The following is a 72,089-nucleotide window of genomic DNA, read 5'->3' on the forward strand; positions in this document are numbered from 1 at the left end:
AGAGGCGGCGGCGGCGAAGGCGAACGAGGGGGTGCTCGCGTCGGATTCGGGAAACTGCGGAGAGAAAGGCCGGCGGCGCGACCGAGGTCGTGGTGGAGACGCTCGTCGCGGGACCCACGATTTTATGAAATCCTCCTTTCCCCGAGCATCAGCAACCCCCTCCTGTTTCCCCCCGCGCTGAGATAGTGCGACAAAAGGGGGCCCCCTTCCCACCCCCTACCAGACACCGTCCGCGAGGCCCGCGGAGTTGAGGCACCACCGCCGCTCCGCGTCTCATCATCAGACGGGTAGGCCCGACACGGTCTCGGCCCCAGGCCCGCCTACCCCCTCATCCTGGAGGGTGGTTCTCTTTTCTTTTGCTTTGGGAATGTGTGTTGTCGGCGCCGTCTGTGAAGTAAAATTGTATAAGTGTTGCCGTGTGCTCGCGTAGTCGGTATTAGATCTGCATTGTCGCATTTGCTTTTTGTCTTCTTCTTTTCCATGTGCTTTTCGTGGAATTGTATATGTGTGCTTCCCGTGTTCCGCGAAATAAATGTGCTTATTGTTGAACTGTTTTCCCGCTTCGCTTCGTCATTTCTTTCATTGAATCCCCATCTTGCTTCACGTAAAGGGTTGGTCCTGGGCTAAGACGCCCGATAATTAATCGAACCGTCGAGGCCGACGAATAACACCGCTCGGTTATCCCGATAGTACGGAACGAGTCGCTTAAGTGTCCCGTGTCCGAAGTCGACCTGCGGCGAGGTGCGATCGCCCGGTCTACCCTCCGTGTGGGTACTTAGGTAGGTCGAATTTGGCGAGCAACCCTATCCCACGCGGGGGCCGATTGGCTCGATCGCGGTAAGACCGAAAGGTCCACCCGTGACTGGTTCCCGGCGTTAGTCCGAGAGGGTCACGACTGGATTGTCCGTCCGGTGGGCGACGTGCCGCGATTCGAGTTACGTGGCCGTCAGCACGCCGGCGGGCGCGAATCTGCGACAATATATATATATATATTATATATATATATTTTATATATATATATATATATATATATATATATATATATATATATGCATATATATTATTTATATATATATATTATATATGCATATATATTATTTATATATATATATATTATATATGCATATATGTATGTATATATGCATATATATTATGTATATATGCATATATATATTATATATGCATATATATTATTTATACATATATATATTATATATGCATATATATATATATATATATATATATTATGTATATATGCATATATGTATATTATAAATATGTATATGTATATATGTATATATTGATATCCTGGTGTTGGCGCAGTGGTAAGGGCAGTGGCTTAGGACCCAAAAGGTCCTGAGTTCAAGCCCCGTTGGGACACTTAATATATGTATGTATATGTATATATATATATATATATATATATATATATATATATGTATATATATGTATATATATATATGTATATATATAATATGTATGTATATATAAACCAAGTCGAAAACACCAGGGGGTTGACTCAGCCTGCCCTCCTTCCGAGGTCGGCGAAATGAGCACCAGTTGTACTGGGCCCGGTGTATGCCCCGGTTAGAATAGGTGTACCATATCCCTGTGTGTCGTAAGAGGCGACCAGGGTTGCGTCATGAAGGGCATCCGGCGTAAAAACCTATGCCAAATCATTATACGGACAACAAAACGAATTTCCATACCGGATCGGTCGAGGCCCGGGTTACCAACGACCGCCACCGGTACCGGTGGTCAGCAGGGTACCAGTGGAAATTGTGCTACTGCTGGGCGAAGGAGGAGAAGGAGACGGGGAAGGCGATTCCGGAGGCAGTGGGAGAGGGGGAAGGGTAGAAGTGTGGAGGTGAGAGTTGGAACTCTGAATGTTGGGACGATGACTGGCAAAGGGCGAGAGTTGGCTGATATGATGGAGAGAAGAAAGGTGGATACACTGCGTGTACAAGAGACCAAGTGGATGGGGAGTAAGGCTAGGAGCATTGGAGGTGGTTTCAAACTGTTCTACCATGGTGTGGATGGGAGGAGAAATGGTATCAGGGTAATCCTGAAGGAAGATTATGTCAAGAGGGTATTGGAGGTGAGGAGAGTTTCTGACCGAGTGATGAGTGTGAAGTTGGAAATTGAAGGGGTGATGATGAATGTCATCAGTGCATATGCCCCACATATGGGGTGTGAGATGGAGTATAAAGAAGATTACTGGAGTGAGTTAGATGAAGTGGTGGAGAGTGTATCCAAGGATGAAAGAGTGGTGATTGGAGCAGATTTCAATGGACATGTTGGGGAAGGGAATAAAGAGGATGAGGAGGTGATGGGGAGGTACGGTCTCAACAAGAGAAATGTGGAAGGGCAAATGGTGGTAGAGTTTGCAAAAAGAATGGAAATGGCAGTGGTAAATACGTATTTCAAGAAGAAGTCGGAACACAGGGTGACATACAAGAGTGGAGGAAAGTGCACACAGGTGGATTACATCTTAAGTTGGAGATGCAACCTGAAAGAGATTAGTGACTGTAAGGTTGAAGCAGGGGAGAGTGTAGCTCGACAGCATCGATTGGTGGTCTGCAGGATGACTTTAGAGGTGAGGTTGAGGAAGAGAGTGAGGGCTGAACCAAGGACCAGATGGTGGAAGCTGAAGGAGGAAGACTGTTGCGTGAAATTTAGGGAGGAGGTGAGACAGGCGTTGGATGGTGGTAAAGATGGGTGGGATGATTGGGCAACGACAACAGAAGTTGTGAGGGAGATAGCAAGGAAGGCACTTGGTGTGACATCTGGACAGAGGAAGGAAGATAAGGAGACTTGGTGGTGGAATGAGCAAGTACAGGAAAGTATAAGGAAGAAGGGGTTGGCGAAAAAGAAGTGGGATGGTCAGAGAGATTAAGAAATTGGCAGGAGTACAAGGAGTGGCCTCGAAAGGCAAAAAGAGAGGTGTCAAAGGCCAAGGAAAAGGTATATGACGAGCTGTATGAGAAGTTGGATACAAAAGAAGGGGAAAAGGATTTATACCGATTGGCAAGACAGAGGGACCGAGCTGGGAAGGATGTGCTGCAGGTTCGGGTGATAAAGGACGCAAATGGGAATGTGCTGACGAGCAAGGAGAGTGTGTTGAGAAGGTGGATGGAGTACTTTGAGGAGCTGATTGAAGAAAATGAGAGAGAGAGAAGGTTGGAAGAGGTGGAGATAGTGAATCTGGAAGTGGGATGGATCAGTAAGGATGAAGTGAGGACTGCTATGAAGAAGATGAAAAGTGGAAAGGCGGTTGGCCCAGATGGTATACCAGTGGAGGCAATGGAAGTGCTTAGGAGAGATGGCAGTGGGGTTGTTAACCAGATTGTTTAATAAAGTCTTGGAAAGTGAGAGGATGCTGGAGGAGTGGAGTTTAAGTGTACTGGTTCCGATTTTCAAGAATAAGGGTGATGTGCAGAGCTGTGGAAATTACTGAGGGATAAAGTTGTAAAGCCACACCATGAAGTTCTGGGAAAGAGTAGTGGAAGCGAGGTTGAGAGGAGAGGTGACGATCTGTGAGCAGCGATATGGGTTTATGCCAGGAAAGAGCACCACTGATGCAATGTTTGCTTTGAGAATGTTGATGGAGAAGTATAGGGAAGGCCAGAAGGAGTTACATTGTGTGTTTGTGGATTTAGAGAAAGCTTATGATAGGGTGCCAAGAGAGGAGCTGTGGTATTGTATGAGGAAGTCGGGAGTGGTGGAGAAGTATATGAGGATCGTGCAGGATATGTATGAGGACGGTGTGACAGCGGTGAGGTGTGCGGTAGGAATGACGGACCGGTTTCAGGTTAAAGTGGGATTGCACCAAGGATCGACTCTGAGCCCTTTCCTGTTTGCAATGGTGATGGACAGGTTGACGGCTGAGATCAGACTGGAGTCTCCATGGACTATGATGTTCGCGGATGACATCATGATCTGTAGGGAGAGAAAGGAGCAGGCTGAAGCGAGCCTTGAGAGGTGGAGGTACGCACTGGAGGGAAGGGGAATGATAGTCAGTCGGAGTAAGACAGTACATGTGCGTAAATGAGAGGGAGGGTGGTGGTATGGTGCGGTTGCAAGGAGTTGAGGTGGGGAAGCTGGATTGGTTTAAATACTTGGGATCAACTGTCCAAAGAAACGGAGAGTGTGGGAGAGAAGTGAAAAAGAGAGTGCAGGCAGGATGGAGTGGGTGGAGAAGAGTTGCAGGAGTGATTTGTGACAGAAGGGTAGCTGCAAGAGTGAAGGGGAAAGTATATAAGATGGTAGTGAGACCAGCTATGTTGTATGGTTTGGAGGCGGTGGCACTAACAATAAGACAGGAAGCGGAGCTGGAGGTGGCAGAGTTAAAGATGTTGCGATTCTCGTTGGGAGTGACGAGGATGGATAGGATAAGAAATGAGTATATTAGAGGGACAGCGCAGGTCGGACGGTTTGGAGACGAAGTGAGAGAGGTGAGATTGAGATGGTTTGGACATGTGCACTTGAGGGAAACTGAGTATATCGGGAGAAGGATGTTGAAGATGGAGCCGCCAGGTAGGAGGAGAAGAGGAAGGCCAAATAAGAGGTTCATGGATGCGGTGAGGGCGGACACTGAATGTGAGAACATATCAATCATCATTCGCTTTGTATCGGCATCAAATGAAGCAACAGAGCGTCTACTCACAATAGCTGCAGCCAACGCTGGAGATGCAAAAACATTGACAGACCTAATAATTGCAGAGCTGACAAAAACAGGACTTGACACGTCAAAAATATTAAGTCAGGTGTACGACGGGGCTTCGGTAATGGCTGGGAAGCACGGTGGGGTGCAAAAGTTGTTGCAAGAGATATTGGAAAGAGAAATCCCCTATGTGCACTGCTTAAATCACCAACTCCATCCGGTAGTTGTCCATGCACTGGCAGCAGAGAAAGCTGTCACTGATTTCCTCGAGGTTTGTTGTTGCCTGTACAAATTCTTCAGAAAGCCCACTGTTGCTGCACAGTATAAAGGTGAGCGGTTAAAACGACTTCTTGATCAAAGGTGGATGGGACATTTCACCACAGTGTCTGTGATCATAGGATCTTTTAAGGATATCACATCCTTACTGTCGGAGATTAATGCAGAGCGCACCTACGGTGCAGAGATGAGGATGGAGGCTATTGGGCTTTTGTGGGAAGTCTCTGGGCCTGCCTTCATGTTCATTGCTATCTTTGTACAAAAATTGCTGATGTTGTTCGATGGCCCTAACAGACTCTTGCAGGCAGAGGACATGGACTTGCTAACGGGGTTGGAACTGGTGGCGAGTGCTACAGAGTGCGTGAAGAAACTCCGCTCTGAGGATGAGTTCACTGATCTGTGGAACAAGGCCAACAATGCTCGCACTTCTACACCTGCACCACCAAAACGGAGACGCACAATGCATAAGAACTTGGAACAGTTTGTAGTTTTGGAGACTACAGGACAAAACAACGACAATGACAAGACGGAACTGCAGAGGGTTTTTTACAGCACAATTGACACTGTGTTTGGTGAGATCACTCAGCGCTTCAGTGAGCACAACATACAACTTGCCCGTTCACTCACTGCCTTGAATCCTGAAAATGGCACGTTTTTGGATCCCCACTTCCTCCAGCACATCATGACATGAACAAAGTCAACCATCAGTGAAACAGAGTGTGTGGTTGCAAAGCAGTTTATTCGCTCACAGACAGAAAAGCAGCCAAACGAGAGATGCACAACACAAAAACTCCTCTCAACATACCACAAAACGCTGGAAGCCATGCCAAGTGTAGTGACTGCTATGAGACTTGGACTAACATTTGGTGCGTCCACTGCCATGTGTGAAAACTCATTCTCAACATTGAGGAATGTCTTCACTGACCATCGACGGTCCATGCGCCATGCACGCAATGCACAACTGGTAGAGCTGGCCTTCGAGAGAGACCTCACACGTAAATGCCTGAATGAATGGAAGGAGAAGGTCCTCAGAAGATTCCACACCGAGACACGTCGCCTGCAGCTCTTCTGACAGTGAGTGCAGCGGTATAAAAACTATACGAGGGGTTCAGATTATGTGTGTGACTGCTGGTGATGCGTTTGTGGTTGTGGTTGCAGTGTGGTTGTGGTTGCAGTGTGGTTGTGGTCAGCACCCGCCGTGGTCGGCTGCTTTGTACTTCTGATGTTTAAGTTAAATGTTGTGTTTGGTGCTTTGCATATCCCATATCTGGTGCTTTGTGCATAACCTTACCTTTGTGTAATTGAATGCTTTGAATGCGGACCTTGTGGTATCTTCAGGCTGGTCGTATTTGCTGTTGATAGTTTAAAGTGATGATCGCAGGTCATAGCCCACTGTATCTTATTACCTTCGCATTCTGTGAAAGGTTATGTTTTGGTCGGCGTGTATTTATTTATTTATTTATTTATTTATTTATTTATTTGTAATCTTGTGATTCGTTTCACTCAAAAAGTATAAAACCGAATTGCATGAAATTTGGTGGGATGATTGGTTATTAGCCAGGAAGCATTCGATTAGATTTTGGGATCGTTTGGGTCAAAGGTCAAGGTCAAGGTCACAAAAAGGTCAAAATCGTCTTTTTACGATAACACGGTCAATTTTTATTCAATTTACATGCAACTAACGCCAAAATGTTCAGAATTCAACGCCACATCTTGTGATATGCAATATGACACAATGACGCCCATACTCTTGTTACCGGTTAGGGGTCAAAGGTCAGGGGGGGGTCACGACCTTGAAAAATATGCGGTTTTTGTCATAACGCGGTCAATTCTTGTCCGCTTTACATGAACCCAGCACCAAAATGTTCAGAATTTAATGCCCAATCTTGTGACACAATGACGTCATAACACATGTCACCGGTTGGGGTAAAATGTCGGGGGGGGGAGGGGTCACGCCCTTGAAAAATATGCGGTTTTCGGCATAACTCGGTCAATTCTTATTCGATTTGCATGAAACCAGCATCAAACGAGATTACCTTCTCTTGTTGAAACGTTGTATTCACCGAGCTTGCGAGTGAAGACTCGCCAAAATGACGTGAGTTTATTGTTGTTTCGTCCATAGCCCCCGAAAGTCAGGGGAGGTCATGACATTATAGATATGTGGTTTGTGTCATAAGACCATTCATATGAAACCAGTTCCCCACACTCATACCAAGAACAAAAAAAGTAGTGGCGGCGAAGGTATGCGCTCTATGAGTGCCCGTTCTAGTTTCAAAGTGCACTGATTCTGGTGCCAATCTCCCCCGTTTAGTCATTGTATCTCTGGTATATTAATTTTCTAATGCCAATTCTTCACAACACCTTGTATAAGTGCACCTGAATTGGTGCCAATTGTCTAATCATTGAATATTTGCATTGTGAATGTGCCAGTTTGTTGCGGCTCTCCTGCATTTGAATAATTTTAGGCCAAAAACATCGGAACATATTAAATCTAGCTGAGATCAATTTGGTTAGTATGCGACGGCAACCTCAGTATAGATGTGTCAATGCTGCATGAATACAATAGTATACCGGGTTGTCAAAAATATTAAATATAACAATTGTGCCCCCCCATCCAGTTCATATGCCCCCCTTAATACTGAGCCCTGGCTACGGGCTTGTCTGTGCTTTACGTTAAACAGGGCCATTGCCGTGCGCTGCCCCAGATGGAGGCTCGGAGAGCCTCGGGAGAAAGGTGGGGGTAGTGTTGCAGAAATGGCCCTTAATGCGACTACTAAGTATAGGACGAGCTCAGATCCCCCATTAAATGCCTGTTTAGATAGGTTGTTTGGTAAAGTGTACGATAAATGTGTCGGGAGGTGTAAGAGACTTTATGTTCATACGGTGGTGAAACGAGAGATCGCTCTTGTTCCTTCCTCATCCCGGATAGGACCCGCCCAGTCAGTGATGTGAAGGGGTGTGGCCAAGAGAGAGAAGTGTGGCCTGGAGAGGCAGTGACGCGAGGGGCGGAGCTTTTTGTCAGGAGTCGCCGAGAGAAGCGAGAAAAGGAAGGGAGAGGAACAAAAGGGACCTCGTGTACAGGTTCAGTTTCGGTGTGTGGAAATGTTCGCTCTCAAAGCGTGCTCGTGGTTCGAGAGAAGGAAGAAAAGATGGGCGTGTGGAAAAAGTGAGCTCTGAGTTTGGACGAGCGTCGGTCTCGAGGGTGCTCGGGTTTCGGAGGCCACGAGCGCTGAAAAGGAGTTCTCATTTTGGAAGGCAATAGAGAAACTGAGAGGACAAAGCGGGAGTCGGGCTTTGAGGCGGCCTGCACGGAGGAATCTGAGAGGACGAAGCGGGAGTCGGGCTTCGAGGCGGCCTGCATGGAGGAACTGAGAGGACGAAGCGGGAGTCGGGCTTCGAGGCGGCTTGGATGGAGGAACTGAGAGGACAAAGCGGGAGTCGGGCTTCGAGGTGGGAAGGCAGGAAAGGAGACGCCAGAGCGTCTGATTGTCCTTACTCACCTCACGGTTCGACACGTTGATCCGCCTGCGGAGCCCGTCAACCTCGACTTGGGCCTTGTCTGGAGGACAGGCCTTGCCTGGATTTGTATGCTGAACCCGAGAGAGAGATCGGTGGTCTCGCAACGTCGACGTTGCGCGGAGCCGGAATGCGCTGAGGAGAACGTGCACACGCGGTGACTAGAGCAGGAAAATTACTGCACCGCCATCTTGCCGCACGGCGCTTTCGAGCTGGGAGTTCGAACTCGTGGACACCTGCTTGTTTGTTACGAGCGACATCCATGCTTTTTGGACGCTTTCCTCTCATCCAAGAGACATCACCAAGTACTCTGTCTTGTCCTGCATGCATGCTGTTGGTCTGTTTTGTCTGCACGTGTTGTGTAAGGTATATTTCAGTAGTGATCCCCTCGAAAACTATAGCCGTGGTTCCCTAGTTAAGAACGGGTTGATTGTTAAGAAAACCATTGTCGTGTTTATTGCTTGTGTTGTGATCCCTGATGTTACCCAATAAATCTGGTTAATTCGTATGAAGTTGCCGCTATGGATTATTTGTGTCGCGTCGAGGAACGATCCGTTCGATTGGCATACAAGACAAAAATGGTTACAGACTGGTAGACTCCGCTTGGTCTCTGACAAAACAAGTCTGTAACCAGGGGTTCTATCTCCCCAACTGGTCAGGTTCAGGATTACGTTGGTATCGCGATTGAAGATGCGTGACCCGAGGCCTGTGCCGAGCCATCCGGCGTTATAGATTCCCGGAGACGGTAGCGGCGAGGGCTGCGCCAAGGACCGGCTCAGAATCCCGCCACCCTGGATCCGCAACAATATATATGTTCATATATGTATGTGTGTACATATATATATATATATATATATATATATATATATATATATATATATATATATTGTTGTGGTTACCAAATTCGCAAACCACCATTCAGGTCCCTTAGGTGAGATATCTCGGTAAGTACATGTGTAGTTAGGCCCAAACCCGTTGTCTAGTGGGAATACATGTCATTTATGCGTGCTGCGACTCTTCAGGATAGCCGTTTTTCTTTTACTATCTTTATTTTGGACCAACCGCCATTGTTACCACCACCAGTCACAACATCAACCACCAACCACAACGCCGCTTCACCACAACCGCCACGACCTTCACGTCACACCTCGCAACCGTCGCATCGCCACCGTTCTTGCGCCGCCTGTGGGTACCGGTGTTGGACTCGTGCAGGGCGCGCGCCGAACAGCGTGTACAAAATCACGGATTTTGTGCTTCAAAAACGGATCAAAAACGACACACGCCCACTTTTTGCCGTCCAATCGGTGAGCGAGGGGCGATTTGGCCCCGCCCCCAGGGCGTTGGAGGGCGATCGATATATGCAAATTTATGGATCAAAAAGCATTCACGCCCACTTTTTCTCGGGCCAATGGGGAGCGAGGTGAAAGGTCGAAGGGAGGGGGTCAAAGATGAGAGGGCGAAGCCACGGGGCTGATATAAGCGACCGTGTTCGTCAGTCCAGTGAGTAGGAGAGTCGAGATCAGAGAGTTAAGACTTCACGGGCGGTGGAGTTGGCAAGAAGGAGCTGGTCGTCGTGTGCGTTGGAGTCGGAGCGGAGGGGACGGAGCTGTGGAGAGGCGGCGAGGGCAGACGAAGGGGTGCTCGCGTCGTGCAGGGAGCTGCACCCCAGGGAGGCCGACAGCGCGACCTGGCCGAGGTGGAGACGCTCGTCGCGGGACAATAAAAATCCTCTATACCCCGAGCATCAGCAACCCCCTCCTGTTTCCCCCCGCGCTGAGATAGTGCGACCAAGGGGGCCCCTTTCCCACCCCTACCAGACACTGCCCGCGAGGCCCGCGGAGTTGAGGCACCATCGCCGCTCCGCGTCTCATCACCAGACGGGTAGGCCCGACCCGGTCTCGGCCTCAGGCCCGCCTCATCCTTGAGGGTATTCTTTCCTTGGTTTTGGGTATGTGTTGTCGGCGCCGTCTGTGAAGTAAAATTGTATAAGTGTTGCCGTGTGCTCGTGTAATCGGTATTAGATCTGCATTGTCGCATTTGCTTTTTGTGTAAATTGCATTGTGTTTTTCTTTTCTGTGTGCTTTTGGTGGAATTGAATATGTGTGCTTTCCGTTCATCGCGAATAAATGTGCTTTGTGTTGAACTGTTTCCCGCTTCGCTTCGTCATTTCTTTCATTGAATCCTCATCTTGCTTCACGTAAAGGGTTGGTAGTGGGCTGAATACGCCCGATAATTAATCGAACCGTCGAGGTCGACGATAACACCGCTCGGTTATCCCGATAGTACGGAACGGGTCGCTTAAGTGGCCCGTGTCCGAAGTCGACCTGCGGCGAGGTGCGATCGCCCGGTCTACCCTCCGCGTGGGTACTTAGGTAGGTCGAATTTGGCGAGCAACCCTATCCCACGCGGGGGCTGATTGGCTCGATCGCGGTGAGACCGAAAGGTCCACCCGTGACTGGTCCCCGGCGTTAGTCCGAGAGGGTCACGACTGGATTGTCCGTCCGGTGGGCGACGTGCCGCGATTCGAGTTACGTGGCCGTCAGCACGCCGGCGGGCGCGAATCCGTAACAATATATATATATATATATATATATATATATATATATATATATATATATATATATATATATATATATATATATATATATATATATATATATATATATATATATATATATATATATATATATATATATATATAGTTGCGAATTCGCCCCCGACGGCGTGCGATCGGCCGCTCGACTCGAATGGCGGCCGCCTCGCCCACCGGAACGGACAATTCTGTCGTGACCCTCTCGGAACAATGCTGGGAGCTAGTCACGGGTGGGGGTTTAACCTTACCACGACCGTGCCAATTGTCCACCCGTGCAGGACAGGGTTGATCGCCAAATTCGATCTACCTAAGTACCTGCGCGGATGGTCGACCGGGCGATCGTACCTCGCCGCAGGCCGACTCTGGACACGAACCGCTTCAGCGGTCTGTTCCGTGCTACAGAGATAACCGAGCATTGTTATCGTCGGCCTCGACGGTTCCGATTAATTATCAGGCATATTAAGCCCACTACGAACCCTTTACGTGAAGCAGGATGGAGGGTCAATTAAAAGGAAGGAGACAAAGCGAAACGGGAACATTTCAACATGCAAGCACTTGATTTACATGACACACGGAGAGCACACATTTTCAGCCAAACAGTCAGAATGCACCTATATCAGGAAAACAAAAGAAGCAATGACGCAGAGTAACAACCGAATACGTGTACACACGGCAACACTTACACAGTTCTACTTTACAAGACACGGCGCCAACCAACATTTACTCAAAAGCAAAGGAAAGAAGCCACCCTCATAGACAAGGGGGCAGACGGGCCTGTAGGCCAATATGTGTGCGGGACCTGAATGAGCGGCCAGGTCCGCAAGACCGGGTGGGTCCTACCCGTGTCCTCGTGGCGCGTTGGCGGACGAGCCGCAGACGTCGCGTGGCTGTGCCCCGACTCAGTGATCCTTCGCGAGTTTCGTTGGCACGACGTTTGGAGTGGGGTGGGAACGGGGCCCCCTTTGTTGCACTATCTCAGCGCGGGGGAAAAGGGGGAATTGTTGATGCATTGGGGGAGGGAGAATGGCTGGCTGGCTTAGGTCCTGCGACGAGCGATCTCCCACCGCGACCTCGTCGCCGATCGCCGTCCTTCTCGCCTCGGACCCGAGCTCCTTGGCCTCTTCCCCCAACTCTCCTCAGCTGACTGCAGAACCCAACTTGACGCCTTCACCTCCCGACTCCACTCTCTGCCACACTCCGCTGCTGCCACACTCCGCCCGATGACTCTCTCACCAAAACTCTCACTCTCTGCCACCAAAACTGACTCTGCCACGATTCGCCTTGCGCTCGGCGTTTTATAGGCCGGCAGGAGAACCAATATGCAAATTTCGGATCAGGCTGAGCTTGGGGGCGGTGCCACGCTTGCCCATTGGACGGAGGAAAAGTGGGCGTGAACCTCCCCTGATCCTAGAATTTGCATATTTCGATTTCACACGGACGCGCCTGGAGGCGGGGCCAAGCTGCTCCGCGCTTGCTGATTGGACGGATCAGAAGTGGGCGTGTAGCATTCTTGATCCGAATTCTCCCTCGGAAAGGCCGCTATTTGCACTCGCGGCTCGGTGCGTTTCTTGAACGAGCCCAAGACAGCCCGACGCTCAGTGTTCACAGCTGGGGCGGGAATGGCCGTAGAAGGAGAGAAGTGATGGTGGTGGAGGGATTTTGGTGGTGGTTTGATGGTTATGGCGGTTCAAAATAAATTTAGAACAGAAAAACGGCTATCTTAAAGCGTCGCAGCCCGAATGAATCACATAAATTCCCTCCAAACAACGGGTTTGGGGCTAACTACACATGTACTTAGAGTTATCTCACCTACGGGCCCTGAATGGTGGTTTGCGAATTTCCACAACCGTAACAATATATAGTGAAACACAAAAGAAACTTACCACTTGTTTGAAATGTAATAAAATTGTAACAGTTCAAAATAAAACAAACCAACAATTTCCAATTGAAACATTGGCATTTTATTGATGACATGTCAAGTTTTTTGACCAAGATACACCATCTCATAAGTTTGTTCTACAGTACAGAACAGTACAGGGTGCAATGTCAGTCCCCTTTCAATAGCGTGTGTGGCCACCATTGTTTTAGATAGAGGCAGTGCATCGTCGGTGCATACTGCCTCCCAGTCTTTGGATGGATTGCTGCTGGATTCTGTCCCACTCAGTCCTCAATGTCTGAAGCCATCTGACTTAGGACCATCTGCCTGTCCTGCCTTGCAGTGGTGACTCTTGGCCTCCCTGATCGAGGTCTGTCATCTGCAGAGTTGTGGAGGGTGTCTCTGTCCACCAGGGCCGATATCGTCTGGTGTGAACAGCCAAGGCGACGTGCCACCTCACGGTAGCTCAATCTGCCTTGCAGTATGCCCAAGGCACACTGCTGTTGATCACTTGACAATCGTGGCATGTTGATTGAAATGCCCATTTTGCACTGGCCTTTTTAAAGTCAATATCAAGACATCACGTGCAGCTCATTAAAATCATCCCGTACCCCTTGGCTAATCACTAACAGACAAAACGGCTGTTCAACAGCTGTGCTATGAAGTGACCATTGAAGGTTCAAGTGACCATCCGTGACCGTTTTGTCTGACAATGAGGACACTATTGTCCACAAATAAGTTCACACATTTATTACACGCAGTGTTATTGTTGATATTTGAAGGTTTAAAAGGCGGTAAGTTTCTTCTGCGTTTCAGTATAGATAGATATATATATATATATATATATATATATATATATATATATATATATATATATATATATATATATATATATATATATATATATATATATATGTACATGTTGATCGTCTATCGGCTGCTCCCGTTAGGGGTCGCCACAGCGGATCATCCGTTATGATCGGCATACTGATTTGGCATAGGTTTTACGCCGGATGCCCTTCCTTACGCAACCCTGGTCGCTTCTTACGACACAGCGATAAGGAGTGGGTTTCGACATGATTCCGGGCTGCCCCTACACCCTCTCATCGCGTGGCCCAACTCAGAGCTCCTGTCCTCAAGCGACCCTCCAACCCAAGCCTCTGAGTAGCCGGATTACAGGCGCCCGCCACGACACCCGGTATGTATGTATATATATATATATATATATATATATATATATATATATATATATATATATATATATATATATATATATATATATATATATATATATATATACATATATATATATTTTTTTTTTGTATATGTATATATATATATATATTGTTACGGAAATGGCCCTTTATGGGACTACTAAGTTATAGGATTAGCTCAGATCCCCCATTAAATTCATGTATAGATAGGTTGTTTGGTAAAATGGGTGTAACATGTGTCGGGAGGTGTAAAAGACTGTTTTTGTGTTCGGGCTGTGGTGGTGAAACGAGGGATCACTCTTCTTCCTCCCATCATGGACTAAAGGCCCCTCCCAGTCTGCCGAGGGGTGTGGCCTGGACAGGAAGTGACACGAAGGGGCGGAGCTTTTGGTCGGTTAGTCGCCGAAAGAGGTGTGCGTCGAAGCAAAAGGACGCGTGAGAAACAAATGCTTCGTACAAACGGGCTCGTGGTCGATGAAGGAACGAGCGAGAGGGAAAGCGGAGACCTCAGGTTCAGGCTCTTTTTTGGCAGTTGGGGAAACTGCAGTCGGTTGAGAGGCTGCTCGTGTTTTGGAAGCGAGCGTTCGGAGGAGGGACGGTGTGGAATCTGCCGGTACAAAAACGGCAGTCGGCTTTGAGAGGCTGCTGGTATATGGAGTCGACGATCGACTCGTACGGGGAGGTGATCAACAGATTTGGCCTACGTCTGGCGGCGGAGCCGCCATACTTGTTCACACCAACGGCTCGTCACGCTTGCCGATCCGCTTGCCGGAGCCCGTCAACCTCGATTTGGGCCTTGTCTGGAGAACAGGCAAGGCCGAGATTTGTAGGCTGGACCGTGAGAGAGATCAGCTGAGGGCCATCGTCGACCTTACGCGGGCGGGGTCAGAGCGCAGGCGGAGACCGCGTGCGGTGCGAAGGGAGCAAGAGTAGGAGCTCCATTTCACCACGCGGCACATTCGAGTGGGAGTTCAAATCCGTGGACATCTGCCTGTTGCGAGCGACATTCGTGCTTTTGATACTGTCCTCTCGTCCATGGGACATCACCAAGTACTCTGTCTGCATGCCTGCATGCTGTCTGTCTGTCTGTTTTGTCTGCACGTGTTGTATAAAGAATATTTCGGAAGCAATCCCCTCAAAACCTTTAGACCGTGGTTCCCTAGTTAAGAATGGGTTGAGAATTGTTAATAAAACCATTGTCGTGTTTATTGCTTGTGTCGTGATCCCTGATGTTCACCAATAAATCTGGTTAATTCGTATGAAGTTGCCGCTATGGATTAATTTGTCTCGCGTCGAAGAATGATCCGTTCGATTGGCATATAAAACCAAAGTGGTTACAGACTGGTAGACTCCGCTCGGTCTCTGACTAAACCAGTCTGTAATCAGGGGTTCTATCTCCACAACTGGCGAGGTACAAGGAGTACGTTGGCATCACGATTGAAGACGCGTGACCCGAGGCCTGTGCTGAGCCTGCCAGCGTTATAGATTTCCGGAGACGGTGGTGGTGAGGGTGGCGCCAGGGACCGGGTGAGAATCCTGCCACCCCGGATCCGCAACAATTTGGTAGTCGGGAGCGGGATATTTGGAGCTGCAGTGCATTTCGCACCCTGGACATTGGTTACGAAAAAAAAACGGTCCAGATTTGATTTGATTTGATGCTTGAGCGGATCGGAGGAAAAACTTGCAAATTGAAAAGAAAATGGAGTCTCAAAATGGCGGCGCGGCTCCACTCCATCTCGGCATGACACGAAGCGAGAGAGGCCTAATTATAGCGCAACAAACAGCAAGGCACGAAGGAAACGCTCCTGCCCACCGGTCCAGGCCGCGTGGACACGGTATACGCCGGGCAGACGGATGAGGACGCCAACGCATACATTCATGAGCTTCACGGACGATTGTCAGATGCCTTTGAGCAGTGGAGGTGTGGTGATAACTATATCGAGGAATTGCAGGTTCAATTGGACGAGGCACAGCGGCGCGAAGACGAGGTTCAGGAGGATTGTGTGCACAAGGTGTCACAACAATTGGCCGATGCACAGGAACGAATTCGGGGGCTGGAAAAGGACTTTGCCAACTCAGACTGGGTTCATGAGGATTATATGCACACGGAACCACAACGATTGGCCGATGCACAGGAACAAATTCAGGAGCTGGAAAAGGACTCAGCCGACACAGGCGTGGAACTACATGGAGAAACTACGAAAGTAGAATGGTTTCGTGGGTTTTTGCTACAAAAGGCGAGCGAACTGAATAAAAGAAAAGAGGAGGAGCAAATTAGTAACTCCCAGGAAAGGGAGAACTTGGAAGAAGAATGGAAAACAAAGCTGGAAAAGGAAAAACGGGAATTGGAACTCCTGAAGTAAGAGGGAAGATCAGGCAATCGGAAAAGGGAAAGCCTGGAACGGGAGATAAAAAGAGGAGAGAGAAATCTGGAGAAAAGGAAGGAAGAATTGTTGGAAAAGTCCGAACAGCTTCGGGAATTAAAGTCCATGGGAAATGAAGTGCCAAGTGAACAAGAATTTAGAAAGGGACACGGTAAGAGAATGGACGAATGGAGAAAGCAAGAATGCAAAAGAGGTGAGGAGATGATAGAGAAATTATGGGAAAAAGCTTCTGAGTTACGTAAACACCAAAACAAAGAGACGGGATTACAAAACGAGCTGAGGATGTTAAGAGAGGAAAGAAAGAGAACGGAGAATGAAAAGTTAAGGAACCACACTGTGCAGATCGAACAGCCAGAAGCCAAAGCAAGACTAAATAATGAAATGCAAGAAAGAGTAGTGAAAGAAGAACGAATGAAACAGGAAAGGGAGATTAACGAATTGAAGGAAACAACAAGATTGGAGAAGGAAGAACATGAGAGATAGTGGGAGAGGAAACAAGAAAGAGTAGTGAAAGAACAATGAATGAAACAGGAAAGGGAAATCAGCCAATTGAAGGAAGTGACGAGATTGGAGAAGGAAGAACAAGAGAGACAGTGGGAGAGGAAACAAAAAGGACAACAACAACTTAAGGAGAAAGCAAGGTTGGAGTACGAGGAGAAAATGAAAGAACAACGAATGAAACAGGAAAAGGAAATCAACAATATAAAGCAAACGGTGAGATTGGAGAATGAAGAACATGAGAGACGGTGGGATAGAAAACAAGAAAACACATTTGAAACTGACCAACTCAAGGAGAGAGCAAGGTTGGAGTCCACGGAGATGGAAAAACTCCGGAAAGATAACGAACAACTCAAAAGGTTCGGCGAGGAAGAACGACTCAAATGGAAAGGAAAATGGAGCCATGAAGTAGAACAGCACAATAATATGTGATGTGTGACATCACCACAGGGAAGAATGTTTGTGGTGCGGGACTTGATTGACATCACTCGTCGGATGACACCACAATTAGAGCAAACCCTGGTGATTGAGACATTGAGGGAGCATACGGGGTTGTTGACGAGTGAGATACATTTTGAGCAGGTCCAGCATGTGGAGCTGACAGCCCCAGAGGAGTGTGGCGAACCGATGATTAGCAACCTGCTGGAGAGAAGCGACCGGATAGAGGTGACTGGAACGAAGCAGGTACGTGGGCACATGCATACATGGTGCGGACGATGAGCTTCAGGTAGAAATTTAATTTTATGTTGACGAAGAGACTGTCCGATGGGGTGCACGTGTGCGTGACCCCTGAATGTGTGTGTGGAGTGCCTGTGAACGAATGCTGTGAGCCCACAGTCCAGACTACAGCACCGGTATGTGCTGCTGAGGCCGAAGTGTGTGTGGGTACTCACCTGGCGGTCGAGAATGTAACCCTGGAGTGCGAGGCAGTTGGTCAGTATACAGGCAAGTTTGAAGGTGTGGAATGTCAACACATAACCTTGGAATGTGTACAGCCTGCTGTGTGTGGGAGTCTTGAGCATGGAATGAGTGGTGACCTAGGAAATAGGTTTGAGGTGCAAGGGGAAATAGAAATGCCACCAAGACAGAACTTGAGCCAGGGGACGGAAACCATGATGGACAGATCCGCAGGGGTTCTTACAGAGTTGGATGTGCTGCATCCAGGAGCAGTTTTAGATTGGATTTTAATTTGTCTATCAGCCTCACAGGAACTTTGGAGTGGAGTGCAGATGAGTGGCAGGCGGCACTGGCGTGTGTCACTTGGTCTTCGGACCTTTCTGAGCACACGAGTGGTTTGGCCAGCTGAGTGGGGTTTATCTGTCTTGAGAGAGTTGTGGAGAAGACGGGGAGGCCATTCCACTGACTGGGGTTCACCTGATTTCCGTGAACCCTGAAGAAGAGGGGGAGGCCATTCCACCTATCGGGGTTTACCTGATTTCCGTGAACCCTGGAGAAGAGGGGGAGGCCATTCCACCGATTGGGGTTTGCCTGACTTCCGCGAACCCTGGAGAAAAGGAGGGGGTAGATCGCAGCCCCCTTTGAGACGTGACCCCCTTGAGCCGTGGCGTAAAGGCGGCGGGGTCATGTAATGGGTAATGAGGGATTCGTTCCCTCACTCCCCTTCCAATGAGCCAAAAAAGTAGGCCACATGGGGATGTGAAAATATTCATTGAGAGTTGTTCCGAAAGTAATTGCAAATTGAGGGATGACAGAAGGCATAAGAGTGGCACGAGTGGATTTGGGTGGTTATAAAAAAAACGTGGTGGAGACATTACAGGCAGAGCGTTAAACATACCTGAAACAAGTGGATGACAAAGAGTGGCTTGTTTGAGGGAGGATTGAAATGCCTGGTTGGAACCATGCAGAGGTTCCATGGGACTGGTGAAGAGATTTTGATGTCTCGTTTAAATGGTTGGAAATAAACGATTAGGGCAGTATGGAGGAGGCCAGCGGATGATGGACGTTGTGACAAATTTATTGGGGTTTGATGAAGAAGTGTACCAGTTAAATTTTATGACCAAGTGAGATCTGGGGGACTGGTGTGTTTTTACGTTCACATAAACGTGAAAGGTGTTGGATGGTGTTGTGGACTGGGTGTGTGGCACTGTGGAATGAATGACTAAAGTGTTTGGGTGAATGGCGTGATTGTGCAGATGAGGAGAGCGAGTGCGAACAACGTACCCTGTCGGTCGGAGTCTCTGAAGCAAGTTAGTGTTGGTTAGGGGGACTTAGAGGATTTGACATGGATTCTGGCTGCTGTTCCATTGTGCAGGCGGACTGTGAGGGGTAGGTGCAGGCCAAGTATTGGCTGGGAGTGTGGCATGGTATTGGAAGTTGGTGAGTCGGGAGATAGGGCACCAGGGCTTTGTGAGGTTCCTGGCAGGTGAAGGCTGTCAGAGGTGCCAGGAGAGCACGGGAGGTTCAGTACCAGGAGAGCACGGGAGGTTCAGTGCCAGGAGAGCACAGGAGGGTAAGTGCCTGGAGAGCACGGGAGGTTCAGTGCCTGGAGAGCACGGAAGGTTCAGTGCTCGGAGAGCACAGTATGGGGGCAAGAGAGAGCCACCCCTTAGTTAAGGCCCTGTCACACCTTGACGATTTAGCCAGCGTATGCCTGACGTATGCAAAATTTGGCTAAAACGCTGACACACGTCGAATACGTTATGGGTAAGTTTGTATTCGTTAAGAGCACACTTGCATACGTCGTAGTACGCTGGCATACGTCTTTGTATGCTGGCATACGTCGAAGTACACCGAGGTGCGAGACAAATTTTCCATGCTTGAAATTTTTCGACGTATGCCAGCGTATGACTCACACGTTCCGCATAATGCTGGCCATAAGTTGTAGGCACGTTACGCGATCGTTGACACACGTTACTTGTAAGTTACTCATAAGTCAAAACACGTTGAGGTAATGTTTACCGTACCCGAAACTTATTTCTAACCTATGAGTAAAGTGTTGTAGGCACGTTACGCGATCGTTGACACACGTTACTTGTACGTTACTCATAAGTCGAAACACGTCAATGTAATGGTTAGCGTCAGTGTTCCAGACTCCCTGGTTTTTTTTTTCCTTCGGTATGACTGTGATATGAACATTTCGATTTCTCGTGCGGTTATAATATAATATAATTAATAGGCTGCCGCTCAATGATTTAAATCATAACCGCACAAGAAATCGAAGTGTCAACATCACCGTCATACCGAAGAAAAAAAACAAACCAGGGAGTCTGGAACACTGGCGCTAACCATTACATTGATGTGTTTCGACTTATGAGTCACGTATGTCGACGTGTGTCAACAATCGCGTAGCGTGCCGACAACTTATGCCAGCGTATGCGGAATGTGTGTCATATGTCGAGTACGTCGAAAAATTTTCAACGTGCTGAAAATTTCTCGACGTACTCAGCGTATAACGATGTATGCCAGCGTGCTATTAACGTATACAAAACTTACCCATAACGTATTCGACGTGTGCCAGCTTGGTTCAGCAAACTTTTCATACGTCGGCAAACATTGGCTAAAACGTCAAGGTCTGACAGCGGCTTCACACTTCGATGTCGAGTGCGGTTATGATTTGAATCGTCGAGCCGCAGCCTATGAATAGACTACGCCATGTGATCGTCGGCGAAACGCTGCTGCGCGCGATGCATAAGTTAGACTATCGTTGGGCATAGGTTGTGAACGCCGACAACACGCTCAGCATTCGTTGGTATAAGTTATTTATCTGTGATTAAAACGTTCTGTGTACGTTACTAATATGTTATGCATACATCCAACACGTTATTATATGCCCAAAACATAAAAAAACATCAATAGTTCAGAAAAAGCCAGCGTTTTACATACATTTTGAGACCTTGCCATACGCTGGCTAAAACGTCAAAGTGTGACAGGGCCTTTAGGAGCGCCAGAAGCACGCTCAGGTGAGCCCCGAGGTCGCTGGGTGTCCTCCACCCCTGATTGGAAGCAGGCAAAGAGGCCGAGTAGTAGTCACACTCCCCAGCCAGCGAGTTATGCCTGGCTCCACCAAATGGAAAATAAGGGCCTTGCCCAGGTTTAATAGAATGGAACAGTGTGCCAGGTCGGGAAAAATGGGTCATTTGGATCATTCTCGCCATAGCAGGGTTTGTTTCGTTGTTTAGATCTAAAAGTAAATGCTTAGGTTTGATGGACTCTCCTCCGCACCATTCATGTGTGACACCTGGTACGAGTAATGTTGATGGGAAAATTTGTTAACAAGGGTCAGGCTAGGTCACCCTCTCCAAGTGCCAGTGAGGCCACCAGTATGTCATGAGCACACACCCACAAAGATAACATTGAGTAAGAAACACACCATCCTGTCTGTAAAAGAAAAAAAAAAAAAAAGAGAAAGAAAGAAAGAAAAAAAGAACTCAACCAAAACAAGTCCTGCCAAAGCAAGTCAGGCAAGGAAGGTTTAGGGTGCACTCCATCTCACCTGGTCTGAGGTCATCACACCCACTTGCGTCCAAGAACGCCTCCAAACTGCATTTGTTTACCATCAATATCACCGTGCCACCATTGCTGTGTCACCTGCTGTCCAATGCAGGGCTTGTTGCCTGCTGCTGCTTGTGAGTAGGCCATATGGGCCGAAACATTTTTGTGGGCCATTGAGGCCAAAGTGCTTTTGTGGGCCGTTGTGTCCGAAGATTCATGCCATTTTGTGGGCTCAGTGGGCCGAATAACTCTTTGTGAGATTCGGCCACTGGGCCGACTGAACTCACCTGGTAAGAGGCCAATAAGGTCACGAAGTGAGGAAACCCTCAGGGGTAAATGGACAATACTGCTGGGAGGGGGCATGAAGGAGTGAACACATGAAAGAACTTTGAACCTTTGAATGTTCTGCTCCAATGCAAATGTGTTAAAAGTAAAATTGAATGCCCTCCCGTTCAAATCCATAATTAGAATGTTAAGTCGTATGCATGGAGTGTGAATTTGTTTGTTAGATTCGTGATCCGACACGCTAGGATCGGGACATGTCAATCTTACTGTGACACTTTGGTTTTTTTGGAGTTAAGTGCTTCCCATGTTGTGGGTTGGAGTAAATGGGAGATCTGTGCTGTACGTTAGACAGGACCATTGCCGTGGGCTGCCCCAGATGGAGGCTCGGGAGAGCCTCGGGAGAAAGGTGGGGGTGGTGTTGCGGAAATGGCCCTTCGTATGTTATTAAATATAGGATTAGCCCAGATCCCTCATTAAATGCATGTTTCACCAGGTTGTTCGGTAAATGGACGTTACATGTGTGTCGGGAGGTGAAAGAGGCTGTTTATTGATCGTGCGGTGGTGGTATACCGAGAGCTTCTTCTTCTTCCTTCCTCCCTCTGGACAATAGTCCCCACCCAGCGCTCTGAGGGGGAGTGGCCTGGAGAAGGAAGTGAAACTGAAGGGAGGAGCCAGTGGGCTTGGAGGCGAGCGAGCAAAGGAAAGGCAGTGGTGGATCTGCGACGAGAGTGCCGAGGTGGTGCGATCGGCAGTAGGAGAAACTGCATGAGGGTTTTTGCAATCGGCTTTTCGTAAAGAGCGAGCCGAAAGAAAGGCAAGGAAGGGACTGAATGAGGTCTGTCTGCCATCGGCTGGGCGAGGATCTGCCCGAGGTCGAGTGTGCGATCTGCAGTAGGAGTACCTGAATCTGAGGGTCGAGTCCGCCATCTGCCGTGGGAGTAATGGAGCCTAAGTGTCGAGTGAGGATTTCTGCTGTATAGAAACGACTAGTGGGAGACGGCAATCTGCTTCGAGAGGACCTGGCTGCTGTGTGAGCCTGGAGTCGGCTTCGAGAAGAGGTTATCGACAGGTTCAACCTGCGTCGAACCACGGAGCCTCTGTCCCGACTCACGGCACGGTTCGACACGTTTGTCAATCCGCCTGCAGAGCCCAACACCTCGATTTGGCCTAATCTGGCGAACAGGCCAAGCCTGGACTTGTATGCTGGACCTTGTGAGAAACCAGCTGAAATCCACCATCGATCTGACGGTCTTGTGCCATTGAACTTACGCGGGGTCAGAACGCACGGAGGCTGCGTGCGCAAGCGGTTCTGAGAAAAGGAGGACGAGCTCCATTTTGCCACACGGCGTGTTTGAGCTTGGGCACTCGAATCCGTCGACATCGGCTTCTCACGAGCCGCATTCGTGCCTCCGACACTTTTTCTCTCGTCTATGAAGCATCACCAAGTACTCTGTGTCTTGTCTGCATGCTGTCCATGTCTTATCTGCATGTTGTTTCAGGTTTATCTCGTTAGGGCCCCCTTCGAAACCCGTAATCCGTAGCTCCCTATTTAAGAACGGGTGATAGATTAATTATAACATTGTCGTAAATGCTTTGCTTGTGTTGTGTTCCCTGATGTGTCTCCAATAAATCTGGCTGATTCGTATGAAGTTGTCGCTTTGATTTAATTCGTGCCGTGCCGAGGAACGATCCGCTCAATTTGGAAATAAAACCAAAATGGTTACAGACTGGCAGAATTTGCTCGGTATCTGACAAAACCAGTCTGTAACCTGGTTTATCGCGATACGGGCGTTGGTATCGCGATTCAAGACTCGTGACCCGAGGCCTGTGCCGAACCAGCCGGCGTTATAACCCCGGAGACGGCGGTGGTTCGGGTGGCGCCGAATCTGTAACATTTGGCTGTCGAGAGTAGGTTGTGAAAACCCAAACTGGTTACGGACAGTGATTGACGCACTCGTCCGCCCCCGCCACCGCTGAATCCGTAACAATATATGTGTGTATGTATATATGTATATATGTATATATATATATATATATATATATATATATATATATATATATATATATATATATATATATATCTTGCGATCATCGCGCAAGTTACGGGGACTGCCATGCAGGCAGCCCCACCGACCATTGTGTTTGCTTGCATCGGTGTCCATTCAATATTCTGCAGGGATTGCCCTGCACGCAGTTACAACACGGAGACTGCATTGAGCAGCCCGTGCACCATGTTTTGCATCCATCCATCCATCTGCACACGGGGACTGCTTTGATGCAGCACGTGCACCATTCATTTCTGTGTTTGCTTGCGTCAATGCCCATCCAGTGTTCTGCAGGGACTGCCCTGCAGGCAGCCACACATGGGGACTGCATTGGTGCAGCCTGTGCACCGTTTTGTGTTCACTGCGCTCATTTCAAGGGGGAGGCCTAGGACTGCGTTGGGCAGCCGGCCACATTCCCTGTTGATACCTGCATTTGTTTCATGAGCCAGAGACTGCATTTGGGCAGCCTGGCTCCCTGCTTCAAGAATGGCCTGTGGGATGGCATATGGCATGCCGGGTTGGGGTGAGTTGCCTCTAGCAGCTGAAGACATGAAAAGGTTCTGTGACAGACAACGGGGCCTTTTGAACAGGCCCCGAAGACATCCAACCTTCAGCTGCGGAGCGCTCACCCTAAAATACTGACTAACTTTGCCATGCCCTTTTTCCCACAGAGTCCATCAGTCCTGGGCCATGGTTTAGTGTAAAATTTATAAGGTTAAGGTTAAGTTAAGGGTAAAATTGTAAATGAGTTTCGCTCCCCCTGCATGTTTGTCGTACCGCCGGCAATTGTAGTTAAGTCGTCTGTACGAGTGAGTTTGTTTAGTTCGTTACTCAGCCCGTAGGTTATTTACTTTTGGGACACGGATACACCAAATTTCCCACTCAGGGATCCAACGGTAAATCGTACTAGGGGAAACTTACACATGAAGGCACACGGAAATTTGACGACTCATGACGAGTCTGTAAAAAGGGGAGGGGGTAGTGTTACGGTTGTAGAAATTCACAGAACACCATTCAGGTTCCCCGAAGGTCAGTTATGTCGATAAGTGTGTGTCCAGAATAGATTTCCCCACCGATGTCTAACGGGCTGTGAATCTTGAGGTAGTATTATTCTTTTCTGTCTTTATTTTAAACAACAAGTCCTCACCATCATCTCCACTAGCAACATCCTCTCCTCACCAACATCTCAACAAACAAACATCATCTCCAAACAACGACACCTCAACAACCATGCCATCCCCACTGCAGCGCCACCTCCACCACCACAACAGCATCTCAGCAACTCCCGCCCCGATATCCCTCAGAACGGGTAAACAGAAATGACGGTTGGGCAACAACAACAGAGCCAAGCCAGACTCTCCTGGAATTCCACCCCCCCCCCGTGCCGGGAAGGGCGGGGCGAACGCCCGGAGCGATAAAAAGGCGCGTGTCGATGCCGAGTAGGTTGTTGTTGGCGGTTGTGAGAATTGGGGAGGACATCGGTGTGGAGAAATGGGAGCAGTTGGTTGGAGTTGGTCGAGTCGGAGCCGGAGAGGAGTCGCCAGCTAGTTCGCCATTGGAGGCACCGTTTGAAGGCGTTGTTGGAGTCGAGGCGAGTTTGGGCAGAGACATCGATGGTCGCCCAACGAGTCACCAAGAGGGTGGCAGGTAGCCTGCTCGGTCTCCCAGAGCCTTCCGGTCATCCTGGCTCCGAGCAAATATTAAAGGCTTACGAGCCCGGGTCTTGTTCTTTTCTGCGGTTTTTGCATGGAAGTCTGTGGTGCCTTGTCCAATAAGTAGAATTGTTAAAAGTGTACATAATAAATAGACAACGGCCGTAGGTTTTTCTTGCTCGTGTCTTTATCCCCATCCCCCACCCCCCCCCATTGCTTCATTGACTGCATGCATGTACAATAAATGTCCCCATTGTTTGAATGTTCACCTGCTCGTTGCATCCTTTCCTCCATTGAGCTGCCGTAATTGAGTTCGGAATATTAGCTGGTTTTAATAGCCGATAAGATAATCGGGTCCGATGGGGCTTGGCGATAAGAAAACCGCTTGGCTGTCGCAAACGGAGCGAGCTGCTGACAGCAGCTCGTGTCTTTACGGGTCCCGTCGAGGTACAACCTCTCGGTCGTCTGACCGCGCGAATAATTAGGTAAATCGACAATTCGGCGATTGACCCTGTGGCGGGCGCGGGCAGAGCACTGACAAGGTTGTGGTGTGTTTCAAAAAAAAAACACACCCGTAGCTGGATTTCGGCATTGATCCGCAAAGCAGCGACTGGATTGCTACGTTCGGGCGCGGCCGCAATTAGCTATAAGCGGTTGCCCGCACGCCGGCGCGGCGGAGATCCACAACAATAAATATTGTTGCGAATTCGCGCCCGCCGGCGTGCGATCGGCCACGTGACTCGAATCGCGGCACATCACCCACCAGACGGACAATTCTGTCGTGACCCTCTCGGACTAACGCCGGGAGCTAGTCACGGGTGGGCCTTTCGGCCTCACCATGATCGAGCCAATCGGCCACCCGCGTGGGATAGGGTTGTTCGCCAAACTCGACCTACCTAAGTACCCACGCGGAGGGTAGACCGGGTGATCGCACCTCGCCGCAGGTCGACTCCGGACACAGGCCGCTTAAGCGATCCGTTCCGTACTATCGGGATAACCGAGCGGTGTTATCGTCGGCCTCGACGGTTCCGATTAATTATCGGGCGTATTAAGCCCACTACCAACCCTTTACGTGAAGCAAGATGGAGATTCAATTAAAGAAAAGACGAAGCGAAACGGGAAAACAGTTCAACATGATGCACAATTATTCCGCGGCACACGGAGAGCACACATATACAGCCAAACAATGATGCACAAAAAGCAAATGTAACAAAAGAAACAATGACGCAGAGATACTACCGAATAAGACCGACACACGGCAACAATTAACAGTTTTACTTCACCAGACTGGTGCCACACACTCATGTTTACATAGAAACAAAAGAAAAGGCCACCCTCAAAGACAAGGCGACAGACGGGGCCTGTGGGCCAATATTTGCGCGGGACCTGAAGGAGCGGTCAGGTCCCCGAGACCGGGGAGGTCATACCCGCGTCTTCGTGATGAGCCGCAAATGTGGCAGCGTGGCGGTGCCCCGACTTCGTGCTCCTTCGCGGGTTTCGTTGGCACCGCTTGGAGTGGGGTGGGAATGGGGCCCCCTTTTCGCACTATCTCAGCGCGGGGGGAAAGGGGGAATTGTTGATGCTCTGGGGAAAGAGTATAGCTGGCTTGCTTGGGTCCCTTGACGAGCGATTCCACCGCGACCTCGTCGCCGACCGCCGTCTTCCTTGCCTCGAACCCGAGCTCCTCAGACTCTTCCCCCAATTCTCCTCAGCCGACTGCCGAAAACCACCGGGACGCCCTCGCCTCCCGACTCCACTCCGCTCTTCCAAACTGACTCTGCCCAGATTCACCTTGCGCTCGGCGCTTTATAGGCCGGCAGGAGAACCCATATGCAAATTTCCGGATCATGACGAACTCGGGGGCGGAGCCACGCTCGCCCATTGGATGGAGAAAAAGGGGCGTGAATCTCCCCTGATCCTAGAATTTGCATATCTCGATTCCACACAGACGCATCTGTAGGCGGGGCCAAACCGCCCCGCGCTTGCTGATTGGACAGATCAGAAGTGGGCGTGTAGCATCCTGATCCGAATTCTCCTCGGAAAGGCCGCATTTTGCACTCGCGGCTCGGCGCGTATCTTGTACGAGCCCAGGACAGCCCGATGCTCGGTGCTCACAGGTGGTGCTGGAATGGCCGCAGAAGGAGAGAGGTGAAGGTGGTGGAGGGTTTATGGTGGTGGTTTATGGCCATGGTGCCATTTGGAATGGCAGTGATGCGATGTTTGCGGGAGCGAGTTGTGAAGGTAAAGATCGTGGCTGTTGGCGTTGTTGTTGTTGTTGTTGTTGTTGTTGTGTTATGGTTGGAGCGTGGTTGGTTCAAAATAAAGATAGAACAGAAAAACAGCTATCTCAAAGCGTCGCAGCCCGAATGAATCACATTTATTCCCTCTAAACAACGGGTTTGGGGCTAACTACACATGTACTTACAGAGATATCTCACCTACGGGATCTGAATGGTGGTTTGCGAATTTCCACAACCGCAACAATATATATATATATATATATATATATATATATATATATATATATATATATATATATATATATATATATATATATATATATATATATATGTTTTTTAACCTTCAAAAATCTCTGAAATGGCTGAACCGGTCATCACTGTCAGCAGTTATAAAGTGGCAGTTCTAATCATGTCTAATTAATTACATAACACACCAGTACACAAAATACACCACACAAAACAAGTCCTGGCGAGGGTCTGCAATCTCTGATTGCTCTTTTTCTTGTTAACCTCCGCCATCGAAGATGGACGGAGGTTACTGTTTTCACCCCTGTCTGTTTGTTTGTTTGTTTGTTTGTGAACAGTATTACGGAAAAACTCCTCGACGGATTTCGACGAAACTTGGTGTGGGGATGAGGTATGGTCCAAGGATCATGCCATTCAATTTTGGACTTTGTCCAAAGTCCAATATGGCCGCTATGGCGGCCATTTTGAAAAAATATTTGAATTTTTGTTTTTGCATTTCTACATGTTTTAAGTGATTTCCAACCCCCCCTCCCCCCAAAAAAAATTGTTGGAGAAAAAAAACAAAATTTTGCAACTTTTTTTTTTCAACAAAATTTCGATTTTTTTTTTTTTTTTTTTTTTTTTTTTTTGCATTTCTTCATGTTATAAGTGATTTCCAACAAAAAACATGCCAAAATTATAATTTCGGCTGATTTTGGAAGTTCAGGTGGCTATACCCATGTGAAATCAATTTCTCTCTCAAGGAATCTAGTTATGACGAATGAATTGAGTATGTAAAAGTTAAAAGTAAAAGGGAAAGTTGCAAACTATAACTCTGTGAGCACTGTTGACGTCTAATTTAATGAATGGGATATCAGGTTCACTTGAGTGACCTAGCAGTATTGGCGGTGGAGGTTTTGCACTCTACCGAGTGCACCCCCTCTAGTTGTTTTAGTATTTGCATCTACAGCAGATGAAACATTAGATGGGAGAGACAGAACTTGTGAGATAATAGCTTAACATGGAATTTGAGAAAGTCTGTAAATGTAAATGCAGATGAAAATTGGCTGTGGAATGAAGCTGGAGCAGACCGCTGATGATTTGGTGATGGCTGTGCAACTGCTCAGCGACTGACTCTCTCAGCTCCTCTGCAGCTATTTTATAGAGTCTGGGCAAAGGAAGAGCCAAAATATGGATTAAAATGACCTATTGGCATGCAAATGCCTGCCCGAGAAGTAGCCCTGCCCCGCCAGACACCAAAGCCAAAAATGGCTTCATTTACTCCCAAACTCAGCCACACAACAGACCTCCAGGATTAATATGGGGCACTGGTTTCTGGGAGAGCTCTCCAGCTGTGAACGTGCGCTGGGCTCCAAATGAGGGTTGTTATTTAGCAGAGAACCAGGGCTACCCAGACGACATTGAACGGACCCCAGTGCATACTTACATTTCGAGATACATGCCAATATAGCGGAGTATATACGGAGGGTATCCATGCACCCCCCACCCCCCAGGACTCTCCCAAACCAACTTTTTTAACTTACTTTTATAGTCCTATTACACATTTGAGATGTTAACAAAAAAAAATTCCCGGCACTCTGGCGATATTCAAGATAGCGTTCAAAATGGGTAAAATCATAGAATACGGTGTATAACGTCTCAAAAATATGGCAAATTGGAAAAAAAATCATTGGGATTTGGTTCTTGATCATTAGTTACTAGTTTCTGATAATTGGGCTATGTTGCCATTTTTTCAAAATCCAAGGTGGCATCCAAAATGGCCTCAAAATATGCAAACTCATAGAAAATTATATATAACAGCCAAAAACTATGACAAAATTGTAAATTATTCATTGGAATAATGTTTCTCATCATTAGTAACTAATACCTTGTGATTGAATTTTGTTACAATGCTTACATTCCAGAATGGCATCCAAAATGGCCACCACAATAGGCAAAATCATTGAAAATTGTATATAACAGCCTGAAATGAAGAATAATATACAGTAAAATAATATTTGGATTCATTGTAATATATGTTCCTGATTATTAGAAACTAATAGGCCTATGTGGTGATTTATGTTTTGTTGCCATCCATAAAATCCAAGATGGAGTTCAAAATGGTTTTAAACATGGTAAAATCATAGTAATTATCAAATGTCAGCTTCAAATAATCATTAATGTAATAATAATAGAGGGGCAGAACCATGGAATATTTGTCTTGTAATTCTTATCAAGGATGTTTATTATTGTTATCCTACTTGGAATTGAAGATGGCAGACAATTTGAAAGCCAGAAAACACACACCTACACTCCCACCCCACACCCCCCCCCCACACCCTCCCCCGCCCCACACACACACACACACACACACACACACACACACACACACACACACACACACACACACACACACACACACACACACACACACACACACACACACACACACACAAACACACCCCTATACACACACACACACAAACACACCCCTATACACACACACACAAACACACCCCTATACACACACACACAAACACACCCCTATACACACCCTGATGCACATTGAATATTTACATACACTCAAGTATTATTACTTATCTTTTTATGTGTTTTTTTTTCTCTTTCCAGGTTAGATTAGTTAGCTTAGCAAGACCCTAGCTAGTCAAGATCAAGATCACAAGTCAAGATGTCAGACAAGCAAGAAATAGTTTAATGAAATTGTCAAAAGAAAGTTGTTGAAATGGAAAGAAAATGCAAACGGGAACATTGTGTCATTCATATGTCTAGAATAAAGCATGGATCGTTCACATAATTTTCATACTTGACGAATCCAAATGATAGATTGGCACTTCTCAAAAATATATGGGATCATCGCTTAGCTGAACCACCAGGTTCTTCATATCCAATGACAGATATCTGTCAGGGCATTCGTGATGAGATCCAGGAGAACAAGGGCTATCACCAAGGATGTTACCAAAGATTTACCCTGAACCTACATAAGTTAACAGCTAGTAAACCATCTAACGATCCTGAAGCTCCTGGACCTACCAGCCAAAGAAGTAATGATAAAGTGCAAGAAAGTATCAGAAAAGATCATTTTTTAACCTGATTGTATTTTCTGCAACACTGAAGGCCGAATCCATGTGAAAAAGGCAGGCATCGACACAAAGGAAGGCACCTCTTCATTTGAACGTGATGGATGGCAGAAAGTACTGCAAATAGCAGAAGAGAACAATCATGAGTGGCTCTTAAGGCGAATCCGAGGATTTGATTTGTTTGCAGCAGAAGCCCAATACCACCCAAAATGCAGAAAGCAGTATACAGCCAATCCTGCACATTGGATGATCGGCAAACCAGAGCCTGTTGCTCTACAAGCAGCATTGGAAGCTGCACATGAAGCATGCTTCAATCATGTGGAAGAGTACGTCGACGAGACAATTATCATTGGACGTAAAGTAGTACAGCTATCGTCGTTGCGTCTCCTCGACATTGCAAAGCTGGATGAGATGCAATTCCCCAATCTGAACTATTGTGCTGACAGACTTAAACGCAAACTAGAAACTCATCCTGTTCTGGGCCCTAAGTAGAACCAGATGACAACACCTGGCAATTTTACCTGGTCTACAGCACCGACATCACACTTGGTGAAGTAATCAGTGAAGCATATCATTGAACTTGGAGATGATGACACATCTGATGATGAACTTGGAGATGCTGATGAATACGACTACTCCAGCCAAGACTCCGATTCTGACATTCCTGCAGGAGTCAAACCGGATGTATAAACTGAAGTTGCAGGAGATAATTTGGAGATAGTCCTCTGTGGAATGCCATAACAAAATGGCATTGCATGAATCATCACAAGTGTTCCTTGTACAATGAAAGTTTGCTCACATAGTTTGATAAGCGGTGGCCAATTGCTATATAAAAAGTCCATTTTTGTCCCATTATTCTTTCATCAGCTATTCCAAGGTGGCATACTATGATTTGGTACTCAACTTAAAAAATAGCAACTGAATTACAATAACCAGATATTAGTTACTAATGATAAGAAACATTTTATTTGCATGATTAACTTACAATTTTATCACAGTTTTTGGCTGTTATATATATAATTTGCAATGATTTTGCATATTTTAGTGGCCATTTTGGACGCCATCTTGGATTTTAAAACATGACAACAAAATCCAATCATTGGAAATTAGTTACTAATGACCAGGAACCAAATCCCAATGATTATTTTTCCAATTTGTCACATTTTTGAGATGTTATATACCGTATTCTATGATTTTACCCATTTTGGCAGCCTTTTTGGATGACATCTTGAATATCGCCAGAGTGCCGGGAATTTTTTTTGTTGACATCTCAAATGTGTAATAGGACCATAAAAACTTGGTTTGGTAGAGTCCTGGGGGTAGGGGGTGGGTGCACGGATAGCCTCCGTAGATACTTGACTAATATGTTCCGACTCCTTGGCTCCGCATAGTCCCTTGTTCTCTGGCATCCCAAAGGACGCCAGTGAGTGCCGGGGGTGCCGACTGTGGTCGCGGTGCCTTGTCGCAGTTGTGGGGAGGTGGGTGAAGTGTTACAGTGTTCGTGGTAAGGACGTTGAAGTGTTGGTGGCAGTTGAAGTGGTTGTGGTGAAGAGGCTGAAGTGGTTGTAGCGGTTGTGGTGATGTCGAGCGTAGGTTATTGTGGATATTTTTAGGAGACGTTTTGGTGATTTGTATGAAGGTTGTAGCGTCATAGTGAGTACGGTGAGGGTTGAGGTGAAACCTCTGTTGGTGAATGGCACGCAGTTTGAACGGGGATAAGGCACGTATGCTGATGAGGCCCTCGAGTAATGGCACCATTCCGTCTGTGCTGTGCATGATTGCATGAAGCAGAGGTTGTGTGTAAAATTAAGTAAAATGAAATAGACAAAAGAATAGCAAATGGAATTAAAGATCTGACTAAAAGCCAGACACAACGCATCAAGACCCACATACCCATGAGACATAATGGAAGAGATAACTGAACGAATACAAATGATACAAGTCTGAAGACGACGATGGTTCACGAGCAGTATTTGATGATGTAGATTGTTTCAGAAGTCAAGGATGAGACAATGTGAAAATGTTTGACCAAGTTATAAAAATGATCAACATGATGTGGTACGGGTGACAGGTTATTCACTGCAAAATGTCGAAAACCCGGTTTCGTTCAACAACTTTCAAAATTTGACCTTTGCATAACCTTTAAAGGTCACAAAACAATGTTGTGGACATTAAAATAAGGAAACAGGAGACGTGTAATAGCTTATTGGAGTTAGTTCGTCGAAGAAGGTCAAAAACCCAGTTCGATTCCCACAACTTTGAAAATTTGACCTTTGTGAACCTTAAAGGTCAAAGGTCAAGGATTATGACCTTTGGTGCAAAACTTCGTCTGGAACATTCCAGGAACAATATAACGTCATATAGGCTATATGGCATTTCACACTCCTCGGATTATCCATACTTTGATGAAATCAGCATAAAAACAAACTTGAAGGGGGCGCCACGGGCAAGGTTGTTCAAGATAGAGCAAAATGGTTTAAAGACTTTAGGTGGGGAATGACCTCAAGATTATGCATAAAAAATATTGTCATCCTCGCTCTCAAAGTTTGGGCGGTCATATGATTTTTTATGTCAAAATTCGCAATTTTCTAAGTTCGTGACCTTGTGACCTTGACCTTGGGCCGAAAATGAAAAATCGAGCTCTGTGGGGCTGTGCAGGTGCCATTGGGCGAACCAAATACCCAAACCCCTGCCAGATTCGACAAACCCCCTTGGAGAAGATGTAACTTGAAATCGGCTACCCCCTAAAAACACATGTTTTTTGGGCGTGGCTCCGCCCATAATGGGCGCACCACGCCCATTCTCAGGAAAACACAACGAGATCATGATATAAACCTCCCACCAAAATTTTATCAGGATCGGATCAAAACCCACGGAGCTATGCTCGTGACACAGACAGACAGACAGACACACACCAGTAACGAATATAGTAGTCACTTACTGACTCGTGAACCAATTACTGTCTTGGGACTGCTATATATTCGGTGCCATTGCCTTTTGGGAGTGCTGGCTTTGCAGAACCGCAACAATATATATTTATTTGTTTACTTCTGCAACCGAAGGTGAAGGAGGTTATGTTTCACCCCTTTCTGTTTGTTGGTTCACGAGTCAGTAAGTGACCACTATATTCGTTATGGATGTGTGTGTCTGTCTGTCCCGAGCATAGCTCCGTGGGTTTTATTCCGATCCTGATAAAATTTGGGTGGGAGGTTTATATCATGATCTCGTTGTGTTTTCCTGAGAATGGGCATGCTGCGCCCATTATGGGCGGAGCCACGCCCAAAAAACGTGTTTTTAGGGGGTAGCTGATTTCAAGTTACATCTTCTCCGAGGGGGTTTGTCGAATCTGGCAGGGGTTTCGGTATTTGGTTAGCCCAATGGCACCTGCATAGCCCCACGGAGCTCGATTTTTCATTTTCGTCCCAAGGTCAAGGTCACAAGGTCACGATCTTAGAAAATGTCAAAAAAATCAATAAATTGGGCATCGAGTTCCTATGGTTTTCAACTGTTTCGAATGAAAGTTGGTATGCAAGTAGTGCTCTTCAACTACTACAACTTTCATCATTTACGTTTTTCCCGATTCCCGCCAGTTTGCCTGTGGCGTCCCCTCGAAGATCAAAAAAAAACCAGAGTTGGTGTCAAAGCCACCCAATGCTCGCCTGTTTATACATTTATCATTTTTAAAAGACGATTCTAATCATTTATATTTTTTTATAATTCTCTAACAATTTTTTTTTGGGGGGGGGGGGGTTGGAAATCACTTAAAACATGTAGAAATGCAAAAAAAACAATTTTTTTTGGGGGGGGTGGGGGGGTGGGGGGGTTGGAAATCACTTAAAGCATGTAGAAATGCAAAAAAAAAAATTTTTTCTCAAACAATTTTTTTTTCGGGGGGGGGGGGACCAAGTCCAAAATCTAATGGCATGATCCTTAGACCATACCTACCCCCCCCCACCAAGTTTCGTCAAAATCCTAATCACTTATAACATGTAGAAATGCAAAAAAAGAAATCAAAATTTTGTTGAAAAAAAAGTTGCAAACATTTTTTTTCTCCAACAATCTTTTTTTTTTGGGGGGGGGGGTTGGAAATCACTTAAAACATGTAGAAATGCAAAAAAAGAAATGGAAATTGCTGAAAAAAAGTTGCAAAAAATTTTTTTCTCTAACAATTTTTTTTGGGGGGGGGTGGGGGTTGGAAATCACTTAAAACATGTAGAAATGCAAAAAAAAATTCTCCAACAATTTTATTTTGGGGGGGGGACCAAGTCCAAAATCTAATGGCATGACCCTTGGACCATACCTAACCCCCCCCCCCACCAAGTTTCGTCGAAATCCTAATCACTTAAAACATGTAGAAATGCAAAAAGAAAAATCGAAATTTTGTTGAAAAAAATGTTGCAAAAACATTTTTTTTCTCTTGCAATTTCTTTTTTTTGGGGGGGGGGGTTGGAAATCACTTAAAACATGTAGAAATGCAAAAACAAAAATTCAAATTTTTTTCAAAATGGCCGCCATAGCGGCCATATTGGACTTTGGACCAAGTCCAAAATCGAATGGCATTATCCTTGGACCATACCTAATCCCCCCACCAAGTTTCGTCGAAATCCGTCGAGGAGTTTTTCCGTAATACAAAAAATTTAACATTTTCACGCTCACGCTCACGCCGGGGGTATCGCTATAGCTCTCCGTTCTTCGAACAGGCGAGCTATAAAGGCGAACCGTGTACATTGCTCGTGAACCATCACCGTCTCCAGACTTGTTTCTTTGTTTGTTTGTGTGCAGGATATCTCAAAAAGTTGTGGACAGATCCGTATTACATTTAGTGGACAGATTGGGTGTCTGACAAGGATGAATTGATTCGATTTTGGTGAAGATCTGGGTCCGTATCTGATAATTACCTCTGCCACCGAAGGTGAAGGAGGTTATGTTTTCACCCCTTTCTGTCTGTCTGTTTGTCTGTTTGTGTACAGGAAATCTCAAAAAGTTGTGGACGGATTCGGACGAATCCGAAACTTGGTGAATGGTAAGGACGAATTGCTTTGATTTTGGCGAAGATCCAAATCTGGATCTGGATTCGAGAATTATTTAATTTTTAAAGTGATTCTTCACCATTGAGAGATAAGGATATATTGTATTATATCTCAAAAATGTATTGGGCCCGATATGTTCTCGTGGATCAGGCATTATGTGGCAGAGGTATGCGCTCTACGGAGTGCCCTTTTAGTTTCTTATGTATTTACTTGATTTTTATGTTTTTGTGGTTCTACATTTCAAACTATTAAAATGATCCCATTAAACAAAATTAAAGGGGAAGAAGGGCAGCCCAAAGCTCAACTAGCCTCCCTGGGGATGAACAATCCTCAAGGGATTTGTGTTCCTCAACAAGGTAATGCTGTAGTTCACTCAGATATCCTGGTTGTTTGCTTTGTTTGTTTTGAGTGCATACGATAAATGTTCCGGTAAGGGTAAACGGGTTTTATAATTGATTCCTTTGTATTTGATGTTGAGATTATTTGCTTCATGTAATCCTTCCCCCGAACATTTGTTTGTTGATAATATACCTGGTCAAGGGTTTGCATTATGCTTGTTCTGGTTTCCTCATTTGATAGTTTAGGCTGGTTATAGTCGAAAGCCGGTTTAAACCGGTCTCGGATCACGCTCACAAACAACGATTGCTCGGCTGGATTAGATAGGTTGCGAGCACCTACCGGTGCTTCATCCGGTTAATTCGATGGTCCCAACAAGTATTGCAACATGGCAAACAGGCCCGGGTACTTACTCGGGGGTGTGAACTTCGATGGCGGTAGCGGTCGTTTTGACACAAACCGTGCAACCTGAACCAGGCAGGTAACAGGAACGAAACGCAGCTGTATTAATGTCAAAACAAGACCCTTCTGGCATATTGTACGTGATAGGATAAAATTGCGTTTTTAAATGTATGAGTGATATTTCTTTCAAATGAACAAAACCAAGAGAGGATTTTATAAATTGTCAAGTTGAAAGGTTGTTTTTTTTCAACTTGACAAAATGGGCATTCAAGGAATGCCCATTTTATACTGTTCCACTACATCGAAATATATGGGAAATATTAAAGGAATTATAGTCCAGGAACCCGGAAGGTTTATTTAAGTGAAAAGCGCCGGAATGTTTGACCTCATGGGCTGATGGGGTCATCCACCGACATCACAAAAATGCATTGCTGCCGGGTCTGACCCATGGCTTTCCCACCGAAATCACTCAATTAGTGACGACATTACCGATAAACCTATTTTGCTCAATATTTGGAAAAATATGCATGATCATTTAACGAATAAGGTGTCTACACCTATGTTTTCATGGTCAATCATTATACTGACACCCACATTATTGCTAGAATGTATAGTTTACCATGTAAATGTTTAGTTCACCCACTCTGTTAGTAACGCCATTGCAGAAAAACCCATTTTCATTAATATCTGTAAAACACTGCATGATAATATCACAAATAAGGTGTCTATACCCATGTTTTTATGGTGAAATATTACAATGCCAACTCTAGTGCTTTAAAATGTTGAGTTCACCCTGAAAGTTGCCTACTGGAGTCATACCATCTCTGTCTTTTGTTACAATGTCGCAAATAATGCATTGGTTTCTGTCCTTTTTTGTTATTTACAGATCATGGCAAATGACACCCCCGTTTGTATAATTTCCAAAGACAGAGGAGAAAAGAAACGTGCCCTGAAGACGGACGAGGCATCTCTCACAAAGAAACTTGAAAGCAGACAGGAAGTGCTTCTCGATGACAACAGTGTTCCCCCAATAACAGCCACAGTGATTGATGGCTGTATTATCCTCCATGAAACCATGCTGCAGCATAGCAAGTCCACATATGCAACCATGGCAAAGGATCTTTTGGCAAAAGTATGTTTGTATCATGGGGAGCAAATCCATTTAGTGCTCGACAAGTACCAGTCACCATCAATCAAAGATACCGAGCAAAACCTGCGTTGTTCAACTACTCCTCAATCATTCATCATTACTGGACCTGACCAGGCTCAGTGACAGAGTGGCACAGAGTTACTCAAAAGTGGATCATTCAAGGAAGAGTTTGCCCGATTTGTAATGGAGGAATGGAAGAAGCTCCAATATGGTTCAATTCTTGGAACAAAAACACTGTTTCACATGGTGGTGTGTGTATGGAGATGAAGAACAACGAGAATGATGTGCTGTAAATAGAGGAATCGACTCACCTCCAATGTCGACATGAAGAAGCTGACACACTCATTGCCTTTCACGCAAACAACATTTACACTGGTAACATTTTAGTAAGGTCGAATGATACGGACGTCTTTATCATTCTGCTTGGGCTTTCTGGAAGGTCGGAAGGGATCAACATCATCATGGACTATGGATCTGGCAACCACTGAAGGTATATTGATGTCACTAAACTAGCTGACATTCTTGAGAAGAAACAGACTGGTATCACTGAAGCACGAATCGGCCTTCATGCCTTGACTGGTTGTGATTTCACATCGTGTTTCTACAGAAAGGGCAAAGTGAAGCCCTTCCAGCGGATGGAGTCAGATGCAGCCCATGTGATGGCATTGCGATCTCTAACAGCTGAGGAGGTAGACGTCCAAGCTGTTACATCCTTTGTCTGCTTGCTGTATGGCTTCAAACACTCTGACATTAATGAAGCCAGATACAAGGCGTTCATGCGAATGGGTGGTGGTGACGAAAAGGAGCCCCTTGCCAGAATAAAGAAGATAAACTGTGCCTCTCTTCCCCCATGTGCCAAGACACTTGATAATCATATGAAAAGGGCACACTATGTGGCAAGAATCTGGAAGAGAGGTGATCAGACAGATCCAACTGGTGGGGCAAGTCTGACAGACGATGGATGGAAGTTGTCTCAAAACTGCTTTGAACCAGACTGGTATCCAGGAAGTTCAGTTCCAGAGTCCCTCACAGGCCCACATGAGGATGATGGGGATGGCGTGGAAGATAATTCAGTAGATGAGGAAGAGTCAGATAATGCTTGGAGTGAGGAAAGTGACGAGAGTGATGAAAGTGATAGAGAAGACTTGTAATGCCATGAGGACAACAACTTAATTATGTGAACTGCACATTTGCAAGTTTTCCGTATATCGTTGTTTGGTAATGGCGTTGCTTAATGAGCGGGTGGGCTACACATTTACATGGTAAACCACATATTTCCCAGTAATAACACAGGTGTCAGGGTAATGATTAACCATAAAAATATCGGTATAGACACCTTATTTGTGATGTTATCATGCACAGTTTTTCAGATAGTGAGGTTTCGGTAATCGCGTCGCTAATTTAGTGGATGAACCATGTATTTACATGGTAAACTATACATTTTCTAGCAGTATGCATAGCATCAGGGTAACGATTGACCATGAAAATATAGGTATAGACACCTTCTTCGTGATATTATCATGCATAGTTTGCTAGATATTGAGGAAATTAGGTTTTTCGGTAATGGCGTCACTAATTGAGTGATTTCGGGGGGAAAGCCACGGGTCAGACCCGGCAGCAATGCATTTTTGTGATGTCGGACTGTCGGTGGATGACCCCATCAGCCCATGAGGTCAAACGTTCTGGCGCTTTTCACTTGAATAAACCTTCTGGGCATCTGGACAATTATTTTACGCACATAATAAAGATCTGCCCATTTTTCATTTAACTGATATATTTATATTCCGAAATAACTACATCACACTTTGTTCAGTCTGATTTTAGAATATAAGCTATTCGTTGATATTTATTAGCTATTTTATAATATTAGCTATTTCGGTGAGCTATTAGTTGTGGACTTGTGTTGGTGCAGTCACTCCAACTTGTTTCCAGAATGTGTTTTTTTTTTTTACAGCCACTCTGTCTGCTCACGATATGCTGTGAATGCTGTTGAACACTAAACCCTTGTCAGACTCCAATCATTGCAATGGATCACCCACTATTCTCTCTTGCAAAACAGATTCAATGGGAAATGCCAGGCATATATGGAGAAAACAAGTGTGTTGGGATGATGGGAGGATTACATATTGAAATGTCTGCTTCGAAAGTGGCTGGACATCTGCCTGCCTTAGTTCGAGCAAACATTACTACCCGACAGAATTTACATATACGAGAATGACGCTGACAGTATCACATGTGAGCAGAACATGTTATGTTCATTATGTGATAGTGGGGGCTTTGTATATTCTACAGATTAATGCATATACAACATACACCAGCATTGATCATGGTGAGAATGAACTACAGGATTTTTAAACATGGAGCAATGAACAGTCATCGTGGGATCCACAGTTCAATTTATGCGGTACAGTTTTACATTTGTAGCTTATGATTATGCATTATACACAGTCCCTATACGAGGGGAATTTTCCCTGTATGTACAAACACTTGGCCAACTTGCTTCATGGTGTTTTGCTCTGGGTTCCAGTGTACATCTGAGATATGTTGGCCTTCCCATTGATATATCCAAATGTTTATGAACAGTTCCAACAGGGCAAGTTTGTCATCCAAAAATAAAACCTTTGTTTCATTGATAGCTGAAGATCACAATCACGGATAGCAGAATGGAATGATGAAGGGTGATGGCGGCATAGTTGTCTTGACTGATGATCCTGCAGCTCTACGATGCTAGATTATATCAGGGCCAGAGATAGCAAGGGTGGTGACAGAGTTTAGGGAAACCTTCATGACGACCATGATTCCATCAAGCTGGAATGAAAGCTTTGTTGGTGGATGAGAGTTCTGGTGTGCAAAGGAAGGACTTTAAGTATAGGAGATTAAAGGATTCCATTGAGTCATACGTTGGCTACAAGAGTTGAGGAAGTCAAAAACCTATGAGTGGAGTTTGCCTTGGATGCCAAAGGCAGAGAGTTTGGAGAACAAGTTAGGATGAGGATGCCACACTCTATTGAAAGCTCGAGATGTGTCTGGAGACGGCCCTGATATTATGGATGACATTGAGGACCTCCATCCATTGTTGGGAGAGTCAAAGCAGCATGTCCATGGGAGTGAGACCTGGTCCGAATCCAAATTGATGATCTGAGATGATATTGTTGGAGAAATGGAAAGATTTTATGTCAAGCTGTGATGATGGATTCCATGACCTTGCTGATGATTGCAAGTAATCTGATAGGCTGGGTGGGGTCAGACTACAAAAGCCTTTACATAATATATATGTTTATCCTTGAATGTTTCAAGTACACTAGCATCATATAGTCCTTAAAATGTGGTATGACTATTAGTCCCCTTTAATATTGTGTGGAAAACATTGCAATGATGGCATTACGTCATATGATGTCAAACTTTTGTTCAGAAACTGTACGTGTCAGACTACCTTCACAACTATATTTAGTATATTTCACTCTTAAGCAATGCACTTATTTATTTTCTGAAACATTCATTGAAGTTTTAATATAATATTTGAACAACAATGTTATACCCAATAGGCTGTTCACCAGGATTTCATGTCTCAACATTATGCCAAAACAATGCTATATTTCAAATCGTACTTTTAAAATTTATTTCTAGTGTTAAGATCCAAAGTGGTCTTGCTTTTATTTGATTCTACAAGTAATAAAAAAAAACTCATGTGGCAAATTTCATGCTTCTATCATTATTTGTACAATTCTGTGTTTATCCGTTAGACGAAAAGAAAAAGTGTTGGAGGAACAGAGGGTTCTGTACAATATGTTATACACAAGAGGAAGATGAAGAGGAAAACCCTGTTCTGTGATTGCGAACAACATAAAAAAGAGCAAAGAGTACAAAAGATAAATTAGGTAAGAGTCAGGCCCCCATAAAACAGCTGAATCGCTCAAAGATACATTTTGTAATTGTTGTTTCAGCTGTTGATAAAGACAAGTTGACTCTGAATGTCATTAAACTGGCTCGTGTGATCAAGAAAGAATTTTGAAATGTAGAAAGTGCTCAACAATTAAGAGCTGGTGATCTGTTCATCCAATGCAACTTGGCTGATCAGCAGGAAAAAATTTTTTGGTCATCTCGCATTCTGGAGGAGTTTAAGTCTGATGTAAGATTTCCAGATCTCTGAGGGGAAGTTGTGGAGTTATTTATGGAATATTGACTGTTATTGAAATGAAGGATATGAAAAGTAACTTGGTCGATATGTGTGTTTCATTGCCTCACTACCTATTGGAATAGGTCTGAAGTAGATATGCCACCTGGTGCTGACATTTGACAAATGTCGGTTGTTGGCGACAAAACTGGCACCCTCACTGGCTTGGCTTGTGGGGAGAGTGACTGTGATACCCTGCCAGGACTAAAAGCAACACCTGATAAAGGGCGGATGAGCTCCCTTTGGGAGCCACTGACCATCCAGTAAGGAGATGACGTCCAATAAAAGACCCATCTGGATTTGACTGGTTTGTGGCAACTCAGGAAGCTGAGAGGGGTAGTGGAACCCTTGATGTGAGGTAGACAAGCTAGTATTATCCAATTGCAACCATCAAAACTACACCTGTGGGGGAGACGATGGGTACAGAGTGTCGCTGAAGCCGTGGAAGGTATGTTCCTCGTTTAGTGGATGATGCTGAAGTCCAATTCTTCCCCAACCACTTTTGTACCATTTTTCATGGTATAAGTAGGCATTGATATTTATTTAAAAAATAATAATAATAAATAAAACCTCTTTGCCAGTGAGACCTTTTTTTTGTGCATTTGTGCATCCCCCCTCCATTGAGATTCTACAAGTTCCAAAGATTTGGGCATACCTCTCCAAGCTGCTGTAAAGGGAACCGACGATGTGCCAGATGTAATGGAGATCATCTATATTTTAAAGTCGTCGGATTTCTCCTTCTGTTTCTCTCTTTTCACCCGGAGGTTTGACAGCTGACAATCTCCATTTGGGTTGCTACTTGTCAGCCTCAGATATCATGCTTTCGGCTTTGGGCCTCTGGTATACATTTTGAGACCGAACAATATGTCTTCTATCATGAAATAAAGACGCATTTTGAGGAAAGAATGGCATATTTTGATTAAAACTCACTCAGAGGAAATGAGGTAATGCATGTTTTTTTTTTCAGGAGGGATTGAGGCAGCGGTATACTATACACCACTCAAAGAAAACTTTCATACAATCAAGAGGACTGCTGAGTTTATGTACATTTAAAAAGGAAATAACATGTCGTCGATCATGAAACAAAGGTACATTTGATTAAAACCTTTGCAAAGGAAAGAAAATTGTCATGATTATTATTTGAAGTCTTTAATAAATCAAAACTTTTGGTCTTCTGAATTTTCAAGGCTGAATAGTCTGCAAATACAGGGGAGGGGCAGGGTTGGGGACTTTCAGTGGGGTGGGTTGAGGAGTTGAGGAATTGTGGTGGGGGGGAGGGTTGAGGAGTGAAGCCTTGGAGTGGTGAGGGGATTAAAGCCTTTGGATTGGGAGGAGGAGGTTGAGGACTTGGGGTTTTGGAGGAGTTGGGGGAGGTGGCATGTTGATGTCTTAGAATTTGTGAAGGGGCATGGGGGGAATTGAGGACTTGAAGTCACATTTTACATTGCATGAATGTTCCATAGGTCCCTGCTCGTGAATCCCCATTTCCTTTGGGAACCCAGCACGTTTGCAAAATTTGGTGTAGAGTGGCCCAAGCATGTTTCATGGTTCTTTTTTATTTGACTTTCACACACACACACACACACACACACACACACACACACACACACACACACACACACACACACACACACACACACACACACACACACACACACACACACACACACACACACACACACACACACACACACACACACACACACAGTTGCCTTATTTTATGTAGAAAGATGGCAATTGTGGAGGTGGCCGATTTCGCCTGTTCTGAATTCCAAAGAGCCACACAAATCCAGAAATTTTAAGTAGAAGAGAAAATTTTCTATGTTGAGGTTATTTGCAAGGTTCCCAAGGTCAAGATCATAAAAAACATAGAAACATGGATCGGACCATCAGAGTTGTAAAGCACAGGTTCCAAGCTCAAGTAGTGATGACATCGCAAGAAACCCAGACAGATACCATGGATCAGGAATACCAAACTGGGAGTACAAGCAGAAATGCAGATATAATTAATTAAAAATAGGATTTATTGGTCTCATTGCTGTGACACGAACTATGACCCCAAAGTAAATGGACATCTGAAAATATCAACATAATTTATTCAGTGGTCATCAAACCATGTGGGTGGGGAAGACTTTTTTTGTATACCATGTCGAGGCTCATGCAAGAGCTAATGCACAAAACATAACAAGGCAGGATACAAGAGGGGTGGGAGAGGGAAGCACAAAATAGTGGGGAACAGAGACAACAGGAGATTTGTGGAAAGGAGGAAGGGGTGGGGTACACGGGGTGAACAAGATGGTACTACAGGGAATTTCAGAAAGGAAAATGGGGAATTTGAAGGAGGTGGGTGTGGAGTGGATTAACGGGGGTCGAAAAGATCATGGTTTTGGATGGCGGAAGATACGCAATGGTGGTGAACAGTTGTTTTGAAGACCTGGAGGGAGGAGTGGGATTGAAGAGTGTGGGAGTTTGCTCCAGAGGTGGGAGAAAAAAGAGGAATGAAAGAGTGAAGGTGAGCAGTGATTCTTGATTATGACAGTTTCACCAGAAGGGGGCTTTTTGGTGGACCTTGAGCATCCTGCAGAAATGAAATGTAGGGGGAACAGATCACAGACAGAGCAGGGGGAGGGAGGGGGCCAAGGCCGGAGAGAAGGTAGAAGACAGAAAGACCACTGTCCTGCCTCCAGTGAGAGTGAGAGACCCAAAGACTCAGATTCATTGTGGGAGATACCAATGATCCGAAAAGCCTTGGTTTCCATAGCGTGAAGTCAAGCTAGGAGTGGGGCAGGAGCACCACCCCAGAGAGGAGAGCAGTACTCTGACTGCAGATGACTTTGCATGACTTAGGATGTCATTTCTTTTGGAGAGGTGAATAACATTCTCAATAAAACTCAAGGAGAAGCAATGCATAAGATTCTAGGCAGTCTTGGGACTCATCTATCAAATTAGGCCGGTGATGAGGTGGAATGCAAAAAGATTAGTTTACCATGGATCGTAATTTTTTTTTTTAACGTGAATACAAAACCTAGTATATTTTGAAGTTAAGAAACCGAGCTGAAAAGCCAGAAACATTTTCATAACACAGGTTATAGTTTCATTATGAGAGATATATTAAGTGGTAAAAGAGCTGGATGTGGAATGTTGATTAAATATGCTACCCCTTTCAAGGGAAGACAAACTCTCATACAGAATTTAATGTTATTAATGTTTTCGGTAAAAAGGTAAATAGGTTCGTCCTCGATTTTTAAAAGCATTGCAACCATTAAATTATGATATACCTTTGGGAAGTGACCATTTCCTCGTGAAAAGTAATTTTAAAATCGAGAGGGATAATGATCAATTGGATAAGCTACCCACTTGGAATTGCAGAAAGGCAAACAGTTGTGATTTTTAAACCCTTGTTTCAGAAGTTATAAATTGGGATCTGTTTGATTTGTAAAGATGTTCACATATTCAATAGTTATATAGTTAATAATATTAATGTCATCACTAGCGAAACAATTCGTATCTCTGTAAGCACAATAGTTGGGAAGATAAAAGTACCACATCGAGAAAGGAGTGCAAACAGGCAATTAGTGAAAGGAAGGGTGCACTCTGAAGACCAAGCAAAACCTTAGGAATGGAAAATGTTATCGAATTCAAGAGTAACAAGGAGCTTGTACTCTGGGTTCCCTGCCTTTTGTGTAGTATGAAAAATATATCTGTGTAATATGAAAGCTCAATCTTGAACGGTTTATGAAATATCGTGTACCAAAAAGTACATGCACAGATGATCGGTCAGTCGGTCGGATGGAGTTCATTTTAATGTTCGCTGTCTCTGACCTTTATGAAGGGGTGGGGAACAAAAAAAAAACAAGACTTCTGTATAGCTGGTAATAAAACGAACAAAAATTGGATTCCTGGAATTTTAATGTTTTTCAATGAATCCTGATATCTCCTGAGAAACAGGATAGAGAAGAATTAAGTGAATGAAGAGAATTAAAGGATATAAACATATGGGTGCTGCAAAGCCAAAACAAAATTATTTATTTGAATAAGAATTAGATGGAGGTGTTGGGCAAATACGTCACAAATTTTACTGATGACTGCAATAATTCAGAAAAAGCTTTTACTATATATATATATATATATATATATATATATATATATATATATATATATATATATATATATATATATATATATATATATATATATATATATATATATATATATATATATATATATATATATATATATATATATATATATATACAATTCCGGGAGCCCAAGTTACTATTTATATTCTCAACCAGATAACTGTGGGTACAGTTGAGATTTTTCCATGAAAGAGCTTAAAAATGAAATTCGGAAAAGCAAGTGACAGTTCTGCATGGCCAGATAAGTTCAAGCATGTGAATAAGAAGGTTTCGCCAAAATTTTCTGGATGTATAATATATTTTTTGATTTGATCATCAGGTGAACTCTTCATTGGAAACCTTATTTTGCTAAACCAATCCACAAGGTCAGAAGAAGTTAAACAACTGTCTTTTTATTTCCCTATTAAATTCACCTCTGTCTTCTGCAAATTTATGGAAAAGATGGTTAAATGGGCATTTGGTGTATTTTTAGAGAAAGAAAAAAAGTTGCTGTAAATTTTAAAAATTGATTTTGAAAAGGATGTGGCACCACTGATCATGCTGTTGTTACCTTGGCCAATGATATCAAGAAAATTTTAAACAATTGTGAGCTATTGGTTCGAATCTTCATAGATATTCAAAAGGCTTCTGCTGTAGTTGAGGAAGATGGTTTTGTGTTAAAGGTACACTATTAGGGATTAAAGTCAATATGTTGTGGATCTGGGATATATTTTTGTGAACAAAACATTTGAGGTGATGACCAAACTTTGTTTTCCATTTGTCCATAAGGCAGCAGCATCAGCCTCACTCTTTTCAGCATAATGCCGGCACAAACTAATGCTGGCAGATGGGAAGTAGGTCCATTAATTACGCACTAATGCAATGTGAGTACGTCTATTAATTACATCTGTACTATAAAAGGAGCCGTGTGTGCGTCCGAATTCCACCCATTTGTTGGACAGTTTGCCTGATTCCACCCACAATTTCTGTACACTACGACGACCACCATGTTCGTGCTTACTGTTGTGCAAAGTCAGATATCTTTGGAGCTGTCATAGTCACAAATTGCCATGCTGTCCCTGTATGTTTTCCCATCTGCCGGTTTTAGTTGGTGGACGTTAAAGATCCCACGATGTCCTTCGTGAAGAGTAAGCAAACTATCACCAGCACCTTGAACAAATTACAAATTCCTACCCTAACCTTAGTTGTACATCAGGCTTGGCTATCTGGTTTGTGAAGGACTTGGGCCAAGCTTCCCCTGGCCAACCCCATATCTTCCTTCATATGCAGCACAAGGCTGTGGTGTTGCATCATTCGCTGATGGTGTAGCTGTGCCACTGATGCAATGCCCTCTGCTGGATGGCCAACCCCACAAGAACATGGGAATAATTGTGCCCATTGAAGAAGAAGAATAAGATTTCCTTGGGACCCTATATTAAAGAATATGTCCCAAAATGCACAAATGTATCAAATTAGAAGCACAATTGGTCTTACCGTTCCTGACCAGAATAAAATGAGCACCTGATTGAAAACAAATTTTATTGTAACAATCTGTCATAGGAATACAATTAATGTATTACATATCTGATAGCATGTCCTTTGTCATCATACATTCCTTAAACCCGTGAAAGCATCGGATCGATGATATTCTGCATGACAGCCTGATCCAGACTTTGCGGAATATGGAGTAGATTTTGTGTATTACTTTGCAGAGATTGGCTTTTCTACAGCTCCCAATCCATATATTCTGAGATGCATTTGATAGCATTCATATCAGAATTCCATGATGCCCAGGGAAGAAGTTGCAGCCAATCACATCTCTTCCAGGCAGAGATGGTTCTAGACGTGTGGAATGTCGCACAATCTGCCATACTGCATGTATGCCTTTGCTGATATACAAGAAACTCTCTTCCCACTATATCAGCAAGGCATTTTGCCTGTATACAGCACATTTACTGCTGGAAGTTTATTTTTTATTTTTTTTACTGGATCTCATTTCATGGAAGAATGAGGTGACAGGCTAAAAACGTAACATACTGAAAGTGGGCCACAGTTGGATACGAGAATTGAGGGAATGAACAAACAAATTAAATAAGAGAGGACGGGAGGAAACACAGTAAACATGTGAGAGGGTTGGGTTAAGTGAGGTTAATGGGGTATAAAATATAATGGGTAGGGATGGAGGGGTGCAAGAAATGGTGGTTCACCACTTCATTGAAGCCCTGGAGTGAAAAGTGCGATTGAAGGCAGTTTCACAAATGGGAAACCACTTTAGTCATCTCGGCTTTATGCCTCGTGTCCAAGCAGCTAGTTTGTGCCTCACATTTTGAGTATGTGACTATTTGTTTCCTCGATGCAGGCTTGGTGGAACTGCACTGTTGGAACTTCTGGAATAGGTGTTTTAATCTTACTATGAGGAAAAGGCCAGTTAGAAGGGACTTTCTATATGCCTTAGAATTGGGAAGCATCACATTTCAGAACTCTAATACTATGCAAATGTGAAATGACAAATTGGGAGGAGAGCCCCTGGTGGGGGATTTCTAGAGGATTCTGGAAACTCTTGGCCCGATATAAGAGAGGAGGAAAATCTGCTGGTCTGGCTGGTCAGACAAGCAGGGCAACCTGTGGATAACGTAATGGTGGCATGTGATTATGGTGGTGTTTCCTGAGTTTCTGCCATTTGTTCTGCTCTCATCACGCTGCCTTGGGGTGTGCGGTACAGGCTGGTGAAGCTGCCTGGTATTGAGGGTGTGGTGCAGGTGGCACAAAACAGATGAACCTCCAAGAGCTCTACAGCCTGCCCTGCAATTCCTTCACTCATTACCATGGGCAAGGAACCTGTGATATGCGGGGTCAAGAAAGTTGATTTCATCCGCCATTCTGAGGCAGGTTTGTTCATGTTTCTCATTGTTTTGAAGAGAACCATGCTGTAAGAACTTGTCTTTAAAAGAAAACACCTGTCTAAAAAGGAAGACTGTGTGTGTGTGTGTGTGTGTGTGTGTGTGTGTGTGTGTGTGTGTGTGTGTGTGTGTGTGTGTGTGTGTGTGTGTGTGTGTGTGTGTGTGTGTGTGTGTGTGTGTGAAAAGGAAGACCGCATATGAAGATAACAACCAATTCTCGTTGGTTATTATCACCATACGCTGGTTTCAGAAGGTGGAATGGAGTCCTTCCAAGTCTCGAGGTATCCTCCTTCGTTTCAGTAAGGGTCATGATTCACAGAGCAGGCTGTGAAGTTTTCTTGTTCGTGTATGTGTGTGTGTGTGTGTGTGTGTGTGCATATATTCCACATTTATGATGTTACATTGTAATTTCATAATGTTAAAAAAAATTTGTTATTCGATAATTTTACCTCCGTCACAGAAGGTGGACGGAGGATGTTTTCACCCACTTGTCTGTCTGCGTGTTTGTGAGCAGGATAAAAGTTATGGACATATTTGGACAAGTCTTGGTGGACATGTTGAGTGTGTGACAAGGATGAATTGATTAGATTTTGGTGATGATCCGAATCCGGATTTAAAAAAAAAAGTGATTCTTCACCATTGAGTGACATGCCAAAAACAACATATAGCACGATATCTCTAAAAAAAATATTGATGGATTATGACATGAGTTGGGTAGTTGGTTAATGAGGTTTTAAAATCCCAACAAAATAATGCTTTCACGATCTTTGGCATCATGTTTTTATGATGTTTTAACATTATTGTATTACCTGGGGTGTGGACTACATCCTTGAGTTGACAAATTCAAAACTTGATTGAAGCTTCGACCAATGTCAAATAATAATGCTTGAAGTGATTTGCTCAATAATTAATTGTTTACTAAATCTGACATTTAAAGGTTTGCTTACTGTAAACATGGGGACATTCTGTGCATGACTGTTTACTGTCGAGTGGTCAAATTTTATGGGAATAAATGGGAAAGTTATTTTTTTCATGCAATTGACATGTCCCCGTTTTTCTTTAACTCGTGCATATCCGTATAAAAGGGCCAATTGAGCAAGGTGGTAAATCTGCCTGGCTGGTTTGGGACAAGCTGGTCGGCGGGACTGTCCGGGTGAAGTGGGACGCCCCGGAGCTTGTGACAATACAGAGACCGGCTTCGGAGCATTTCCGTGCCATATCAAGTGGTGTTGACATGTCTTAAAAAGCACAATGTGTTTTGCCAGATCATGCTATGATAGTACACACACTTCAAAAGAAAATAGTCTGATTTGAAGAGTAATATACAGTGCACTTCAGAAAGTATTCACACCCCTTGACTTTTGTCACATTTTGTTGCGTTACAGCCTAAATGTAACATGGATTAAATGTAAAAAAAAAAAATTGTCACCAATCTAAACAAAATACCCCACAATGACAAAGTGAAAACATGTTTTTAGAAATTTTTACAAATTTATTGTAAATGAAAGAGAAATATCTAATTTACACAAATATTCAGCCCCCTGAGTGTACAAGAAGCGCCGCTCCAGTGATTACAGCTTCGAGTCTTCTTGGGGATGTCTGTATCAGCTTTGCACATCTGGATTTGGGGATTTTCGCCCATTCTTCCTTGCAGATTTGCTCAACTTCTGTTATGTTGGATGGCGAGTATCGGTGAGCAGCAATCTTCAAGTCTTTCCACAGATTCTCAATGGGATTCAATCCTGGGCTTTAGCGTGGCCACTCAAGGACTTTAACGTTCTTGTTTTAAAGCCATTTCAGTGTTGCTTTTGCTGTATGCTTGGGGTTATTGTCCTGTTAGATTGTAAATCTTCACCGTACTATCAGGTCTTTTGCACTCCGAAACAGGTTCTCCTCAAGGATTTGCATGTATTTGGCTCCTTAAAAGTCTCCCAGTCCCTGCCAATTAAAATCATCCCAATAGCTTGATGCTGCCATCACCATGCTTTACGGTAGGGATGGCGTTAGATAGGTGATGAGCTGTGCTCGGTTTCTGCCAGATGTAGCACTTTGCATTCAGGCCAAAGAGTTCAATTTTTGCATCAGACCACGGAATCTTTTGCCTCGACTCTGAGAGTATATCACGTGCCTTTTTGCAAACTCCAGACGTGCTGTCATGTGCCTTTCCCAGGACTGGCTTCCGTCTGGGCACTCTTCCATAAAGCCGAGATTTGTGAAGTGCTGCAGAGATTGTTGTCCTTCTGGCAGGTTCTCCCATTTCAGTCAAGGAACTCTAGTTCTGTCAGAGTGGTCATTGGGTTCTTGGTCACCTCCCTGACCAAGGACCTTCTTGCCGAGTTGCTTAGTTTGTTGGACAACCAGCTCTAGGAAGAGTCTGGGTCGTTCCATATTATTTACATTTTCTAATGATGGAGCTCACTGTGCTGTTGGGAACTTTAAACACTCTAGAAATTGTTTTATACCCTTCTCCAGATCTATGCCTCCTCACAATTCTATGTCTGAGTTCTACAGATGTTTTTTGGACTTCATGGTCGATTTTCTTCTCTGACATGCACCATCAACTGTGGGACCTTGTATGGAAAGGTGTGTTTCTTTCTAAATCGTGTCCAATCAAGCTGTAGAGACATCTCAGGGATGATCAAAGGAAATTGGATGCACCGGAGCTCAATTTGGAGTGTCTTTGCAAAGGGTTTGAATAATTATTGATGCAAGACATTTCAGCTTTTCATTTTTGATTTGTAAAAATTTCTCAAAACATGTTTTCTTTGTCATTATGGGGTATTTTGTATAGATCGGTGACAATATTTTTTAAATTTAATCCATTTTAAATTCAGGCTGTAATTACAAAATGTGACAAAAGTCAAGGGGTGTGAATACTTTCTGAAGGCACTGTATGTCATGCCACATGAATAATATGTGTTTGGTGGTTCACATTTTATGGTCTGCACATAAGCTCCTCCACTGATTCAATGGCAACTTCTGCGAGCTATCCTACTCCCAAGTCATCAACTAGGTCAGGACACTGAAGGCATGACTGAAAGGTGTGATGTGTCACACACAGGAAAAGGTAGAAGTGCTGTTGCTGCTTCTGTTGGCAATTTGTTGAAGACAATTGACCCCAAAATGTCTTTTGGAATTTATTTTCTGGAAATGCCAACGAGTTAGTAGTTACCTCTGCCACCAGAGGTGGACGGAGGTTATGTTTCACCCGTCCGTCTGTGAGCAGGATATCTCAAAAGGTGATTGATGGATTCAGATGAAATTTGGTGGAGAGGTTGGGTGTGTGACAAGGACGAATTGTTTAGATTGTGGTGAATATCTGGATTCTGGAATTTCGTAAAGTGATTCTTCACCATTGAGTAACAGATAGGGCCAGAAACGATATACAGTATAGCACGATATCTCAAAATGTTATGGATGGATTCAGCCGAAAATTGGTGGACTGGTTTGTTGTGTGACAAGGAAGAATTGATTCGACATTGGTGAAGATCCGAATCTGGAGGCTGGAATAAATTTTTTTTTTAAATTGTTCACCATTGAGAAATGGGGCCAAAATCGATAAATAACACAGTATTTCAAAAGGTTGTGGACAAATTACAACAACTTGGTGGACAAGTAGGTTAGGTGACAAGAACAAGCCAATTAAATTTTGGTTAAGGTCCAGATCCCGATCCGGCCAAGCAGTGGGATACAAAACATAAGCTGTTCAGCCTGGTGGAGGTATGCACTCTACCAAGTGCTGTTCTGGTTTAAAATGGCATGGCATGTGTTTTTTTTTAAACGCCCGGTACATATATCGGGGCGTATTATGTGATACCGGTCGTCCGTCCGTCCATCCGTTCCTGTCCGCAGTCCAACTCCCAAAGTTTTCAACTTTCACGTTTCATATTTGGTACATAGGTACAGACTGTGGAGACGGTGTGTCGCGACATACGTTCGTCATCTAAAGTGGTTGCCATGGCAACTAGGATGCTGTTTTCCATGTTGTAGCACAATTCTGTATATACCTTCTTGTTTCTTTTTCTGCTGCAGTCTCAGCATCAAAGGCTGCAAGAGCTTGTACATATATTACATGCAGTACAAGGACATGAGGAAACGTCAGTTTACTTTAACATGAATTGCAAGAGCATGAGACAGAAGACAAATCGATCAACAAAATGAGTATGACTTGCTCAGTGTTCCTATCTGAACTCGTGGCTCCTGATCCTGGGATCACAGGTTTTAATCCAGAATTTGTTGGTGGCCGTTAAAGATCCCACGGTGACCTTCGTGAAGAGTAGGTGAGCTATCACCGGCAGACTGAACCAATTACAAGTTGCTGCCCTAATCTATAGAGGGCGTAGTGTCAGCGGCGCAGCCGCACCCTCAACCAATCATGCTACCCTGAAGTCTTGTGTTGCATATGAAAGAAGACAGGTTCTCATGATAATTATACGATGTTGACTTGTCCATTGTCTACAAATGACATGTCCTTTTAATTCATGGAAGACAACACATCTCATGTATTTGCAACTAAAGTCTTGCTTGTGAGTAATGTAGAAGTCCCACCATGAACTTTGCAGACTACTTTTCAGCCCACAGTAGATGTGCCATTTTGACTTGGGATCTCAGCTCCATGTGCTGTATGCTCAGCTCGGAACAACAAACAGCGATAGTGACCCCAAACAACACAAACATCCATTAGATTAAATTCGCAAAGTTGCCCGTGCCCGCACGGGATTCCAAACGGGGTAGGGATTGTGGTGGCAAAAATGCAAATGGCGTCTTGCGTCATCGAGTCGGCAGGCTGGGAGCAACAACTCTTTAATTGAAGCACGTTGTATATGGTGTGTACTCCTTCTTACTGAATGAAGTACCAATGAAATGGTCAACAGTGATTGTTGAAATTGCTTGAAATCTGACTTCATACCAAGACAAATAAGCATGAGGTTGCTTACTTGATGATCAATATTGAGTTGCACTTCCTCAACGATGCAGAGATCACCGTCACATGAGATGCCTCTGTTTGCCCTTTGCCATAGGTGTTAGAAACCTTCAAAAAACATCCTCAGAAAGAGATACTCAGAATAGTACAAAAAAAACATGATAGTCTTCATTTTACTGTATTTTAATCTGAAGCTCTCAGCATTATTGGAATTTTGCTCAATGAGGCTGAAGTACAAAGCATATTGCTGTCACATCTCAGAGAGGTTGGTGACCACTGGCTGGCGAGTTCCTGGCGTTTGACTGAAAGTGGCAGGAATTTGGAATTTGTACAGAGTGTTCACCTACTCTTCATGAAGGCATAGGTTGCCAACCTTGAGGCTTTGCCCTTGCGACATGTTGATGATCATCCAAAGCAGATTCTGACTGGAAACTGAATTCGTAGAAAGTCAAAAGGCAAATCTACGGCTGATGGGATGATCTATATCCTTGGAATCACGGCTTGCTCTCCCTTGTTTGGTGCAGTGAAGATGGTGATAGTTTGGCAATTCAGCAGCAACTGTTTCATGATTACTCAAGTTCCGTTGCAAAGCTTTGGTGGGACGAGGTTGTATAAGAGCATCACTGGTACAGTTAAGTCCTCGCTTAACATTGTCCTGGTTAATATCGTTTCGTTAAGTCACTGATCTATTGGAGAACACTCTTTTAAAGTTGTTCATCGCTCCGTTAAAGTCGTTTTACCTCTAATTTAGTACCAACCTTATGGTTTTTAATAAAGCTTCAGTGTAAACCATACCGCAAATACCGGTGTATAAGCCCCAACATAAATACTAGTATACAAGCCCACCCAGAGTATGTACGGTGTCACCCTTATATGCACCGAGCTGTGCATCGATAATAACAGTGGTCCTGGGCTGAAGTTACTCAGGTGTGCATGATTGGTGTGTGGAGGAATTTGTGGCCTGATTGTGTCAATGACTTGATGTCCCGCGATGAAGAAAGGTATCCTCAGCTTGGCCAATAAAGCAGGTTTTGATAAGATTGAAGAAGCTGACGTTACCCAACTTCTGCAATCACACGGAGAATAGTTCACCAAAGGAGATCTGAAGAAACTAGAGATGATGAGAAAAAAGCAACTGGAGATGATGATATTCAATTGTTTGTTTAAAATTATTAAAAACTTATGCTCGATATGTAAATAACGTCCTTTGTGTCAATAATTTTTTTCTCTGGAACCAACCCCCCCCCCCCTATTTACATTAATTACGATGAGGAAATTGGATTTGCTTAAAGTCGTTTCAGTTATAGTCGCACTTTTCAAGAATGTAACGACAACGTTAAGTGAGGACTTGCAGTACTATTTTCAGAAGGAGGGAGTGAGGTGGCATTCCTGAGGGCTCAAGGCTGTTCAGGAACTCTGTGCGATATGCAACTGCTTCATAGTCACTCATGGGTTTGTCCTCTGATTTGTAGGAAGTGTCCTTCCCTGGAAAGCTTTGTATAAGTTCCCAGTTGATTGTTTTTACTGATTCATGATGTGGGGAAAGGATTACACATGCACACGCACACGCACACACAGCCACTCCATCTCGCTGTAGTGTTGCGGTACATTTTTGGTACACCCTCAACTGGTGAACTTTGATCGAAGATAAAATGGTCTCCAATTTCTGTGGTATGCTGATGAAACATCAGTCACTAACATGAGGCACCTGATCATTTCCAATCCTCAACAGCATCTTTGCAAATTGACCTGCATCGTGATCACCTCGAAGGAAGGATCGTGTGCTTGTTGTCAGATGAAGAGTTTCTATATGCTTCTAAAGATGTGAAGATTTGAGGCAAGCGTTGATCTCAGTGGCTTTCATGCTACCATGCACAACAGGAAGAGTTCGGTGGAAATCTGACATCAACAAAATCCCTCCCATGAGGTCGCCGCTTGTTGAGGATGTCCTTCAGCATTCGGTTGAGGGCTTCCATTGTCAGTCGGTGACATTGGAGCTTCATCCCAGAAGATGACTTTAAACTCATCGAGGAGCAATCCCACTGCCTGCGGCTGCCAATGCGACATGACCACTGGAACAAACCTTTGCGAGAAATGTCTTCCCTGTGCGTTTAGGAGCATCCAGCAAGATCAATCCTCCCCCCCACCTCCCCACCCCAGAATTAATGCGTGCCATCATAATGCTATGCACAACTATTTTTTCATCCATAAGCTGTGGCTCTGTTCAAAGTAATTAAAAATTGCGACCTAGTTATAATACTTCTCTTGGAGAATTTCTCTCGCTCATCTGTTTCAACCTTATGTCACTCTGGAAATGACAATCCGCATACATCCACCGTCTGGAGCCAATTACTTAAGGAGTTAATTATGCGCAAATGCTGAGCGTGGGGTTGGGGGCAGGTCATAGTGCATGACTATGCTGGGGGAGTGGACGCCAATTTTGGTCAAAGGGTGTGCCCGATCAATAGAAAAAAAAACACACACACACACACACCACCTCTGAAAGATCTTGTAATTGATGTAAAAGTACGTCCTTATCCTAAATGTAATCTCAGGCGTAACAAGGTCCTTATAATAACATGTACAGTATGTATGTTTTTTATCTTGCCAAAACGAAGTTTTTGCAAGATATGTTAGTCAGCTTGTATGTTTTTTTTTTGTTTGTTTGTTTGTCTGCAATCACGTATAAAAAATTCTGCAGAGCACAGTTATCATTGGAAATTTTTGTAACTTCGCATATCAGAGTCCTATAGAGGTCCCTTTCAGCGCATAAAAATTTGAAGGTCAAGGTCAAAGGTCAAGGTCACTTTGTCGCAAATCAGGGGAGTCGACGAAACCCTTATTTTTTAAGTAATTTTGATCGGATAGTCTTCAAACTTCATGGGAATATAGTTCATGGTCTGGCGCTCAGCTGATTAATTTTTGGTGGCGATCGGCCTTGACCTTCATGGTTAGCGCTGGAGGTCGAAAGTTTTTGACCCCAAGGTCAAATTTTGAAATATTAGATACCATATCGAGTAATACCTCATATGAAAGCGCTTGATAAGTGCTTTCCAGATCTGTCAAACGTTTGACGCTATGACGTCATTTTATTTGATGACGTCATGACGAAAAAACGGATTTTTCATGAGAATTTTATTTCCTCAGTTCTCATCAAAATCTCTTGATATTTCATGTACAACGGTCCTGGAGAGATACCATTAACCGTACGAAAATTCAAAGGTCAAGGTCACAAAAAGGTCAAGCATCAAGGTTGACGAAACCCTTATTTTTTGAGTCACTTTCATCGAATAAATAAGTCACTCATGTTCACATTTTGGCACTATACTGGTCACCCTGGGGGTGACATTGGTTTTTATTTTAAAGTTATTCTGCTTAAATATGTAGAAAAATCATCAGTCGTTATATCTGCAATAAAAATGAGGTCGCTTCATCACTCATGCATTATTTTAGACTACATAAACCAATCTTGGTTTTTCCCACACATGGAGCATGTGACTGCTGGTTTCTGTGCAGGTGTCTTTTCCGAAGAGTAGGTGAGAGATAACGCCATCAGATCTTAGCATCGACCAACTGGTGCTGGCAGACAGGATACCTGGCTGAACGTGCAATCGAGGGACCGCACCATGCCGGCGGAGCACCAATCAGACAGCTTTACATGTGGGCTGTGAATTGAACCCAAACAGACTTGGGACAGCTTAAAAGTAAATGTGCTACCGTTGCATCATCCTGTCACCAATGTGGTTCAGGAATGTCAGGTTTCATTGGCTTCACTGCGTATATTTTCTGTTCAAATCTTTACAGGACCGTTTATTGATTAAATATGCACAGGGAAAGGTAGGAGGAATTCATTGAAAACGAAAATTAAAATAGTGACTGGAAAATGGATAGAAGAGAGGATGGGGAAGTGGCAGAGGAGAAGGGAAGTTTGGAGGGAGACAGGAATAAGTGGTGGGAATGGAAGCATCTGACATTGAGCAGACAGTTGGAGGGAGAGTGAAAGGAGGTGGGGGAATGAGAAGAGAGTGTGGGGGATGGGAGGGGGCAAAAATTCCGATATATTTTCGTAGGTTGTAAATGTGTAGTCCTTCAGTAATGTAAGGCAAAAATGTTGGACAGGTGTATGGAAAACACTAATAAACGATCTCATGTCGTTGATCGTTGGCTTTCCAAATGTGCAGATGACATGAATCCTGGAGGTCATTGGGAGATACTGTAATTGAGAGAAGGGGGGGGGGGGGGGAGGGTGATGAGATTCAGGAAAGCCTCAGTACTTCACTGGTTTGGGAAAAAGATTGGCAGATGTAGTTTCACATAAGGAAATTTAAGTTGCTCATGATGGGTTAGGATAATGTGGCTGAAGGAGACAGTTTATACATGAGAAAGGAGGTGATTACGAGGGGATCTGATGGAGATGTTGAAGATGATGAAAGGAAGAGACAATAAATGCAGGAAGAGGTTTTCAGCAGAAAAGTGATAGGAGCAGGGGTGACAGCCTGAGAGTAAAGGTCAGGAGATATTTAGAACTATAGTAAGTCATAGGTATTTCAGTTGTAGTAGTTCATGCATGGAGTAGTCTCCTGGAAAGGTAGTGGCATCAGAAACAGTAGGAAAGTTTAAATTAAAATTAGAAAGGTACCTGGAAGTTACGGAGATAGAGGGGTACAAGGATGTTGGCAGGACTTTCAGGTAGTTTGAGCATTGATGGGTGATTGTGTGCGTGTGTACGTAGTGCTGTTGGTGGGGGTCTCGTCAAGGGGTGTTGTGTGGTTGATGTGTAGTTTTAAAATAATCCCCTCCCACTGTTCTTCTCCTCACTTCTCCACCCCTTTTCAGTGAGATCAAGTCGATAAACTGATGGATTGAATTCATGGGGAGTTGATAAAGTGAAGGTGTGATTGGCCAAGTTGCCTCCTCTTGTGTCCAAGGTTTGGAGGAAGAGGATTCAGAAGGAGGACAGTGGGGTCGGCACAGGGATATCCATATTTGTGTGAAGCTTGTTTGCATTTGCCGTTTAAAAAAAACTAATTTGATTTCCGATTAAAAAAAACAACAACCCCAAAACAATATCGTTCAATCGAATTTGACTGTCATTATCGCTCCACACTCACGAACTCGGTTTTCCAATTGGCGTTTAAAGTTTTTGTGGTTTAATATATCCCCCATCAACAGGTTGGGATTTTTTTAGGTTGTCCTTGATTATTCTTCTTCATGTTCCAACCTGGTGCATTTCCTCGACACCACACACACAAATTCCTGGCTTTTCGCATGCAGTTTCCCAATTGGTGATACATTTGAATATTATTTCATGCTAATTATTCAATGGATGCACCGTATGTTGGAAGAGGAAGATTGTTTTTGGTGATGAGTCATTCCTTCCTGCGCTCCCCCCAGAAGAACAATTTCCAATGACTGGTGCACAACGGAGAGAAAACATGATATCAGCGCCGTATTTTACGATTACCTCTGTGATGATTTTCTGCACAATGTGAGAATGACTTTGTATTTTTTTTAAAAAAAACCCAAAAACAGAAAGAAAGAAGAGAAGGAATCTAAGAAGGAAGAAACATTTGGAATTTAGATGAATATGAACTTTCTTGATTCTTCTTCACAGGTGACGATTGTGCAAAGTCTCAAGCATGCGCCACGAGCAGGGAACGCACCTCCACCGCTCCGGAGAACACGAACGCACCTCTCTCTTCGGAACGCACCTCGCTCTTCGGAACGCACCTCGCTCTTCGGAACGCACCTCCACCGCTCCGTAGAACACGAACGCACCTCGCTCTTCGGAATGCACCTCCACCGCTCCATAGAACATGAACGCACCTCGCTCTTCGGAACGCACCTATACTGCTCCATAGTCCAGGTTAACAAATAGCCATGAGGGGCCATCCATTTATTCCGTACGGCACAGTGAGGTGGGAATGTGGTTGGATAAGTGTGGCAGAGCTTCGGGGTTGGGGTCAACTGTGTAAAATTGCCAATAAATGCGTAACAATTTATGGACAGCCCCCATATTCTGTTTTCTTTTGCCTCAATGTGTGTTAAGTGCTGAGAACAGAACCGACCGACACGCACACGCACACGCACACACACACACACACACACACACACACACACACACACACACACACACACACACACACACACACACACACACACACACACACACACACTCGGCTCTTGTCTCGTTTTAACATCCAGATGCCAGGAGGTAACACGAAACACTTGTGTGGGTAATCTTTTCCCTTTGCGCGTCTGCGGTGCAGACAAGACCCTCTTGAAGTAATTGCAAATTCAGCGAACGAGATGCTTTACCCAACTCCTTATGTGTTCAAAAAGTAAATAATTTCATCGATCTCTCGCAGTCCAAATCGGGGTGTGTGTGTGTGTGTGTGTGTGTGTGTGTGTGTGTGTGTGTGTGTGTGTGTGTGTGTGAGACACGTGCTATGTAATTAGTGCACATCGAGAACGTTTCCATTTTGAATCTTGCAAAAATGCAAACTTTTCCACGAGTTCGAGGTTCGGGTCCACGGGTGATTACGTGGCCATGGCTCCATCATCCCCGGCCACCCGAGACCGCCGAATGTGTCACAGCCGTACGGATTCCAAGCAGTGGGGAAACGGCAATGCTGCGCTGTCCTTCTCCCCCTTTTGCTGATATGGGGTTTTTGGTGATCGCTTCTCGAACAAGGTCAGAAACGCAATTGGCGGGAATTCCACAGACCTGGGGAAGAGCTTCTGGTGCAACACGTGTTGGACTGTTAAAATAAATAAATAAATAAATAAATAAATAAATGTATCTTCGTTTCACCATGAAAGCCAACAACGGTTCCTGCATTAAAGTTGGACTAAAACCAAATAAATTTAAAATATTCGCACATTGACGTCGAAGGATGAAGTTGTGTATTTTGAATTTGAATCGAGGTTGACCCCTCGATGACGTCACACTTTGAAAGCCGGTTGGATTGGCGGGAAACGCTTTATGATTGCGATGCTGAGTGTGCATCATGCACATCATGGGGATCGAGGACAGTCTCGAAGGTCGTTAGATTTCCTCCTCTTTCATGGTGTTATTACAAAATAATAAATGAATCAAAGCACGCGCCCCATCGACGGCTGGTGCACCTGTCTTGGTTGATTGGCACCGTGAAGAAGAATCGCCAACGTGCGTTTTGTCTCTCGTGCGTGGAGCGCGTGGCAATGGACTCGATCCCCAACCCCAACCCCCCACCACCAAAAAGGATGCTTCGGAACAAGATCGAAAAAGTGGTCAACTTGAAGGCGTTGAACGGCCAGAAAAGCACGTCAACGTAAATACCTTTTTGACGAAATGCATTTACGAACGAAACTCGTGCACAATGTGAGACGCAATGGCTTTTCACCTGAAAATCATAAACATGGGGAGGGGGCGGAGGGAGAGCAACGCCATTTAATAATCAGTCTCACTCCTGAACAACAGGCTTTGATGACATATCGTTTAAATATAGATACATCTATACATACATACACGCACGCACGAACGCACGAACGCACGACGGATACCTGGCAGCAATTTTCGGTTGGTTGGCGATTATACCTAACGATTGTTTGTTTGCTGCACAATAACCGCAAAAGTGACACATCGCACTGCGCTCGTTTATCGTGCATCAGATAACAGCATGGCCGTTGCATATCATTCTCTGCGCATTTTCATAGTTCCGAGTAAGTTTACACCGACTTTGTTACTGTGAACGCACCCAGAGAATCGGAGGCGTCGTGGTTGCTAATCACGCGCAGATGGCGGCGGCGGCGCGAGGCTGATCGGGACTCGCACTGGCTTGGGGCGGTGCACGGGGTGGGGGCGGAGCTAGCGGGAGAGAGAGAGAGCGAGAGAGAGAGAGAGCGAGAAGCGCGGCCACGCCCATAACACCTCTTCGTTTTGCCGGTGGTTCCGTTTACTTAATGACTAACCGTGGAAGGCGTTCAAACTTCACAAAGGGCGGCGGATTGCAGACCCGAGAAATACCTGTCGATCAGTGGCCTCCTTATCCTCCTCCTCCTCCTCCTCCAACATGGATGATGGCGGGCGAGTTATCGAAGGGTCCATTCATGAGTGTCAAGACTAATTACAATCTATTAAATAAATAGTTAAAAAAACCCTGATAAAAACGTGAGGACTCGAGAGGGAATGAAATGTCCCAGTGGCCGAGTCGGTGTTTGTTTGCAGCTCAAGACCACGCGTGAAGGATGGCTGGGTGGGATGCAGCATGCAGAACCATTGATGGAAGCTTCCTGGCTCATGGTGGCCACAGGGTCTTGAGGCGGTGTATTCCCGCTGCAGCTGTTTTGCACTCTTTTCTAATCACTTCATTGTAACTCAAACGCTGGAGGAAACGTGAGGGTGTCGAGCGAATGGTCACACCGGGTGAAATCTGAAGTGACTGTTCAATAGGAATAAAGGAGGTGCAAGAGAAGGATACACGTTTTGATCGTCTTCCCCACGCAACGGGACGCACCCTCTCTCTTCCCCCCTCCCCCCCCCAACAAGATTACAAACCCCCGCCACGGCGACGCGCGGCGAGGCAGGGTACTGCATCGCGGAGCATGCCGTCCTTCCTCAGGGGACCTTCATCCCAATTGTTGAGCAACCCTCTCATACCTCGTCCGTCAAACGTCTCGAGCTTCGGACATGGAACAAGATCAAGAGGCCAACAGTGTGGCCCGGTCGTGAGTTTACAGATACTCCGTAGACTATGGTCGAGTTCACAGATACTCAGGTAGACTATGGTCGAGTTTACAGATACTCAGATACACTATGGTCGAGTTTACAGATACTCCGTAGACTATGGTCGAGTTCACAGATACTCGGGTAGACTATGGTCGAGTTTACAGATACTCAGGTAGACTATGGACGAGTTTACAGATACTCCGTAGACTATGGTTGAGTTTACAGATACTCAGGTAGACTATGGTCGAGTTTACAGATACTCTGTAGACTATGGTTGAGTTTACAGATACTCAGGTAGACTATGGACGAGTTTACAGATACTCCGTAGACTATGGTTGAGTTCACAGATACTCAGGTAGACTATGGTCGAGTTCACAGATACTCAGGTAGACTATGGTCGAGTTTACAGATACTCTGTAGACTATGGTTGAGTTTACAGATACTCAGATAGACTATGGACGAGTTTACAGATACTCAGGTAGACTATGGTCGAGTTCACAGATACTCAGGTAGACTATGGTTGAGTTTACAGATACTCTGTAGACTATGGTTGAGTTTACAGATACTCAGATAGACTATGGACGAGTTTACAGATACTCAGGTAGATTATGGTTGAGTTTACAGATACTCCGTAGACTATGGTCGAGTTTACAGATACTCAGGTAGACTATGGTTGAGTTTACAGATACTCAGGTACTCTATGGTGGAGTTTACAGATACTCAGGTAGACTATGGTGGAGTTTACAGATACTCAGGTAGACTATGGTGGAGTTTACAGATACTCCGTAGACTATGGACGAGTTTACAGATACTCAGGTAGACTATGGTCGAGTTTACAGATACTCCGTAGACTATGGACGAGTTTACAGATACTCAGGTAGACTATGGTGGAGTTTACAGATACTCAGGTAGACTATGGTTGAGTTTACAGATACTCCATAGACTATGGTCGAGTTTACAGATACTCCGTAGACTATGGTCGAGTTTACAGATACTCAGGTAGACTATGGTTGGGTTTACAGATACTCAGGTAGACTATGGTGGAGTTTACAGATACTCAGGTAGACTATGGTGGAGTTTACAGATACTCAGGTAGACTATGGTGGAGTTTACAGATACTCAGGTAGACTATGGTGGAGTTTACAGATACTCAGGTAGACTATGGTCAAGTTTACAGATACTCCGTAGACTATGGACGAGTTTACAGATACTCAGGTAGACTATGGTCGAGTTTACAGATACTCCGTAGACTATGGACGAGTTTACAGATACTCAGGTAGACTATGGTGGAGTTTACAGATACTCAGGTAGACTATGGTTGAGTTTACAGATACTCCATAGACTATGGTCGAGTTTACAGATACTCCATAGACTATGGTCGAGTTTACAGATACTCAGGTAGACTATGGTTGAGTTTACAGATACTCAGGTAGACTATGGTCGAGTTTACAGATACTCAGGTAGACTATGGATGAGTTTACAGATACTCAGGAAGACTATGGTCGAGTTTACAGATACTCCATAGACTATGGTCGAGTTTACAGATACTCCGTAGACTATGGTCGAGTTCACAGATACTCAGGTAGACTATGGTTGAGTTTACAGATACTCAGGTAGACTATGGTGGAGTTTACAGATACTCAGGTAGACTATGGATGAGTTTACAGATACTCAGGAAGACTATGGTCGAGTTTACAGATACTCAGGTAGACTATGGTCGAGTTTACAGATACTCAGGTAGACTATGGTCGAGTTTACAGATACTCAGGTAGACTATGGTCGAGTTTACAGATACTCAGGTAGACTATGGTCGAGTTTACAGATACTCAGGTAGACTATGGTCGAGCTCAGTCGGTCCTTTGAACTCGAGGTTGTAAAACAATGAGTATTAATTAAAAATAGCGGAGGACGAGTGCGCTGGAGCAAAGTTACCATGTGGATTCGGGAGGGTCGAGGTCTTGTGCAAGGTCGGTGTCGGCCGACGCGAATAGCACGACCTTTGCGATCGTCGTTCAGTGCGGGAAGGTGGTCAAACCTGGTGGAGCCAAAAATACTACTACTACTACTACTCATAATAATGGCTTCGGGGTGTTGCCTTCAAACCCACGTGGTGCGAAATGGTCAAGACCGAAAGGTTTGCTGTGCACGCGCGTTGAACGGTGCGCGAGGCCGCCACGCACATCCGGTGCTCAGAGATTGGGAAGGTCGTTCGCGACTCACCTGGTGCGCCCCGTATATGACTCACACCTGGCCGTGCTGTTAGAAACCCCTCCTCCTCCCTCCCCGTGCTCCTCTCCGTTTACGTCACCACGCCCCCTCCCTCCCAACAGAGTACTAGCTCCCGGCGGTCAAAGGTGGCCCCGAAGGGCCGATCGATGCGTTCGAGCCGCACCTCGGCGATCGGCTTCGTGAGAGGCGACACGAGGGCCGCGACGGGAGCCGCGCTCCGAGCCGCGTCCGGAGCCGCACTCGCAATTTTCGGTGGAATTTTTTGCGCCGAATTTATTTCGAGGCGGCGCCTGCCCGCATGTCGGACGGGCCGGGCGGGCGACATTTTTTCCCATCGCAGGAGCAAAAACGTCGAACTCCGCTGAGGGGGAAGGACGGCGCGCGAGCGCCGGTGTTAGCGGGAGCGCGCACCGTGCTCTGGTGGGGCAGGCGATCCGTGAGGGTGAGGGGGGTGTGAGGGGAGACGAGAGGAGGGGAGGTGGGGGGTCTACGCGCGGCCCCCTGACCGTGCGGGGCAAAAGAGACGCGCGGCGCGGCCCGCTTCGAGCACCATGAACAAGCTGTACATTGGCAACGTGAGTGAGAACGCGTCCGCCTCGGACTTGCAAACTATCTTCAGCGAGAGGAGGCTGCCGGTGAGCGGACACTTTCTTCTCAAATCCGGATACGCCTTCGTCGACTGTCCTGATGAGTCGAGCGCCCTGCGCGCCATCGAGATGCTCTCGGGTGAGCGCCTCGGCCAGGCTCCTTGTTGGGGCCGGGCGAGCACGGCTGCTGGGGAGCCCTGGCTCCGTGTACCCTGCTATTCCTGTTAGATTGCTCGCCTAGGCCCGGGTACTCCGCGCTTCGCAACTTCCCCCCCCCCTCCCCACCACCACCTCAACACCCTCCCCGACGCTCTCATCCTCCCCTTCCCTGCACACCTCAACACGACGATTGTCGCTCGTGCTTCGCCCCCAACACAGATCGCGTCGCTTTTGTTCGAGCACAGCCGCTGTCGGTGGCCCGACGCGGGAGCCCCCCTCGCCTAGCCCTGCCGCGAACAATGTGCTAGCGCCGCGGCTCTCTCCCCTTATCGGCGTGTGGCGAATTTCTGCGCATTTTTTTGGCGCGATTTTATTCACGTGAAAAGCGTCGACTTCTCCCGCCAAATCGCGGTCCGCTTCGTAGCCCCGGCTCCGAGCATCACGGGCACGGGAGTTTCCCCCCACGGGAAGTTTGCGAAGCGCGCATGGGGAGGTAAAAACATCGACCCCCCCCTCCCTCCCTCACCATCGCGTCCGCTCGGGGAAGTGCTAGGCCTCGAATTCGACTGCCCTGAATTTCCATCGGCGAAGCGGGCTCGGGCTTTCGGCCGACGACGACGACGGACGACTCCACCTCGTCGAACTAACCGAAAAGGAGGAAAAAAAATCCACCTCAACCCAAGTTCGACCCTCTTCCACACTCGGGGATAGTCCCACAGTTTGTCCAAGGAGGAGGTTTTTAATATATATTTTTTTGTTGTGTGGAAATCTGACGTTTCCGAGATGTCGCACGCCCGGGGTTCTCGACAACACGTTGCTGGAGACACAGGGAAATGAGCACCTAACTAATGGAGATGTGCAACGACTACTCAGGGGGCGGCGGGGGTGGGGGGGGGTTTGCGTCGTTCCGGGTCGAACGATCGATCCGGCCTCGTAGGCGGGAAAACGCGTTAGCGGATAAAACAAATAATAGCCCAGAACCTCGAGCCATCTCCTCCAACACCACAGCCGATGAGAGCTCGTTACCTTTGTTGTTGAGGTGGTGGGGGGAGGAGGGAGAGACAGTAACCCCCCCTCCCGCCCCTTAAAATAGTTTCCCCTCCCCCTTCAGTAGTTTCCACCAAACTTTAGATGTGCAGTGCATACCTGGGGAGGAAGCTTCTGATTGGTGTGCACCTTTTCTTGCAGGTAAAGTGGAACTTCACGGGAAAACCTTGGAAGTTGAATATTCTGTTCAAAGGAAACAACGGTAATTGCTTTCTTTTAATCACATTCGGTCCATCCCTTCCACCTTTGGAACACAAGCCTGAGGATGGCAAAAAGTGTCTTTCTCTTTCTCTTTCTCTTTCTCTTTCTCTCTCCCCCCCTTCCGCCCATTGGTTTTGGGTGAAAAGCAGAATTTGAATCGTTCACACCCTATTTGTCTCCATCCCTCGCACACTCATGGTGATAATGATGATGATGATATGGTGGCTTTGTTTAGTTGCTTGTTTCCATGAGTCCAGTGCTTGTTTTGCTGGGATTTGAGGTGTGTGTGTGTGTGTGTGTGTGTGTGTGTGTGTGTGTGTGTGTGTGTGTGTGTGTGTGTGTGTGTGTGTGTGTGTGTGTGTGTGTGTGTGTGTGTGTGTGTGTGTGTGTGTGTGTGTGTGTGTGTGTGTGTATCGTTTTGACTAGGTAGAGGAGTTTATGTTTGTTTCATTGTTGTTTTTGCCCAACATTCACTCACTGGGAGTGTTCACAAACCTTGACATCATTGAGCAATTGTGTATTTTGCTTGCTTTCTGAAGAAATTGTTTGATGGCCTTTGTTCCATGCAGCTTTCCAGTACCTGGATTCTTATTCTTCCACCTGTACAGTACATCTGCTTTCTTAATGATTATTCTCTTTTTTTTTGTTGCAATGGCCAGGACAAAATGTATTGACTGATGTGGGTTTTGGTTACGTTTTGAAAAAAGCAAAACCATGGCACAATTTTTGATTTTTTTGTTTTTGTTTTTGTTCGTGAAGCGTCGTGGGCTGAGCCACAGGGTTTGCCTGTGAGTAAATTTAGTTGTTTGGAAATGCATTGTACTTGTGAAGAACAAAGTGAACAATGATTTTTCTGCAAGGAGGAATTGCTCTTGCTCACTTTGTAGAGTACAGCAGCTTGTAACTATTTAGTCACGTGGTTTGCCTTGTGCTTCCTGTGGACTGAATGGTGGCCCTGCTGCTGTTCGTGAGGTTATGTTGGACTCGAATGGCCTTGAAGATCCATCAGGTTACCTTTTACCGGGGTGCATTAGATGTTTTTTGCAATGTCTTGCACAAGTCAGTCTCTCCCTCTCCCTCTCCCTCTCCCTCTCCCTCTCCCTGTCCGTGTCCGTGTCCGTGTCCGTGTCTGTGTCTGTGTCCCATTGAGTTTATTGGTCGATCTCTTTCTTCGTGAGAAGACCTTGCTCAGGGACCTAGCAAAGTTGGGAATGGAGAGTGGACTTTGATGCTGATTTATAGGGTATACACCAGGTCTCTTTAAAGCTTAACCAACGCACTTTTAGCTTTGTACTTTCAACGGACTTTGTACTGTTGTAAACGAGACTGTTGTATTTGTTTATGATCCCTGCTTTGATAATTTTTGATTTTGTTGGGAAACTTCAAAACAATGCAACTTTCAATATCTGAGTGTTGGAGGAAAATTTAGAGAAGGATGAACGGATGGAACAAAAAACAAAACTGAAAGCATTGGAGGTAGTTGTCATTTTCATTTAACCATTTTACTCTGTTACTAACCTCATCCAGTTTACTGGCTGGGTGTTGTAAAAAGCTAATAAACCCACTTTGATTTGTAACTTGCATAACATTCACAAAAAAAAAAATCATAACTATGTGGCACAGGTGCACTAGCCTTAGAAGCAGGAGAGTAGCTTGACTTCTTACCTTTACCTGTACAGCTATTAGACATTGATAAAGCGGTTATTGTTGGCTGCCTGAATTTATTTTTTGTTTTGTGTTTATTCCACTTCTTTGTAGTAATTGATTTCTTGTGCTTGTGTATTTTTGTGTATTGACAAGTTATCTATCATTTTAATTGTTGGTGACATTGTGAACCATTCTGATGGTAAAATTCATTCTGCACTCTTCGATACCGTTTCTAACACTTTTCGTCATGAGTAATGAGAGATTCCTACTTGCTGTAATTTTCTTTGAATTGTTTGTGCATTTTAGGGGAATATCAACACTGGTTGGTTGTTTTGTATTCTTTAAATTGTTTTTTTTTCCACTAATTTACAAGTTAGTTAAAGTATGTTTGTGCTGGAATTTCCATCAATTCATAGCTATTTGTAATGTGTGAGTAAAACTAATGAAACTGGATGAACAAACCTTCAGTCACATGAACTCTTCAAAAAAATATATATTTTTTTGTTTCTTTCTTTTGTTTTATTTTTTATTGAGTTGTGTTTGCGTACAGCATATTGTGACCAAATGGGTGCTTTTAAAAGAAGAAGAAGAAAAAAAAAACTGCCTTAACTTTATGTTTTTAATAAAAGTTTTTCATTTATTATTGTTATTATTTTAAAGAATGGAATATTTGTCTTTTTATGTTGGCAATTTATTTAACTAAGATTCGAAGAGGTGTCTGCTGAAATGGAGCAGCATTGGCCATTGAAAATGGCTTTTTTCATCTTGATACCATGTGTCAAAAAATCTTTTCAGCAAGCAGCAGTTTTCTGTTAAATGGGAAAAGCAATCAGACACTTGTTTTTAATTGATTTGAAATATTTACATCAAGTGAATTGTAAAGGATTCTCTCTAATGAACTGGAGATGGTAAATGTTATCGCCTTCCACTTGCGAAGCTCTTGTGTTGCCCTCCAAAAAACTAAGATTTTACTTTGATTGTGTTGTGCACAATCTGCAGTTGTAATTATTATGAATCAAGTATTTTTAGGTTTTCTTTTTCCAACTTCGTCGAAGCATTTGCTGAGCTGGTAAATGTTAGACACCTGTCTTTTACGTTTGTTTTTGATGCATCTTTAGAGGCTGTGTGATGTTTGTAAGCAACATTTGTTTTTGGTTTTTTTTTCGTCCAACTAAAGAAAGCTGTTTGGAGATTAAATTTTAGTGGAACTTGTTAGAAGTAGTGTAAACTATTATCAAGGTGCTTAAATTAGCAATACCCCAAAAACAAAGATTTTTAAAAAATGGAAAAGCTTTCAGCTCTGACTTTAAAAACATTTCAAGGAATAAATGTTGAGGCAGAGTTCTGAAATTGATGATCTTGCTTTGAAAAAGGCTTGAATATTTACAATTCCATGATGTTAGAGAGCAGCAAGTTTACTCGCATAATTGTATAAAAACAACTTGTAATATGTAATAATTCTCAAGTGAATAGAAGCTGGACCTGATATAAAAAAGTCATTTTTCACTTTGCAGATCAATTTTGTGACCTTAACATCAATGTGATGGCAATACAAACGTGTCATCAAGCGTGATATTTATTTTTATTAATTGATGCGGTTTATTATAATCGCCTTTTTTTTTTTTGTGAATCGGTCTCAAGTGTGAATGCCCTTTATTTTTTATTTTTTTTGTTTTCATGTTTTACCTATTTCCCCAATTGTTCAAACATTTTGCTCTAATTGGGAAGTGAAGAGGCTTTGTGTAGAACTGATTATTGATCTTTATTATTATTTTTCTTTATGAAATTTCCAAATGATTGTTGACTTTGTAAAAATACAAACTCTTGTTTCCTCAGCCATTTGTTGCTAGGCGTTTTGCTTGTTTTTCTGGTTGTCATGTTTGTATTGGTCGGTTTTGGTTTTTGGCCAATTAAATGATTTATAGCTTTTGGGTTTCAGTTGGTAAATTTGGCTTATTGTATGAATATCTTTTTGTTTTGTTTTTAAATCGAGTATCTGTAAACCGGTTTTCAAGAGCATTCTGGAACAGATATCTTCAAACCTGCAATTTCATGAGCAATTTTCATCCATGCCATTTCTATTTTATAGGGATTTTCAGGAGAAATGTAAGTTTATGTGGGAGAAAGGAATGTTTAAAGTCATGCAGCAGTACATGTCTGTTATATATTTATGAGAAATGCTTGCATTGGGTTGATTTGGGGACATCCAAGGAATTAGCTTATTATAGAAAATTTTGATAATTAGAAAAATTAGAAAATCACCCCTTCTGGATAATGGTGAGATCATTGCTTCGTTTGTAAGGGGAAATTGGAGTCACAATAACAGTTTTTAATTTAAAATTTTTTTTTTAGCCCAAGCTTGCCTTCAGAGAATCTTGCATGCTCTGAATTAGTTGTATTTTCTAGGTATTTTTCTGCCTCAGTATGTATATTTATCTTGAAAGTGGAAAGTATAGGAGAAGGCCAGAATTCATTCAGAACGACCTCCAGAAAGTCGCGAAGGGAATGGGACTCGACCACATGTCGGGCAGGCACGTCATTCCATCCCGAAGGTTGTTGAGCCAAATTAATTTCCTGATGATCTCTTGGTGACATGGCAATTCAAATAAGATTGGCTTGACTTCTTGTATCCATTAGAATACAAATCTTAATGCTGCTACCCTGAGCTAGATTTGAACCCACAATCTCAATACCTAAGAAGGGGAACCTCACATTGAGATGTGACAACTGGCATGGAATTGGCTTGCTAGATGTAGTGAGAAAGCTGTTTGTAAAGATTATTAAAAGGAGGTTTCAGAAAGTGGTGGAGGAGGAGGAGGGTTTGGCTTTCATTGTGGAAGAGGGTGTGTGGACATGATCTGTGTAAGGCAATTTGTGGAGAAGGCAAGAGAACATGACACCAAAATACACATGCTTTTTGTGGACCTTCAAAAAAAAAAGCAATGACTGTTCCTCATCAAGCTCTTTGGTGCTCCAGACTCAGAGGTATGGTGTCCCTCCTTGAATGGTAAAAACTATTCAATCTCTGCATGATGGAATGAAGGCTGAAGTCACAGTTGATGGCAATGTCAATGCTAAAGATTTGCATTCAAGAATGGCTTGTGCCAGAGCTTTGCAATTGCCCCTAACCCTTTTTAATTTTTATTTCAATTTGGTGATTGAGAGCTGGAGGAAATGATGCCATCCCTTTTGGGTAAATGTGCTGTACAAATGTATTGCAAGATTAGTGGGTGAAAAAGACGAGAAGACTTGCATGCAACACTGAAAACGGTGACGTAATTTCCGTTTTCTGATGCATTTGCACTGGGTACCAATAGAAAGAGTATAGAGAGAGCAGTACGTCGACTTGATGAGGTGATATCCGAGTGAGGGTTAAGCATGCTCGGATTGAAGATGTTGGGTGGCAAAACGTGAGGACAATTAGGATGCACAGCCAATATACAGTGCCTGTAGAAACT

General features: G+C 44.6%; 2 protein-coding genes and 1 long non-coding RNA gene across 8 annotated transcripts in view; all 3 read left to right on the forward strand.

Annotated features, from left to right (window-relative positions):
* The first annotated feature begins 1,550 nt into the window (after positions 1-1,550).
* Positions 1,551-50,480, forward strand: LOC147029613 (uncharacterized). Of its 3 annotated transcripts, XM_085872794.1 has the most exons (5): positions 1,551-6,013; positions 35,988-36,040; positions 41,679-41,813; positions 43,077-43,197; positions 48,950-50,480. In XM_085872794.1, exon 1 carries the CDS (start codon positions 4,038-4,040, stop codon positions 5,628-5,630), a length of 1,593 nt encoding a protein of 530 aa, XP_085728920.1. In that variant the 5' UTR covers positions 1,551-4,037; the 3' UTR covers positions 5,631-6,013; positions 35,988-36,040; positions 41,679-41,813; positions 43,077-43,197; positions 48,950-50,480. The 3 variants fall into 3 exon arrangements, with proteins under 3 accessions (XP_085728920.1, XP_085728921.1, XP_085728922.1); XM_085872795.1 differs by lacking the exon at positions 35,988-36,040; XM_085872796.1 differs by lacking the exons at positions 41,679-41,813; positions 43,077-43,197; positions 48,950-50,480 and adding an exon at positions 39,890-41,631.
* Positions 50,481-54,191: 3,711 nt separating this feature from the next.
* LOC147029614 (uncharacterized) lies at positions 54,192-60,058 on the forward strand. Its single transcript, XR_015055964.1, has 3 exons — positions 54,192-57,755; positions 59,446-59,539; positions 59,666-60,058. It is a non-coding gene; the product is annotated as an uncharacterized LOC147029614 (long non-coding RNA).
* Positions 60,059-65,065: 5,007 nt separating this feature from the next.
* The window catches only part of LOC147029615 (insulin-like growth factor 2 mRNA-binding protein 3), a 316,214-nt gene continuing 309,190 nt past the window's right edge, over positions 65,066-72,089 (forward strand). For 2 of the 4 annotated variants that reach the window (XM_085872797.1, XM_085872798.1), the window contains exons 1-2: positions 65,069-65,716; positions 66,925-66,985. In XM_085872797.1, the coding sequence (XP_085728923.1) occupies positions 65,542-65,716; positions 66,925-66,985 (236 nt within the window). In that variant the 5' untranslated portion in view covers positions 65,069-65,541. Of the gene's footprint in view, positions 65,717-66,924; positions 66,986-72,089 lie in introns of all 4 variants that reach the window. The other 2 variants (XM_085872801.1, XM_085872799.1) reach the window with 2 other exon arrangements.

This window comes from Eptatretus burgeri, chromosome 3 (genome assembly GCF_056783735.1).
Source record: "Eptatretus burgeri isolate ZD-2024b chromosome 3, Ebu_testis_v1, whole genome shotgun sequence".
NCBI classification, from domain to species: domain Eukaryota; kingdom Metazoa; phylum Chordata; class Myxini; order Myxiniformes; family Myxinidae; genus Eptatretus; species Eptatretus burgeri.

Bases quoted from the DNA above. Each gene is read 5' to 3' on its own strand.
- LOC147029613 (XM_085872794.1), top strand. From the start codon at position 4,038: ATGTGCGTAAATGAGAGGGAGGGTGGTGGTATGGTGCGGTTGCAAGGA.